General features: G+C 45.9%; 1 protein-coding gene across 1 annotated transcript; it reads left to right on the top strand.

The window, feature by feature from the left end:
- The first annotated feature begins 12,219 nt into the window (after positions 1–12,219).
- Positions 12,220–23,303, top strand: TBX21 (T-box transcription factor 21). Its single transcript, XM_036837361.1, has 6 exons — positions 12,220–12,788; positions 20,068–20,222; positions 20,592–20,713; positions 21,315–21,473; positions 21,628–21,689; positions 21,925–23,303. Exons 1-6 carry the CDS (start codon positions 12,298–12,300, stop codon positions 22,541–22,543), a joined length of 1,608 nt encoding a protein of 535 aa, XP_036693256.1. The 5' UTR covers positions 12,220–12,297; the 3' UTR covers positions 22,544–23,303.
- The last annotated feature ends 48,356 nt before the right edge of the window (positions 23,304–71,659 follow it).

Here is a 71,659-nt window from a genome sequence, read left to right as displayed (position 1 = left end):
CGCTTGTGCATCTGTGATGCTGGTGAAGAAAGGGAAAAGGCAACCCTTCCCTTGACCCCTGCTGCCCGCGCCCCCCGCCCCCTCACCCTCACCGCCTGCCGCAGTTCTGCTCCCAGTGGCCCCCTCCCTACCCAGTTCTGCCCTTCGATCTCTTTCTGACTCTGATCTCTTTCTGTCCATCGTCTCAGTTTCTCTCTCCGGCTTTCATTCTCTGTCTCTCCATCTCTCTTCCTGTTTCACTCCCTCGTTCTCCCCGCCCCGCCCCCAGGCTGCGGGTGGGCGCGCGTGAGTTCTAGATTGCCGACTCAGGCTTTTCTAACTGCCCCCTCCCCGGGATTCAATTTCCCCAAACTCGCCTGCCCTCATCCAGGGTCTGGGAGTGGGGTTCATGGAGTTCACATCTCTTTGAGCCTTTGACCAGGTGGGAAGGTTGAGGGTCTACATGACCTATCTGTGACCTGCCCCGACCAGCTGAGGTTTAGGGGTCCCCTGGTTGGAGGAAGAAGGGTCATTTTTCTGTGAAGGGATGAGCCTACCTCCTCACTGATTCCTGAATTCCCCAAACTTTGGGGAGGCCCAAGGCGGGGCTTCTCACTTAAGGAGAGGGAGGGACTCTGTTTAATACCCCAGGCTGCAAGCAGTAGGGCCCACACGGAGCAGACTTGTGATTCCGGGAGGGATGGAGAGTACATGTGGACAAGGAACATATGAATAACATATGTGGGGAAAATAACCTGTGACACTCATAGACACACCAGAGGCATGACATCTCCCCTCCTCCACCCCACTCTCACTCTTGGGGGTTAGGGGGCTCACCCCTAATACCAACCGTATGTGTGTGTTAAGCACACACACACACACACACACACACACACACACACACACACACACTACGCTCCTGCACTCGCGCACACATGAGCTAGAAGAGCAGGACTGGGGAGCTGGGCTGAATGAGGGGAGGGGAGGGGAGGGGCAGGAAGGCAGGGTAGCCCCACCCCCATCCCATGCCCCATGCCCACTATCCGCCTCCCGGTAATTGGCCAGGTCTCTGCCCCCTTGACTTTTCCCAGCTTCGAGGAAATACCTCCCTTTAGGGGAAAGCGAGATCGTGAGGGGAAGCAGGGGAAGCACTGACTCGGGCAGAGGCATGAGCCTGATTTTCCAGTCTGAGGTGGGGCGGAGCAAGGTGGCACTGGGGACGCCCGGGCGGTGGGGCCTGACTCAGAGCCAGAACCACAGAGCTCGTCCGCTGTATTGTCGTCGGGGAACAAGAAGCCACCAGGTTTATAAGAAACTGCGATTCATCTCTGTCCCCTTCCACCCCTCTGCAAGGGATCACAGTTAGGCTCGAGGAAGAACTTACAGTCCAGGCAAGGAAAGCACTCTGCCTCAGATGATCTTTTTGGAAGTCTTCCCTGGGTTTGTTAAGGAAGGATGGTATGTTTCAGGGAGTTTAAGTCTTGAGAAGAGTCTCGGGCCAGAGGATGGGGCCCTTGATTTCCCCACATAAGCTGTCAGAGAAAGCCCCTTCCTCCCTCCCAGACAAGAACAGGAGCTCTTACGCCCCACTTGCTGTCCCAGAGCTACTGAGGCTGCAGCAGGGGCATACAGGGGTCCCCAGAATCACAGGCAGTTGGGTTGGCATGGAGAGAGGTGGGGCAGCTGGCAGCTCCAGCTGGCTCTGCCGGTCCCCTCTTGGCCACTGGCTCACAGCTCCCAAGGTGAGAAGCAAGACGGGGAGAGAGTGCAGGTTCTATTAGCAGAAGGGCAGAGCTGAAGGTGTGATGAACCTCAGAGTGCGCAGAGAGAGGGAGGCAACACTGCCTGGCAGGGAGCATGCCCAGTGGCGTCCTCCTCCTATTTCTAAGAGCTGCCCAGGCCCCCTCCCCACTCACACAGAAACACCAAACCGCTTGGATGTGTGGCGGTGGGCCCAGTTTTCAGGGGTGGGGAGTTCAAAAAAGTGAGGAATGCCTCTGCCCCCTCCCCTACACCTGGAAACAGGACTCCTGGACTCCTGGGTTCTTCTGTCTGGACCTGTTTTCCTCCACTGCCGCCATGCCCAGCGCAGCCCGGGCTGTGCATCTGAGCCAGTGCCTGCCCCTTTTAGTTCCTCCGTCCTGCTTCCCCACCGCTCCCCACTGGCGTCTTGCCCCATAAGTGGGATGGGTTTTGCTGAGTAATGAAGCTCAATTCTGCAGGGTCGTCAGACAGAAAAGGACACTAGGAATGACTTCCCAAAGTACAGGGGACACACACCAGGGGTGACCTGGGGAGGCCTTAAGGTCTTGCCTTTCTCCAGAGGGAGGGGAAGGACTCTGAGCCGGAACTGGGGTGGGCAGGATACTTAGTGAGCAGAGAGGGATAGGGGATAAAAATACCTGAGAGCCTGGGGAAATAAAGTCACCCTCTGAGCATCAGTTTCCTCATCTGTAAAATGAAGAAGGATAGTATCCTCTTTACAGGTGGGGTCATGGGAAGGGCACAGTGCAAGCATAAGGGTTCAGCACAGGGTCACCAGCTTGACAAGGTACTTAACTTCTCTATACCTCAGTTTCCTTCTCTGCAAAATGGGTACAGTGGTCCTCGCCCCACTGACCTGCGGCCTTGTGGAGCCTAATGAAATCAAAGGTATGAATTGCCTGGGAGTGTTCTCCTTTCTCATCCTCTGTGCCCTTAAGCAGCAGTAGGATCACCAGGAAGAACTCAGGTTTTTCCAATTTCCGAACTCACTGGGAGTCAAGGGATGAGATGAAGTACAAGCTGGACTCAGCAATATGTCCAGGATGGTGGGAGCCTGAGAACCCGGGTACACAGCCCACTCCTGGGGCCCTGAGCCTTGGGTGGTGATTCCAGGTCAGTGTGCGCGTGTGTGTATCTGTGAAATGCGAAGACCCTGGGCCCAGTATCTCAATCCCCAGCCACTGGTCCAGTTGCTAAGAACTTGCCTAACCATAGCCATCCCTCGCCAACCCACAGAACATGTCAGGTTCTGGTGCCAGTGATTGGAAAGAAACGGAGGCAGGCATGAGGTGGGGAGGCTATGGGCAACCACACCAGCTTCACGACCCCTGTGGCTGGAGATGAGGGTCCAGGGGCTGCCAGCTGCCCATGGCTCTGGTGGAAAGAGGTTGGCAGGTCGCCTTGTGACACTTCCTGGGTAACTGAGGGGGGTGGGCAGCAGACAACAGGCTCCCAGGGAAATCTCAGACCTGTGTGTCAGAGCGGATCTGTGTCTGGTATGGTAAGTGGGGTTAAACTCAAGGTCAGACGGAACCAATCTATCTCCACGCCTACCTGGCCTTGGGTGCCCTCTGTTGCAGTGGCTGGGACCCAGGTGTCCACTCAGCTGGAGATGGCACTGCTAATGCCTGCTCTGTCCCTCTGCCCAGACGCTGGTTGTCTGACTGATTTCTGCCTGTGCCTGGGATTTATGAGGAATGGAGCACAGCATATAGGGCCTAGGCCTCCATTCCACTCCCAAGTTGGGGGTGTTAATCTCTCCATAGGTTTGGGGGATCTCAGAAAAGGAAATGAGATTGAGCTGCGGTATGAAGGGCTGAGGGAAGACAACTTCTTAGCCTTGAGTGGATGAGGTGGGAGGTGGCTCTAAACTGCTTAAACGGAGGGAACACTACCAGGTGTCTCAGAGTTCTGTACAATCCAGACATGATCACTTAGCCTCCACCTATGAAGTGCCAGGAGATCAACCTGCCCCAGGCTCCTGGGTCTCCTACGTCACTCCTCCTTGCTCTCTGCCTTATGCCATTCCCAGGCCACTGTTACATTTCATGGAGTTGAGAGGGAGGAAAAGGAGGGAAGGAGGGAAAAGGAAGCCCTGAGTACAGTCTGGAGGGCCAAAGTGGATCCCAAGCAGGATGCAGAGCTGGCAAGATGACAAAGAGGATACAGTGGTAGGTGACTTTGTTCACACGGGCAAGAAATGTAGGATAAGTCGGCAAGCTGCCTTTGCAGCAGGGGGACCTGAGGTAGAAGGTAAGAAGGGTTTCCAAAGCGGGCAGTAGTCTCGGTGTTTCTGGAATAGGATTTGTGTGTATATTGTGGGTGGGGTAGGGCTGGACAGAGGAAGAGCTGCATCTTCCTGCCCTTGAGGAGGAGATGGCACAACAGGAAGGCCAGACGGGGGACTGCAGGTAGAATTCCAAAGTGCCCCATGAGATAGGGATGAGGGAGACAGAGGGCCAGCTGCTGGGCCTGCAGCCTCCTTGTCCCCGCTCCTAGCACTCCCGCCGCCTGCAAACGCTCCTCAGCTCCCCCACCCCATCTTGGCCCACAGCCCTGGGGAAGCTACATGGCGTTCTCACCACGGACCCAGTGCCGGCTGCGGCTTCTTCCCTCTGACCTATTTTTTAATCATCTGATGGGATCCCCCCCACCACCAAACCTAAGCCCTGGCCCCCTGGGCCCGTCAGCTTCACCGCGTGTCAAAACTGCCCCTGTCACTTTGCGTTGGTTTCTCAGTCCAGCCGGCCCCTCCCCCAGGGCCTGAGAGCAATGGCTAATTCCCCAGCTGCTGAGCCTCCACCCCCAGCCCCAATGGAGGCGCCCCAGGACCGCTGGGAGGAGGATCTGGGGCCTCCTCACCCTCCTGCTGTGTGGCAGGAAGTCCTTCCTGCTATCTAACCCCCATTCTTCCCTCTAAGCCTGCCGGGAGCTGAATCACAGACACAGAGGATGTTGGTACTGGAAGGGACCTTGGGATACTTCTCAAGGGACAGAAAAGGGCAACCAGTCTCCTGCCCTGGGTTTAGGGAAGTCTGCTGCCCCCTTGGCTCTCTCACAGAATTCAAGAGGATGGTCTCTACTGACTGTTTCATTTTACAGAGCAGAAAACTGAGGCACAGTGAGGGAAAGCACCTAGCCCAAGGTCATCGGGAGCTAGTGGTGGAGCCAGGGTCACAACCCAGAGCTCCCCTTCTGTATTTCCATTTGCTTCTGGGTCCTCCCCATTTAATGTCTGTTTCAGTTTCTGTGCAACTCTACCCTTGACCCTGACCAGAAGTGTTCCCTGCCATGTCCCTCTCTCCCTTGCCCAGTGGCCTGGAAGAGCTTCATCCTGGTTTTTCGGGGCTATCCAGCTTGCTTCAGGCAACGTTTAGGAATGGGATTGGTCCCTTCATCTCCTCCCCCCCACTACTGCCTGTGTCCCCTTTGTCCCTTCCTCTTTGGTCCATCCCTGGTCCACTCCATAAGTTTGCCGCATCTAGGCCCTCCCCACCAGTGTTAACCAGATGCACAAGCCAAAGGGCCTCAGGCCAGAGACAGGCCCAGAGCAGACTCACAGATGGGGGCCCAGTCCCCGACAGACAGGCAGACAGACAGACATGCAGCAGGCACACTGAGACCTAGAGAGACCTCAAGGCACCGACAGAGACATGGAGACGTTTGCAGACTCAGCCCCAGAGAAAAGCAGATGGACAGACACAGAGAGATCGACACGGAACCTACACTCAGGACAAGCACACTAAGATTTTACAGATCCCAGAGATAGAGGTGGGTGTAAAGAATACTCACAGCCAGGCAGGCAGAAACATGGGGGACCCCGAGACACACAGAATCAGACAAACACAGCAGAGAAACACAGAGACTCAGAGCCCTGAGAGACCAGTAGAGTCATGGGGCAAACAGGGATACATACAGCTCACAGGAAGCCAGGCGAGGGCCTTGGAGAGCGAGCGGACCAGGCAGGGGCTGTTTGGCTGCCCTGTGGCCAGAGGCCCCGGGGAATGGCCTTCCATGGTGGCCTGGCCTGGCGGAGCCTGACTGTGCCAGGGGGTTGTGCAGTCTCCAAGAGCACAGGATGGGGAGAAGAGAGGAGCCTGCTTGTGGAGGGGTCAACCCTTGGCCTGCATCCCATTACTCAGCTCTTCTTTCCCTCCCTGCCCCCCACCCCAGCTCCCTTTACCCAAAGCCCTGGGTATTCCCCCCACCCCCACTCCTGGTAACCGGACCCTGCTTCCTGCCTGAGATTAAGGGCCTGTCTGCTGAGATTCCCCAGGAAGGGGAGGGACACAGTCTCTCCTCGGCCTCCCTGGAGCTCAGGCTTGCCCACCCATAGCCTGGAATACCCCCAAGACTACAGATTGCTCAAGTACCCAACATCTTAAGGTCCCTTCAGGAGGGGGCAGGGACCCTAGCCCGGGAACACAGTGGGGGTGGGGTGCTCTGCGGGGGTGTGTGTGTGTGTGTGTGTGTGTGTGTGTGTGTGTGTGTTTTGGGGAGTGGGGGGGTGGGGATCTAGTGCGAAGAGCTGGGTCTGGGGTGACCGTGGTTAGAGAAAGAGAAAAGCTGATCTGCGATAGGATGCCCATGGAGGGAGGACTGAAATGCAGGAGGAGCCAGGCATGGCCTGGAGCCAAAGGGTAAGGCTGCCCAGCCTTGAAGGGTGTAGGGGGTGGGGAAGGGGAACCAGCCTGGGGGTGAGAACCCGGAGCCCTCGACCTTGGGATGAGCCCACACTGACCACCTGGTGCTGGGTGCTGGGGACTCGGAACTCCTCCAGCTGTCATGGGGGGAGGGGCTTCTACAGGTGCTTGTCACTCCCCTTCTGCCCTCTCTGGCTGTTAAGCCGATGGTTCCGATGGTTCCGGCCTTGCTCTCTGAAGGACTGGCAGTCTGGGCCCAGAACTGGAGGAGGTTCAGGGCGGGTGTGGGTGAGCAGAGCAGATGCCCAAGGAGCTCAAGGAGGCTGCATGTGGGACAAGAGAAAGGGTGTGGCTTCAAGAACTGGATCACAGGGATTTGTCTAGCATCGCTCTGTGGGCCGTGTGTGTGTGTGTGTGTGTGTGTGTGTGTGTGCACGCGCGCAGGCTCTTGTGTACACGTGGGCATCATTCGTTGTAGGTGCACAGGCTGCTGTGTTTCAAGTCTGCATCTGAAGGACAAGTGCCCTGAGGGGGGAACTCTGACCCCGAGGTCACCTTGCTAGGAGTTCTTTGGGCGCAGAGGCTGAGCCTAATTTATCTCTGTGATCCCAGAGTCCCCAGGGTCTGGCCTCTCCCAGTCCCCAGGAATGGTGTATGAGCATCAGGAGGGGAAGGCTGTCCTTTCTGAGATGGGGTCTTACAAACAGAGAGGTTCTCTTTGGGCCCAAGGCCCTTAGTGGAGGCTGGAGTCTGGATTTGAAGTCTGGATTTGTGGGGAACAAATGGATGCCAGAGGGAGGAAGGAGAAGCTGCAGGCAGCTTGGAGGAGGGGAAGAGGAGGCACTTGAGCACAGCCTGTGCCTCTGCTCTGTTCCTGCCTTGGGGCAGACCCCCTCAGCCTTTACACCACCTTACACCTCACTTGAGACCTGGCTTGTGCTGGCAGAATGTCTGTTAGCTCCATTTACTGTCAAGGAAACCAGAGCGGTGAAGATACTTGAACAGGCCACACAGACAGTTGGAATTGGGGTTCCAAGCCTGTTACCCCATTTCCCTCTGCCCCAGCCTCCAGTCCCCACAGGTGTCTCCACCTCTCCCTGGCCCATCTCCCTCTTTTCTTCTTTCTTGCATCCCCCTTTTCCTGGCCTGAGATTTTCTCACTGAGTCACACTCTGGGTTTCTGACTTTGTGGTGCCTGTCCTTCTCCATCTCTGAATCATTCAGAAACTCAGCCCAGGCCCCTCACACTGTGCTCTCTCTTTCCTGTCGTGCTTCATCCCCAACACGCCACACCCTCTTCACTCATCTACCCTCTCACAGCCTCTCAGGCTGTGCCCAGCAGGGTGACGGGCAGAAATCCTTGGCCCTGGTGTCTTTATGTGCTGGGTCTCCACCAATAGCCACCCTTCCCCAACTCCCCCACGGGCCGCTCAGTCCTCCCTGCATCTTACAGTATAAGCCCATTCAAGAGCCTTCTGGTACCATACTGTCTTGATTACTGTAGCTTTGTAGTATAGTCTGAAGTCAGGGAGCCTGATTCCTCCAACTCCGTTTTTCTTTCTCAAGATTGAAATAGGTAGCTAGTGGGAAGCAGCTGCATAGCACAGGGAGATCAGCTTGGTGCTTTGTGACCACCTAGAGGGGTGGGATAGGGAGGGCGGGAGGGAGACGCAAGAGGGAGGAGATATGGGGATGTATGTATACATATAGCTGATTCACTTTGTTATACAGCAGAAACTAACACAACATTGTAAAGCAATTATACTCCAATAAATATGTTAAAAAAAAAATAAAGAGCCTTCCGGGTCCCAAGAGGGCTCAGCACCCACACATTTTAAGGAGAGGACCCAGGTGACTGTTAGATTCTGGGGTGAGGAATTGCCTCATCCTGGAGCTTCAATAAGAAAATCTTCTCAATGCCTATAGCGGCCATCCTCAGCCATTACACAGTCTCCCAGGCGCCGAGGAGCAAGCAGTCAGGGCACAGGCTTTCTCACACAGCAAGCAGGGTCAGGGCACAGGCTTTCTCACACAGCAAGCAGGGTCAGGGCACAGGCTTTCTCACACAGCAAGCAGGGTCAGGGCACAGGCTTTCTCAGGCTGGGACATAACTTGGAGGTGGAATAGCAAAGTGGGAGGGGGCCTGAGAGTGGGATACATGGACTCTGTGGGGCCCAGAATCACCTGGAGTCCTTCAACATACAGATTCTGGGGGAACCCACCACAGGCCTGGGAATCAGAATCTCTAGAGGCCCATCCCAGGAATCCACATTGTAACAGCTTCCTGGCACCATCTGCGACCCACAGGTGTGGCAGGTGCTGTGTGGCATCAGGTGAGTCAAGCTCAATTTGAGTCTTGATAAGAAATGGCTTGAAAAGAAGCCTTGAATACAGGCAGAGGACAACAGGGTGAAGAAAACCGCTGTCCAGGCTGGTGTGGAGGGGGGACAATTTTCTTTTCTGTTTTCCAAACCTTTTCGTTTTCTCTTTCTTTTTTTTTTATAAATTTATTTATTTATTTATTTTATTTTTGGCTGTGTTGGGTCTTTGTTGCTGTGCGCGGGCTTTCTCTAGTTGTGGTGAGTGGGGGCTACTCTTCGTTGCAGTGCGCGGGCTTCTCATTGCGGTGGCTTCTCGTTGCGGAGCACAGGCTTTAGGCACACGGGCTTCAGTAGTTGTGGCACATGGGCTCAGTAGTTGTGGCTCGTGGGCTCTAGAGCACAGGCTCAGTAGTTGTGGCGCACGGGCTTAGCTGCTCCATGGCATGTGGGATCTTCCCGGGCTAGGGCTCGAACCCGTGTCCCCTGCATTAGCAGGCGGATTCTTAACCACTGTGCCACCAGGGAAGCCCCCAAACCTTTTCTGATGTGATCATATGACTTTTCATTTATTACGATTGTTCTCCCTCAAAATGGGAAGGCAAACACTGCTGTTGAAAGAGCACTGGATCAGGAGTCAAGAGACCGGGATTGCAGCCCTGGTTCTGCTACGAATGGGATGTGAGAGTTTGGTAAGTTGTTCGTTTTCCCATATTTACCATCCAGCCTGTCTCGTAATATTTGATGTTTGTTGGAGACAGTGTCTCTCCCATCCTGGACAAACACCCTGTGTATCTTTGCTTCTGCCCCACCAGGGCCAGCCTTCTGGATGCTCAGTGGGTTGATCCATGAGGTAGGGGGGAAGGGCGGCGATGGGAATTGAGGGGATCCCAGGGGACCTCGTCACAGGCTTCTCTACCTTCCTCACCTCTCCAGCCCTCGGGGCCTGGGAAGAGGGTGAGGTGGCAACAGGAGGAGGAGGTGTCACTGCAATAGTTCTTCTTCTCGCCCAAGCTGGCAGAGGGGCAGGACTGGCACTGGTGACACCAGGGCCACTCAGCCCCCGGTTTTCACAAGTACTTTCTTTTTTGGGTGGAAGGAATTGGAGGGAGGGGGTGAGGAATCTGGGGTTGATGAGCCAAGCTGTAAGACCCTCTAACAGCCCATCAAGTTACGAAAGACTGCCCCCAGCCACCCTCTTCCCCCAGGGACAAGTCCCCAGGTCCACCTGATTCCGAGATTCATAATCCCTCCTGCCCCAAAAGCTGGGTGGGAGCTCAGGTCCTTCTGTTCAGAGGTAGGGGGATGGATCCCTTGACCTGAGGATTAGCATGGAGAAGAGGAGTGGGGAGAGAGAGGGAGGAACAAGTCTCCACTCGGCCCTCCACAGCCAAGCACTTAGCGAAAATATCTCCCAAAAGAGATGTCAGCATTCAACAGTCTCGTGTCTCCTGAGGAAATCAGTCATTCAGGGAAGACTTACTAAAATCTTTCACATTTCCCCAAAAGTAGCCAAGGGTCCCAAGGTTACCCTCTCTTTAAAGCAATGCTGCCTGGTTGCAAGAGCAGGCAGAAACTTCCCCCTTCCGTAAGAATGGGGAATGGCAGGTTAAGGGCCAGGAGGAGGCCAGTCCCCGGTTCTGGTGCTGTTGTGTGCTGGCCTCTATGCTCAGGGGATGCACTGATTCTCTCTCCTCCCTCCCTGGGTCATGCTCGCCTCCTGGGGTCCCCAGCTTTGCCTTCACCTGCCAACCTGCCTCTCGGTTCAGCTCTAGTTGGGAGCAGAGAGTCCCCATGGGCCCCTAAGGGTGAAGCCCTGTTGGGCTGGGGCAGGGATGCAGAGATGGGGCCAGCCCCCAGGGGAGAATTGAGGAGGGCTGCGGTGAAAGGAGGGAGAGAAGAGGTTAACTTTTAACATGGTGAAAATGTTAAAGTCTTTTTCAAAACACTCTTACAAATGTAAAGATTTATCTATATACTGACATGCAAAAAATTCCACGACACCTTGTTGAGTGAAAAAAATACGTTACAAAGCAGCACGTGTGGTGTTTATACAAAATTATATATATATATATACACACACATATATATATGGTGTGTGTGTGTGCGCATGTGCAAAAGACAGAGTGGGGTGTGCAAGGAGTGATGTCTGGAAGGGTGTTCACCGAAATCTTAATCCTGTTTGCCTCTGGGGGGTAGAATTTGGCGTGATTTATACAGTCCTATTTTTACTTTTTTCTACTGCTGAAATTTTCTATATGAATATGTTTTATCTTTATACATAGGAAAACTCCCAATGATGATATTTTCAACCGGGGGGGAAAAAGGATTGTTTTCATGATAAAAGGAATATAGCTACATTAGTCAGCAGAAAAGGAAAATAGAGAAAGAAAAGCTCCCGTAGTCCTATCACCAAGGCGGCCCTTCAGAACATGCGGTGGTTTTCCTTCCTGTCAGCCGGCTCTGAATCTGTTCAAATCTGAATCTGTTCAATCTGGCTTTTCCATCCAGGTATCACAATAGACTGGAAAGTGCTGCCCAGGTGTGCCCTCTCATGTAAGGCTCACAGGCCCTCTGAAAAGTACATCAGTTTGTTTTCTCTAGCCTAGGGGACTTGAGGCACTTGAGGCTGACTTTCAGGCAAGGGAAGTGACTTGCCCAGGTCACATATACCTGAGGGAGGGGCAGAGCCAGTCCTGGGACCCTGAGCACTGGCAGCCCAGCGCTACTTCTAGTGCGCATGGCTGCCAGGCCCCGGCGGTGGAGCTTTTGTGGGCCTGGACCAGCCCAGGACCCTGCAAACCCTCAGCTGTTGCGATGCAATTCGTTTGAAGGAACTCTTCTTGCTGCCCACCAGGTCCCAGGTCTGCCCTGGGGCTGAAGGAACAAGATGCCTCGGACACAGTCCACTTGGGTCTCTGGCAAAGAGAAAGAATGCAAAAACTTCACACAAGGCCCCTCAGCACGGAGCCTGGGCACACAGTGAGCATCAGTGAACATCTGTCACATGCCCACGGGCGAAGCGGCTCGGAGCCTGCGAGTAAGCCCATCTGGGCCATCACTGAAGGCTTCCCGTAGGAGGGGGCCTTTGAGCTGAGCCTTCAAGAATGGGTGGAATTTCCAGAGGGTCCAGAGAAGAGAAACAGTCTGGCGTTTCAGGTGGAGGGGTTGACTCTCCCAGAAGGCAAAGTATGCGAACTACAAAGCGCGCGGGGACTCGCTGGTCTACACGGTGGGGGCCCTGCAGTCCTCACCAAGCGCGTAGAATTTGCCGAGTATTAGCCACGAGGGGCGGGGTGAGGCGGGGCGGGGCCGAGGTGGGGGGTTGGGGGGGAGGCCCAGAGAGCTTCATAAAGCCACAGCAAAGGCGCCGCGACGCTAGTGACAGCGACCCGCTGAAGACGGAGCCCGGGAGCTGCCGCGCGCCCGCCAAACGCGGGCGCAGGACCCAGGCGTCCGAGCCCGGGCTCCGGTGGGGCCCCCGCCCCCCGCCCCGCCCCCGCCAGCCTCCGCCCAGCCGACCCCCCGCGCCCGCCCCCGCGCGGAGAAGGGCCGGTCCTCGACGGCCGCGGGAAGGTACCAGCCCGCCCCGGATGGGCATCTTGGAGCCAGGCTGCCGAGACATGCTGACGGGCACCGACCCGATGCCAGCGAGCGACGAGGGCCGGGCGCCAGGCGCCGGCTCGCACAACCGCTACTTCTACCCGGAGCCGGGAGCGCAGGACGCGGCCGACCGTCGCGTGGGCGCCAGCCCTGGGGCGCCCTACGCCGGGGGCGCCCTGGTGCCTGCCCCGCCGGGCCGCTTCCTCGGAGCCTACGCCTACCCGCCCCGACCCCAGGCCACCGGCTTCCCCGGGGCGGGCGAGCCCTTCCCGCCGACGCCGGGCGCCGAGGGCTACCAGCTGGGGGACGCCTACACCGCCCCGGACCCGCGCGCCACACTCTACCCGGGGCCGCGCGAGGACTGTGCGCTGCCGGCGGGGCTGGAGGTATCCGGGAAGCTGAGAGTCGCGCTCAACAACCACCTGTTGTGGTCCAAGTTTAATCAGCACCAGACGGAGATGATCATCACCAAGCAGGGACGGTAAGTGAGGCGCGCGCCGGGAGCGCCGAGCTGTGGGAGCCTCCTCGGTCCCGCCGGCCCGGACAGGGACGCGCTTTTCTTTTTCTTTTTTCTTTTCTTTTCTTTTCTTTTTTTTCTGTCTAGACTTTGCTAGTGTCTCTGTGTCTCTCACAGCTTTGGCTCAGGCTTTGGGGGGAAAGAGGAGTTGAGTTTCGGACAGGAAAGTTCTGGGGCTTGTTTACTCTCAGGACCAACAGGCACAACTCAAAAGGGAGATGGAGGAGAGGGGCGCAGTGAGCCGTCGTCCTGGTTTAGGGGGATGGTGCCTGTGGTTTCACCCAGCATTGGGGTGCGGTCTCTGCCTGGAGGGGGGCGCGGAGGGCGCAGGGGGAGTGTGTGCTTTGGGTTTGACAGAGCAGGGCGCCTCTTAGCCCCTATGTATGGGGAAACGGAGCGGAGGGCAGGGTCTTACAGTGGGGTGGACAGCAATCCAGCCCTCATCTCCGGGGCCCCTTGTGCCCACCTCTCCCAGCCCCCTTGCTGCTGTTGTGTACAGGTCAGCTCTGGGGTTGGGGGGTGGTGTGGTAAAACTGGGATTTGGTGACATGGAGAAGTGGTCGCCAAGTTTCCTTTCCGGTAGTACTTTGAGATCGTATGTCTGGTGTGCGCATGTGTTGGGAGGGGGGAGGTCGTAAAGTGGGAGGGGGCATAGATTCCTTCCAGACACAGTCCCCTCCCTGAGGGCACAGATGTCCATGGGCCTGAGCAGGTGAAGCTAACCCATGGGTCCCAGCTGGCAGCCATTCCCACACTCTGTACCCTTCAAGGCTTGTCCCTGAAAGCCTGCCCGACCCTTATCCAGATACTCACCAGTCTATCCTGGGGAACCCATGGTTCCATGGTTCAGGGTCCCCTGAGCTCCGTGCATGTGGGGTAGGGTTTGGGGCCAAGGGTGCTGCTTCCGGAGAGAGTCTCCTACAAGGGGAAAGAAAGAGAAACTTGCAACTTGTGTGGTATTTGTTTAGTAAGCAACACTCTGAGTGGGCCCTGCCTGTGTCTGGTGTGGGAGTGTGCACCCACCCTTCCCGGTGGGGGCCCGTGTGGGCAGGGGACCAGCGAGGGCCTCTGTGTGGAGGCGCTATGTCATCAGTGGACCTGGGAGGTGTTGAAGAGCAGATACCGAGGGTTGGGCTTGGGGAGCGAGAAGGGAGAGGCCATGCTGGGCCTGAGGGTTGGCATTCAATCTGGGCATTGCTGGAACATTCATCCCTCCTGATGGATGATTTCTATGGGGTGGCTTGGGATTGAGGGACCTGTCCACCAACCACAATTGGCTTCAAGTTGCTGAACTGTTCCTCTTTCTCAGGGATGAACCCGGGAAAGTTGGCATTTTCTTTCACGGCACGGCCTTCATCTTCTAGGCCTTCTGATAATTCCTCTCTGCTCCCCCAGCCCTAGCCCCTGTCTGGGTGCACCCAGGCATAGCCTAGGCTTCTAGGCTATCATGTCTGAATTGGAGGGGACCCAGAAGATCCTGTCCCATCTTCTCCCTGGACAGAGAGGCAAATGGACCCAGAGACAGTAAGAGACTTTTCTGAGGTTACACAGCACATTCATCGCTGGCAGAACTGGCACCAGCATGCAGATGTTATGTGCCTGGGTTTCTTTCTCCGGTCCCCCACGACCAGGAGTAAAAACAGCCACCCACACTGTCCGAAGGCCTTGATGCATTCAGAGTGCTTTCACTTCCATTATTTCACTGTGTGCTAGGTAGGCCAAGCGGCCTCCCCATTTACAGCTGAGGGCACTGAGGCCCAGGGGAGCTAGTGGCTTACACTGTGTTACACGGCAGACCTGAACTCAGGCTCAGGCCTGAACTCTGTTGAGTGGTCAGGAAGCCTTCCCACCCTGGGGCCTGGTGGGGGGGGTCTCCCCACAGCCTTGCAGCCAGGCCCCAGCCCCTCCAGTCTTGAGGGATGAGGTAGACAGAGCTTCAGCAGAACCTCAGGGCTCTGGGGGTGCAGGGCTAGCTGGGGGTCTTAGGTGGACGCGTCTTTCTGTACTGGTTGCCTCCTTTACACCTACAGCCTCCTTCTTTCCTTTATTTTCCTGCTGAATAATCTTCTCTGGACAAGTTTTGTTGTCTCTCTTTTAGATCCACACACTTAATTTCCTTTATTATGAAAAATTCCAATATATACAAAAGTGAAGAGAAACATGTAACGGATCTCCATCTACCCATTATCCAGCTTCAACAGGTGTCAATACTGGTCCAATCTTGTTTCTGCTTTATCCTCGCTCACTTAACTTCTTGTCTGAAACTATATTAGTGATAGTGTAAGTAATTAGTAAGTGAATCCTAGACACTGTATTACTTTATCCTTAAGTAGTTCTCCGTGCGCCTCTAAAAATGGCTTTTTAAAAATAAACACAATGCCATTAGCAAACCTGAAAAGAAACTCTTAAATATCAAATTTCCCTGATTGTTTCTTGTATGTGCACACGCGTGTGTTTTACAAGCCTCACACTTTCAATCCATCCTAACGGACTGCTTCGGACACTGCGGGCTGTGGGGCCGCTGGAAGCAGGCAGTGGCCCCTCACCACTTCCTCTGAGGCCTCCTCTTGGATCAGGCCTTGGGGGCCCCATGGTGGGGTGGAGAGGACAGAGGACACACCGCCCCCAATTCAGCACCCCTGACTGTGAGCTTGGGCTCCAGTGATCTGGGAAGTCGGCGGCCATTTCCTTCTGCTACTGGCTTCTGAAAAGGAAGTCTTGGGCTCAGAGAACAGCTCCCTTTCTGTCCTCCTGCTTTGGTGGGCTGGCCTGTCCTTCCATGGTTTCCAGTGACCCACCAGTCACCACCACATCACCCACGGCTTTCTTCCTTTTTGAAAAATCCTTCCAGCCCAGGCCCACCCACAGCCCCGTAGCCTTTCGCCTTGGGCTGACTCACTCCCTTCCAGATCCTTCCTCTCCCACCCACCCTAGACCCATTCCTCAGTGTGCACACAGTAATGCTCTCCTCCATGGGCAGGAATGGGGTGGGGAGCAGGGGGTGATTCCAGGGTCCAGAGACTGATCCAGGCAGCTCAGATGGGGCTGGGAGGGGAAACGGAGGACAAGAAGATGGACTGGCCAGCTGGAAGGCTGAGAGTTCAAGTTTGCGTGTTTGTGGAGGTTCATGGCCTGATAGGCCCACTCATGTTGCCCGGCCTCGTGTTGTTTCTGGGAGGCAGTCTGTGTGCTGCGCCCAAGTCTGCCGGTGTGTGATAGTCGACGGTAGACGTTCTCAGTAGAGGAAGAGGGAGGCGGCTGTCTCGTGTGTGGGTGTGTGGGTGTGCAGCAATTGCCGGCAATCCCCACTTTTCTGGGTGTAATTAGTTGATTATTATAATTAAGATAACTCTTGTTAAGCAGCTCAGTTTGCATTTGTGTATGTGTGTGCGAAGTTAGGGCTTGATAAAACAATTTCAGTCCCGTACCATCCTCAGCCCTTTTGGTTTTCTCTTCTCTACATTCCAACTCTGAGAACTTTTTAGATCTTTAAATTTTTTTTTTTTTTTTTAGCTTTAAGCCTGCTTTAATTTGGGCTGACTGGCTTTATTTCTTTTGGAGCAGGTGAAAACGGCTTTGCTTTCTCTTCCGCCGTTTGCTGGTGGCTGTCTGATTTCTATTCAGTGGGTCCGAGGTTGGTGGGAAGAGGCGATCCCTTGATGCCCAAGCGCTTTTTGCATTTGGATCGGTACAAGGCATTGCCAGAATACCCTCCTCAAAGGTGGTACCGATTTACACCCCCACCAACAGTGGCTGAGAGGACCCATTATCCCACAGGTTCATCAGCATTAGATATTGTCAATTTTGAAACATTTTGCCAACATGACTGATAAAAACCATCTTTTAATTTGTACTTAACGATGGTGAATTGGAGCATTGTCAGAGGAGTACAGGATGGGGATGGGATATGATGACTTTGTGAATCATTTCAAACTGGATGGTCCTTAGAAGCAGCAGAGGAACTTGGGGTCTTGGACCCTGTCCCCTGAGGGCTGAGTGAGTGGTGAGCGGTCTTTCCTAGGGGCTCAGTTTGGCACCAGACCCATCTTCACTCCTGGTTCCTTCCCAGCAAAGTGTCGTGTAAATCAGAGGCTATTTTGGGATCCCAGCTGGTGGTGATTCTAGACTTTTAGGGTGAAGTTGAGACCTCCCTTCTCCTCTCCCTCTTCCCCACAGTCTTCTTGTGTCTCCTGCCTTTCACTCTACCAGCGATAAGCAGGATGGGGTGAGGGAGACGATAGCATGCGATCTGTCATCAGGAGACCCCATTTCTGCTCTCCCAACGTGGAGCCATCACCAAACCTCTCTGAGCGTCATTTTCTTCAAGTATAAATTGGAAATAACATTTTATATCTCAGAGGACTGGTTCAGTGAACTGGCTGCTGCATAAGTAGTGGCACTTGAATGAATATGTTCCTTCTCTCTATTACTACATGTTTAGATAGGAACTGGTTACAGTATAGGCAACATGAATGACCTGACCACTGTTGTAGAATGAGCTGGTGGTAGAAATGGGTTGAAAATATTCCCCCACCCTCGATCGCTCAAAGTCTCATCCCTAACCTTTGATTTCTCCAGTTGACTGGCATACCGAGCTCCTGGGACCGAGGGCCTCAGACCGTAACCCTGGACTCTTGCTTGCGGTTCTTCAGCCAGGCCAGAGGGCTTTGATAGTTCTGGGCCTGGGAGAAGATAGGATGGGGGTGGGATGGGAGAGATGGTGAGCTGAGTTTCACATCCTTCAAACTCCTTAACAGCTCTCAGAGGAAAGATGGACAGGAGTTATTATCTCCATTTATGGGTGGAGAAAGTGAGGTTTGGCTTGGGAATTAACTTATCCAAGGCCATAGGACCACTAAGTCTCTTTTTCTCAGCCCAGGAGAGTCTGGGGAAGACAGGAATGTGACAGTACCCTCCCCGGGAGATCTTTTTTTAAATAAATTTATTTATTTATTTTTGGCTGCGTTGGGTCTTCGTTGCTGCGCGTGGGCTTTCTCTAGTTGCGGCAAGCGGGGGCTTCTCTTCGTTGCGGTGCACGGGCTTCTCATTGCGGTGGCTTCTCTTGTTGCGGAGCACGGGCTCTAGGCGCGTGGGCTTCAGTAGTTGTGGCTCGTGGGCTCAGTAGCTGTGGCTCACGGGCTCTAGAGCGCAGGCTCAGTAGCTGTGGCGCACGGGCTTAGTTGCTCCGCGGCATGTGGGATCTTCCCAGACCAGGGCTCGAACCCGTGTCCCCTGCATTGGCAGGCGGATTCTTAACCACTGCGCCACCAGGGAAGTCCCCAGGAGATCTTTCCAAGGTTATTAGCGATGTTGATCTGGGACCCTCTGGGGACTAGAATCCACCCAAAAGTGCTCCTAGGCCCCTAGAACTCTCCCTCCCCCAGGTTTCCTTACTCATGAACCAGTGCCTTTCTTCCCAACCTGCAGGGCTTCTTGTAGGGGAGGGGAGAAGTGTGTGGGAATGAAAAGTAATTCTCATGAGAGTGTGACTCTTCCAGCTTAAAAACTCTGCTCTTCCTGCTTGGGTTAGAAGAGAAAGACTAAGCCATAGATGTGCTGGTTGTAGTGATGGTGGTGATGGGCTGGTGGTGGTTGTAGTGGTGGTGATGGGCTGGTGGTGGTTGTAGTGGTGGTGGTGGTGGGGGTAGTGATGGTGGAGGTGTTGGTTGTAGTGATGGTGGTGATGGGGTGGTGGTGGTTGTAGTGGTGGTGAGGGGGTAGTGATGGTAGAGGTGTTGGTTGTAGTGGTGGTGGTGGTGATGGTGGAAGTGTTGGTTGTAGTGGTGGTGGTGATGGTGGAGGTGTTGGTTGTAGTGATGGTGGAGGTGTTGGTTGTAGTGATGGTGGAGATGTTGGTTGTAGTGGTGGTGGTGATGGGTTGGTGGTGGTTGTAGTGGTGGTGGTGGTGGGGGTAGTGATGGTGGAGGTGTTGGTTGTAGTGATGGTGGAGGTGTTGGTTGTAGTGGTGGTGGTGATGGGTTGGTGGTGGTTGTAGTGGTGGTGGTGGTGGGGGTAGTGATGGTGGAGGTGTTGGTTGTAGTGATGGTGGTGATGGGCTGGTGGTGGTTGTGGTGGTGGTGGGGGTAGTGATGGTGGAGGTGGTGCTTGTAGCGATGGTGGTGATGGGGTGGTGGTGGTTGTAGTGGTGGTGAGGGGGTAGTGATGGTGGAGGTGTTGGTTGTAGTGGTGGTGGTGATGGGCTGGTGGTGGTTGTGGTGGTGGTGAGGGGGTAGTGATGGTGGAGGCGTTGGTTGTAGTGGTGGTGGTGATGGGGTGGTGATGGTGGAGGTGGCGGAGATGGTTGTGTTATGGTAGTGCTTCTTCCTCTGAATCTGTTGCTCAGCACAACAGCACAACTTCCCAAATCCAACTTCCTCCACTTTTCCTGGGAACCAGGACTTTGAACATGGGGGCTGTGCTCAATAGAGTCCCTCTTCCAGGTGGATGGGAATCTCCAGCTAGGACTTCAGTTACTTCTCTGAAGACCCTGGAGCAGGCTGTGCTACAGACATCAGGCCCAGGAGGATGGGGCAGGGAGAGCCTGTGGATGGGTGCTCTGGGGCTAAGCGCATGTTAGCACCGTGAGAGCCACGATGGAGAGGGTGGATGACAGACTGAGGCCAGACCAGGGTTCAGGGAACTGAGAGATGAGGACCTACTAGGAACTGCCTGTGTGGGGCTGGCTTGTGGCTTTGCTCCGCCTCTAGGGAGCAAGCTAAGGCTAGGGACAGGGGTGTGCAGCTAATGTCTAGCAACTGACCCTCTGAAAGAAAAACATTTTTAAAAGCCCCGATTCATAGTGTTTGCTGATTTCCGTGGTAAATACCCCTATAATGGCTGCTCGTAAGCTGCCCACGTGATATCACTGAATGCGGAGTTGGGAAGAGACGTGTGGTAGTGCACATAATCTGGTATCTCCACCGGACAGGTACAATAGATGTAAACAATCTCAAGAGCAGAGATAATAGTAAACCGTAGTAAAAAAAATTGAGAAGTGATTTTTTTGAGTATTTATTACCGTGGCTTGTAATGTAATATATTTAATTGTAAATTTATGTGATTTAATTTTTAATCGTGGCTGTTTAACAACTGGCTGGCAGACTTCCTGGACTTCTCCAGCTGGCTCTGGTGAGGGGTGGGAGCCGGCTCCAGCACACCAGCGACGGACAGCCTTTGCACAGGGCACGGCTGTCCGGGGGATTGGGGGCTGATGGATATTGATGGGTCTCCCTGTTCTCCCCAGGCGGATGTTCCCATTCCTGTCATTTACTGTGGCTGGGCTGGAGCCCACCAGCCATTACCGGATATTTGTGGACGTGGTCTTGGCGGACCAGCATCACTGGCGGTATCAGAGCGGCAAGTGGGTGCAGTGTGGAAAGGCTGAGGGCAACATGCCAGGTACGCGCCTCCTTGGGAACTGGGGGGCATGCTTTTTATCTAATACTGGGCGCCCCCTGGTGGATCCAAGAGGAACCCCCAAGCCCCTGGCCCTGACTCCTAGGATTTCATTCTCTGTTCCATCCCTCCCATCCCATCCCACCCCACCCCATCTCCTCCCACTTCTCACTTCCGTTCTGTTTGTCATCTCTTCTACTTTGCTCTAGCCTGTCTTCGGCTCAGTCCTCTGCCCACACCTCCCCCTGTCCTGCCCCGTCTGTCCTCCCCCTGCATCCTTCTTGCCATCCCCCTCAGAACAGGCAAAGAAGCCCCACATCACCAGGGGCCTGGTCCCAGGGGCTGCATGCCAAAGAAATTAACTGTCCACAGGGAACCGCCTGTACGTCCACCCAGATTCTCCCAACACTGGAGCCCACTGGATGCGCCAGGAAGTTTCATTTGGGAAACTAAAGCTCACGAACAACAAAGGGGCCTCCAACAACGTGACCCAGGTGGGACTCCTCCCCATGGGATAGCCCCGCACCCCTCCCTGTCCCCGAGGTCGCAGCGGGTCCTGCAGGCTGCTTCTGTTCTGTAAGAGCGACTTTTCTCCCTCTCTGACTCTGGTTCTTTTCCACCCACCTTGGGAGGAAGCTGAATCTCAGGGCAGACAGGCGTCACATTCGGGCCAACACGGACCAAACCAGCCAGGCGGTTTCTTCACTGAATCCTGGGCTACCATCACTCGTGTACCATATTGGGTATAGAGTTGGTACCGGTGGTCCCAGGGAATGGATGCAAAGTTTCTTTGAGTTGAGCAATTCTATTAAAAGTGCCCTTATCCCTGAAAAGCCCTGTTTGTGCTAATCCCTTGGTCACAATGGACATCTGGGGATAGGTAAAGGGGCAAGAGAATAGAATTGGTGCCCTGAAGAGGCTAGGGACTGGGGTTGGAAGCCTGGGAGAAGTTATGTGGTGGCGGGGCAGAGGAATGGGCACGATGACCTCAGGGTCCTTTCTAGCTTGGCCGTAGGGTTGGCCATAGGTGGGGCTGGGAGAGGGTTCCTTTGAACTCCCTCCTCCCACCCTCACAGCCGTCCTACCCTCTCTCAGATGATCGTGCTCCAGTCCCTCCATAAGTACCAGCCCCGGCTACACATTGTCGAGGTCAGTGATGGAGAGCCAGAGGCGGCCTGCAACGCTTCCAACACGCACATCTTTACTTTCCAAGAAACCCAGTTCATTGCCGTGACCGCCTACCAGAACGCCGAGGTGAGGGCTCCCTGGGCGAGGGTGGGCTGAGCCTGTGGCAGGGCGGGGGGACGACGAGCGGGAGAGTGGAGCCCCCAGTCTTCCTGGGAGCGATTTTGGAAGTTCCCCAGCCTCAGACTCAGGACTCAGGTGACTCTGTTTCACTTCTCTCTAGATTACTCAGCTGAAAATTGATAATAACCCTTTTGCCAAAGGATTCCGGGAGAACTTTGAGTCGTAAGTGCCACTGGGTTCATCTCATGTTGGCAGAGGCCTCCTCTTGTCCCTCTGAGACCAGACAAGTGCTCAGCACGTCCCCTCTCTGCCTCTGCGGTGGGGAAGTGTGGGCTGGGTACTGGAGGGCGGCAGGCAAGTCAGGAAGGAGGGTCTGGGGAGGGACGTGAGACAGGCAGGCTCCTAAGTGACCAGTTCTGGTCATGACCCCTGTCTTTTGCTTCCTGTTTTTTTTTAGCATGTATGCATCTGTTGACACCAGCGTCCTCTCCCCGCCTGGACCCAACTGTCAATTGCTTGGGGGAGACCACTACTCTCCTCTGCTCCCCAACCAGTATCCCGTTCCCAGCTGTTTCTACCCCAACCTTCCCAGCCAGGCCAAGGATGTGGTTCCCCAGCCTTACTGGCTGGGGGCCCCTCGGGACCACAGCTACGAGGCCGAGTTTCGAGCTGTCAGCATGAAGCCTTCATTCCTGCCCTCCGCCCCTGGGTCCACTATGTCCTACTACCGAAGCCAGGAGGTCCTGGCGCCCGGAGCTGGCTGGCCTGTGACCCCCCAGTACCCTCCCAAGATGGGCCCAACCAGCTGGTTCCGCTCCATGCGAACTCTGCCCATGGAACCTGGCCCTGGAGCCTCAGAGGGGCGGGGGCCGGAAGACCAGGGCTCCCCCTCCTTGTGGACTGAGATCACCCCCATCCGGCCAGAGTCCAGCGACTCAGGACTGGGTGAAGGAGACTCTAAGAGGAGGCGTGTGTCCCCCTACCCTTCCAGTGGCGACAGCTCCTCCCCTGCGGGGGCCCCTTCTCCTTTTGATAAGGAAACCGAAGGCCAGTTTTATAACTATTTTCCCAATTGAGCAGATGACATGGTGAAACGAACAGAAAGAGTGTCATCGGGTTGGTGACACCAACTAACGTAGACCACAGACCCAGGACTGAGCCGTCCCCAGCTCCCTCTGTCCCATCTCCTTCTGTAGCTGGTTGAGGAAGAGGGGGGCCAAGAAGGATTCTGGGGTTCACTTGCTGCCTCCTGGCCCACAGTGAAACCTGCGAGGAGTGTTCTCTGCCCCTTCCTCTGTCCCAACTACAGTCATTTACCTGGTGCTGCTTCTGGCTGTGGGTTCCCAGCTGGAGAACAGAAAACAGACAGTGGAAGGTCTGGGACACAAAGGAGCTTCCTCCCTTCTGTGGGGTGTAGGGGTGGGAGTGGGGGGGGGGGCAGGATCAGGTGGGACAGCCAGACTGGAGACTCAGATCTCTTCCTCTACAGAGTAACTTTCAACATTTGTGTGTGTGTGTTAATCCCTGATGTGGAAATAAAGACACATGAATTTTATAACAGTCAGCCAGCCACAGTCAGGGGAGAGGACCCAATGACTTTGGGCAGCTCGCTTGGGCCGCACCCTCTTAGAGGCAGTGGGGTCCCAAGGAAGGGGCTGGGAAGGGGGGGGGGAATTGTGCACGATTCAAGAAGCAAGGTCTTGGCGGGGTGGTGTGTGAGGGAGCATTTTTCTTTTTTCTTTTTTGGGAACGGGGGAGGCTATTTATTGTACAGAGAGTGGTGTCCGGATATATTGCTTTTGTCTTCATCACTTTCTGAAAATAAACACGAAACTGTCAAGTGTGTCCTGCTTTAATGCCTGGGTAGGGGACACGGGCGGGGACTCTACCGGGAACTGCAAGTGCACCAAAGCTGTTCTCTCTGCTCTAGAACAGAACTTGAAGTTCCGAAGACCATGTACCTCCTAGAAACCAGAGGTGACTTCATTCAGGGGATAAACTGAGTTAGAGCAATGCTATGTGTCCTGCCTTTAGTGCTCAGGTTAATGGCTGATGCTGCTTCTTAAGGTGTCTTGGGATACCCTGACCTGTAGAGCAGGGTGTGAGGGCAAGGCCAGAGGATGGGGGCTGGGTCGGGGCGGGTGGGTCTGAGGAGAAGGATGGCACTTGATTTCTCTTTGCATTTCTAGCAGCTTTGGATCCTCCATCTTCATCTTAGGGTTGTTCAAGGAGTAAAGGAGTAAATGTAAATAGGACCACATGAAATTGCTGTTTTTGTAGGTCAAAAACAGCCAAATATTGGCAATTTCATATGATTTACCCTAGTACATGTAAAGGGTTTAGAACAGTGCCAGATAAACAGTAAGCACTCAGAGTGTAAACTATCATCATTGTCATTATTATCATTCTCTAGCCGTTTCTCTCTCTCCTTATACACATACTGAATTGCATTTGTAAAATGATACATGCTTCTTTTAAAGAACTGAAGCAATGCAGAAAACTATAAAGACAACAATAAATTATCCTAAATCTTACCACCCATCAATAATTATCATTAACATTAGATAGATTGGAGAGACAGAAACACTTTTATAATATTGGAATCATACTGAAAATGCTTTTTCTTAATGAAATCTATTGAATTTTCATTAACAGAAGTTAATAATAATAATAATAATAATAATAATAATAACCCACCAAACCATCAAAACCCCCAAGAATCTCAAGTGAATGAGGACAATTGCCGAAGTCAAATCTTCCTTCATGATGAGAGATATTTCCTAAAAGAGCACTCTAAGGTTAAAAAAGGAGCTTATGAGAAACATTAAGAGGTTGGAGTTACTATGTTTGCCTCATCCCAGTCCAGAGTATACCCCATTCTAATGTGGGAACATCATTATAGGCTGTATAGGTGTTCTCCCAATTCTTTTTGGAGCCTGGAAAACTTCACTAATGTCTCACAGTTCACATTCCCTCTTTTACTGGTCTCTGCCCAGAGGTAATTTTCATCACCATCTAGTCAGAAGAAGGAAAAGATAAGGAGACATACGTATTTGGTTCCATCCTCTTTGGATTTGGAAGCTCATCTTTTTTTTTTTTTTAAACGTGATAATCCATTTATTTATTTATTTATTTATTTATTTATGGCTGTATTGGGTCTTCGTTTCTGTGCGAGGGCTCTCTCCAGTTATGGCAAGTGGGGACCACTCTTCATCGCAGTGCGCCGGCCTCTCACTATCACGGCCTCTCTTGTTGCAGAGCACAAGCTCCAGATGCGCAGGCTCAGTAATTGTGGCTCACGGGCCTAGTTGCTCTGTGGCATGTGGGATCTTCCCAGACCAGGGCTCGAACCCGTGTCCCCTGCATTGGCAGGCAGATTCTCAACCACTGCGCCACCAGGGAAGCCCGGAAGCTCATCTTTTTAAAATGACAAGAGGAGTTCAGCCATATTGCACTCCGTGAATGCAGATTAATCCTCGCCATGCCCCACCCCTTGGCTGTCACTCTTTGGAGTTAATGATATTAAACTGAGCCTATTTCCTTTATTGGGAACTGTTGTGAGTAATTACAATACTCTTCTTTTTAAAAAAATTTTTTTAAATTTATTTATTTTTGACTGTGTTGGGTCTTTGTTGCTGCGCGCAGGCTTTCTCTAGTTGCGGCGAGCAGGGGCTACTCTTTGTTGAGGTGCACAGGCTTCTCATTATCATGGCTTCTCTTGTTGCAGAGCACAGGCTCTAGGCACTCGGGCTTCAGTAGTTGTGGCACACGGGCTCAGCAGCTGTGGCTCGCAGGCTCTAGAGTGCAGGCTCAGTAGCTGTGGCACACAGGCTTAGTTGCTCCGCGGCATGTGGGGTCTTCCCGGACCAGGGCTCGAACCCATGTCCCCTGCATTGGCAGGCGGATTCTTAACCACTGCACCACCAGGGAAGCCCCTTACAATACTCTTCTCCCTCACTATTTTTAAATGATTTTGGTTCAGTACATTAGACATGAAGTGAAGGGAGTTGTGATTGAGTCATACTCTTCTTTTTCCAGAGGTCTGGCTGCAGATGTTTTGATGCTTTGTTATTTGACTCACAAAGATCCCTTATTATTATTTCTTCACTATTAGATGTACCTTTCCTGAACAAAATATATATATGAATAAATAAGTAATATATTTATTTATTTTACTGAATATATATGAATACACATACACAGAGTCTTTAGATAATGTAATGCATTTACCTTAAAATTATACAGTCTGGTATTAATATACTAATTTGTTTTTATTTGAATTCATCTGATAAATTTTCTCCTTTTTAGTTGATAGTGTCTTAGTTTCATTTTTGTTGTAGTTATGTCTGTGTTAAACAGCAAACTAACAAATTTAAAAACACATTTTAAGACTCTTAAGGACTTCCCTGTTGGCGCAGTGGTTAAGAATCCACCTGCCAATGCAGGGGACATGGGTTTGAGCCCTGGTCTGGGAAGATCCCACATGCCACAGAGCAACTAAGCCAGTGCACTACAACTACTGAGCCTGCATGCCACAACTACTGAAGCCCACTCGCCTAGGCGAGTTGCCTGTGCTCTGCAACAAGAGAAGCCACCACAATGAGGAGCCCGTGCACTGCAGCGAAGAGTAGTCCCCACTCGCCACAACTAGAGAAAGCCTTTGTGCAGCAACGAAGACCCAGTGGAGCCAAAAATAAATAAATAAATAAATAAATTTATTAAAAAAAAAGATTATTAAAATATTTTCTATTTATTTATAAATATAATGATCACTTATTAACCCACCACACAACTTAAGGACTAAAACATTAATAACATTACCCCATCACATTTCCTGCCTTTTCCTTATGGATAACTAGTATCCTGAATTTTGTGTTTATCTTTTTCTTGCTTTTTAAAATTATGTGTTAACACTTTATATATCTCGTTATTATATTATTTGGTTTTTGGTTGTTTTGAATTTATAATATATATGTATATATCTTTGTATTATCTTTCTATGCATGAACATGGAATATTTCTTCATTTATTTAGGTCATCCTTAAGGTCTCTCAGTAAAGTTTTATAATTTCTAGGTATAGATCTTGTACATCTTTTGTTAGATTTAGTCTTAGGTATTAAGTTTTTTTCTCTATAAAAGGTATCTTTTAAAAATATATATTTCCTAATTGTTACTAGTATATAGAATTACAATTAATTTTTGTATGCTGATCATAAGATCCAGCCACCTTGCTAAACTCTCTTATTATTTTTCAGTGGTTTGCTATAAATTCATTACTTTCTCTATGGCCAGTCAGGTTATTTCAAATAACAAGAGTTTTATTTCCTCCTTTTGAATCATTATGCTTCTAATCTCCTCTTTTTTTATTTTTAAAATTTTTATTGGAATATAGTTGATTTACAATGTTGTGTTAGTTTTAGGTGTACAGCAAAGTGAATCAGTTACACATATACATATATCTACTCTTTTTTTAGATTCTTTTCCCATATAGGCCATTACAGAGTATTGAGTAGAGTTCCCTGTGCTATGCAGTAGGTTCTTATTAGTTATCGATTTTATATATAGTAGTATGTATATGTCAATCCCAATCTACCAATTTATCCCTCTCCTACCCTTATCCCCTGGTAACCAAAAGTTTGTTTTCTACATCTGTGACTCTACTTCTGTTTTGTAAATAAGTTCATTTGTACCCTTTTTTTAAGATTCCATCTAATTTCTTCTTTCCTCTTCTTATCATATTGTACGGGCCGGAACTTCAAGTGCTAGTTTCTTGCCTTTGGAGGGATGATTTTCCCCTATTTATTCCACTTTCTCCCTTATGCTGGTTTGGTATTTCTGTAACCTATTTCTCTTATTTTAGTGGTATCTCTATACAGTTTATACGCACATTTAACCTAACAACGTTGTAATGTTTAATAATATTTTGCCCTCCATTCTGGTCAGTAAAACAATTTTAGATCACTTTAGCTCTGCTCTAACCCCTACTGACTCACTATTGCTTTTCCCCAACTTACTGATTTTGAACACTTCAGCTCTGTTTTTTGGTTTTTTTTAATCCCACAGATTGGACTCCTGTATTATTTTACTGAGACAGAACTTGTTTGGGCTTACTTTTATGTTACTATTCGTTTTGTTCACTTTTCCTTTTTGCATTTCTACTTTTCTCTGGGATCATTTTCCTACTTCTTTTTAAAATTTTGTATTTTATTTTATTTTATTATTTGGCTGCATTGGGTCTTAGTTGCAGCATGCGGAATCTTTTGTGGCAGCATGCGGAATCTTTTGTGGCACGCTGCCTTCTCTCTAGCTGCAGTGCACGGGCTCTAGAGCGAGCGGGCTTAGTTGCCCTGTGGCATGTGGGATCTTAGTTCCCTGACCAGGGATCGAACCTGTGTCCTTGCATTGGAAGGCGGATTCTTAACCACTGGACTACCAGGGAAGTCCCCATTTTCCTACTTCTTGAACTAAATCCTTTATATGTTCTTTTGGAGAGGATCTCTTTGTAAACTCCGCATGTGTTGTTTCTTATAAATATTATTGTTTTTTCCCTCATTAATGAATAAGATTTGCTGAGAAGACAATTCTAAATGCTTAGTAATTTTTTTCTTATCATTTTATAGAAGTTATTCCACTGTCTTCTGGCTTCCGTTGTTGTTTGTGAAATCTGCTGCTACTCTAATTGCCATTCTTTCGTAGGTCGTCTGTCTTTTTCTTTCTGCTTTCCAGATCTTCTATTTATATTTGATGTCCAACAGACTCACTATGATGTGACAAGGTATGAATTGATTTTCTTGCTCATTTTGGGATATTCTGTGCTTCCTGGATCTGTGTATTCATGATTTTCATCAGTTCTGAAAATTCTCAGTCAATTATCTTTTAATTTTTTAATTGAAGTATAGTTATTTATAATATTAGTTAATTATTTTTTTTAATATTGCTTCTTTCCATTCTCTTTAATTTCACCCTTTGGGACTCCAATCAGATGGATGTAAGAATTGTTATTCTATTATTATTCATGTCTCACAACTCTATTATATTTTCCCCCTTGCCTTTCTTTGCTGCATTCTGGATAAATTCCTGGGATATATTTTTTAGTTAAATTCTACTCTCAACTGTATTGAATATGCTGACTGATTAGCCCATCCACTGAGGGTTTTTTCCACAGTTTACAAAACAGTTTTCATAAGTATTTTATATCTCCATTAAGTTTTATTTCAAGGTTATGCTTTGCATTTTCATAATTTCTATTTTTTCCAATTTGTACAATCCTGATGATTTCTTATTGTATGTTTTCCCTTATACTTGCATTCTTTGTTTCTGTAAACATTCTAGACATAACCATTCTGTATTTTGTACTTGACATGTCCAACATCTGCTGTCTTTGTGGGGGTGGTGGTAGGGGTATTGTCTAAACATGTTGTTTCTTCTGGTCCTCACTCATAGTGGGTTTGCCTTCTTGCACACTTGATAGTCTCTGTAAGGCCATGTTTGACTTTTAACCCATACAAGTCCGGTAAGACTAACTTGGGAAACTTTATTCCACAGATGTTGCCTCTGATTCAACAGATGTGGAACACCAAGTAGTGGCTGGACTTTTTTTCCAGCACTAAAGTTTGATTTCTTGGCTAAGGGCTTCAAAAGAGTGAGACAGAAGCTTCCAGACCGCTAAGGGCCAGGCCTGGGACTGGGACAGCATCACTCCCACTACATTCTATTGGTCAAGGCCAAACCATATACAAGGGGAGGAGAAATTATTTCCTCTCTGGATGGAAGAGTGGCATGTGCTGCCTAGCCATTGTCCTGGGATCTTTCCTTCACCATCAGCCTGGGGATTACTTTCATGTCTCTCTTGTGTTGGATCTCCTGTTTCCTGGATCACATCTTTCTGTTTCTTTGTTTATTCTCTTATTTTACTGAAGGACATTTTTTTTTTTTCTGAAGGAGTTTTATGGTGCACAGAAGGTAAAACTAAGTTTTCAACATGTCTCAAAATGTCTTTATTTGACTTGGACATCTGATTGATGGCTTGACTGGGTATAAAAGCCTCAGTTGGGAATAACTTTCTCTTGAAATTTCCCAGGTATTTTTCCATTGTATTTTAGTTTTCAGTATTGCTCTTAAGAAGTCTGATGCCATTTTGATTCACGATCCTTTGTGTTACGTTTTTGGATCCTCTCTTTATCCCCAGTGTTTTGAACATTCTAGATTATATGCATTGGTTGGAAGCCTTTTTTTTTTTTTTGTCTATTTATTATTCTGGGGCACTCAATGAGACCTACCAATTCAGAGACTATGTTCTTTAGTCTTAGAAAGTTTTCCTTTTATCCATTCTTTTTTGTTTATTTCTCAACTTCTTTTAATCATATGGTAGATGTCCAAGGTGATTCTCTAACTTTATTTCCTAACTTTAATCCTTTTTCTTTTTATTATTTTAAAAGAGTTTCTTTCTTTTTTTAAGGTTCTTTTTGAAAATTATTTATTTATTTATTTGGCTGTGCCGGATCTTAGTTGCAGCATATGGGATCTTTCAGTTATAGCATGTGGTATCTTTTAGTTGCAGCATGCAGGCTCTTAGTTGCAGCATGTGGGATCTACTTCCCTGACCAGGAATCAAATCCAGGCCCCCTGCATTGGGAGCATGGAGTCTTAACCACCAGGGAAGTCCCTTTAAGAGAGTTTCTAGTCTTTATCATCTGATTCTGTTATGGACTAAAATTTCTCCTAAATTGTTTTTAATTCTACAAACTCTTTCTTGTCCTCCAAATGTTTTTATAGCACCCTGTACTTCTTTTATGGATGAAATATCTTCTCATATCTCTAAATATATTAATTGGAAGAGGGAGTTTTTATTTTGCTTCTTGCAATATATCTGTTTTTTCAAAGTTCCTTTTTCCTGCTTGTTTATTTTAGACTCTTTTTCATACTGGAGACTTTGCTCAAATATTTAGTAATCCTTGACTGTTCATGTTTGAGAACAAACCACTATAAAAATAATAATTTAAAAAAGAACAAGGCACTAAAGCTTACATAAAAGCTCTTGTGTGTTCATGGGTGAGGGGTTAATCAACCAGTGGGCTTCATTTCAAGGTGATATCAAAGGATGGTCAGGTTGAGGACCTGGCAATGGTGTGCTGGAGCTGGCTGACACCAGCTTGCAGAAGGTGAATGGGCACATATATCCCAACTCTGCATTCAGTGGCATCATGTTTGTAGCTTGAAATTGTCCGTGGGAATATTTACACCAGGGAACTCAGCAAACGCTACAAGCAAGGGTACACTTCCTCCCAAATTGTTGGTTGTTAAACATTTACTGCCACATCACTGGGAGCTGGTATATTAGGTTGGGAAACTCATAATGAAACCTGAGAGGAGTGTATAGAGGTCTTTTCTCCTAAGATACTATTCAGTTCTCCTAAGGAGACTTTCAAATTTTCCCTGGTTGACAGCATTCTAGGGGTAGAATATGAGAAGAGAAATTGGGGGTCCCATTTTTTCTTTTATAAACTTTCACTTAAATTTTCTGCTTTCAGCTTTGCCTCACCCTTCTCAGCCACTGACTTTGGTATCCCCAAGTCCCATGTCTGTTCTCACTTTCTTCAGAAAATAACACTCTGTTCTTTTAGGTGGTGGTAGACATCTTGATACCCATGATTTCAGTCTTTTAGCCCATCCATCAATTTTCAGTACCATGCCTTAACTGCCACTGTGCCTGATACTCCCAAGTCCTGAGCCTCTTACGGGTTATTGGTTGGTAAATCAGTTCACTTATTGTTGATCCTGTTTGCAGGCATTTCAGATGTGGCTACATTTTAGTTTGTTGCTCCATCTTGCTTAATCAGATACTATTCCTTCATCTATTTTCTATATTCCAAAAATTTGTTGAAATTTATTGTCTGCTTCCTTTACGTCTGTTGCTTCTGTGGTTCTATACATTAAGAAAATTCTTGGGCTTCCCTGGTGGTGCAGTGGTTAAGAATCTGCCTTCCAATGCAGGGGACACGGGTTCGAGCCCTGGTCCGGAAAGATCCCACATGCCACAGAGCAACTAAGCCTGTATGCCACAACTACTGAACCTGTGCTCTAGAACCCACGAGCCACAACTACTGAGCCCATGTGCCACAACTACTGAAGCCCGCACGCCTAGAGCCTGTGCTCTGCAGCAAGAGAGGCCACTGCAATGAGAAGCCCGTGCACTGCAATGAAGAGTATCCTCCCCTCGCAGCAACTGGAGAAAGCCCGCATGCAGCAGCAAAGACCCAACACAGCCAAAAATAAAAAATAATTAAGAAAATTCTTATATTATCATTTTTGTAACCAATATACAATTTTAATTGAAATACAGTTGATGTACAATATTATGTTAGTTTCAGGTGTACTACATAATGATTTAACATTTGCATACATTATGAAATGATCACCACAATAAATCTAGTAACCATCTGTCCCCAAAGTTATTACAATATTATTGACCATATTCCTGTGCTGTATATTACATCTCCATGACTTGTCTATTATATAATTGGAGATTTGTACCTCTTAATCCCCTTCACTGAGTTTCTCTTCTCCCTACCCTCCTCCCTTCTGGCAACCACCTGCTTTTTCTCTGTATCTGAGTCTGTTTTTGCTTTGTTTTATTTTGTTTGTTTTGTTTTTTAGTTTCCACATATGAGTGAGATAATGCAGTATTTGCCTTTCTCTGTCTGACATATTTCACTTCTCATAATACCCTCTAGATCCATACATGTTGTCAGAAATGTCAAGATTTCATTTTTAATGGCTGAGTAGTATTCCACTGCATGCATATATATATATATATATATATATATATATATATATATATATATATATATATATATACATACCACATTGTCTTTATCCATTCATTTATTGATGGGCACTTAGGTTGCTTCCATATCTTGGTTATTGTAAATAATGTTGCAATGAACATTGGAGTGCATATATCTTTTCAAATTAGTGTTGTTGTTTTCTTTGGGTAAATATCCAAAAGTGAAATTGCTGACTCCTATGGAAGTTCTATTTTTAATTTTTTGAAGAACCTCCATACTGTTTTCCATAGTGGTTGCACCAATTAACAATGTCACCAACAGTGACAAGTTCTTTTTTCTCCACATCCTCACCAACACTTGTTATTTGTTATCTTTTTGATAAAAGCCATTCTGACAGGTGTGAGATGGTACCTCACTGTGGTTTTGATTTACATTTCTCTGATGATTAGTGATGTTGAACATCTTTTTACGTGTCTGTTGGCTGTTTGTATGCCTTCTTTGGAAAAATGTCTATTCAAATCTCTGCCTATTTTTAAATTGGGTTGTTTGTTTTATTGATGTTGAGTTGTGTGAGTTCTTTGTATATTTTGAATATTAATGCCTTATCAGATATATCATTTATAAGTATCTTCTCCCATTCAGTAGTCTTCCTTTTTGTTTCGTTGATAGTTTCCTTTGCTGTGCAAAAGCTTTTTAATTTGATGTAGTACCATTTGTTTATTTTTGCTTTTGTTTCTCTTGCCTGAGGAGACATATCCAAAAAAAATATTACTAAGACAGATGTCAAAAAGCATACTGCCTATGTTTTCTTCTAGGATATGTATGGTTTCAGGTTTTACATTTAAGTCTTTAATCTATTTTGAGTTTGTTTTTGTATATTGTGTGAGAAAGTAGTCCAGTTTGATTCTTTTGCATGTAGCTGTCCAGTTTTCCCGACACAGTTTATTGAGGAGGCTGTCTTTTCTGCATTGTATATTCTTGCCTCCTTTGTCATATATTAATTGACCATATAAGTGTGGGTTTATTTCTGGACTCTCAAGTCTGTTACCTTGATCTATGTGTCTGTTTTGTGCCAGTACCATACTGTTTTGATTACTGTAGCTTTGTAATATAGTTTGAAATCAGGGCGCATGATACCTCTAACTTTGTTCTTCTTTCTCAATACTGTTTTGGCTATTCACGGTCTTTTGTATTTCCATACAAATTTTAGAATTATTTGTTCTAATTTTGTGAAAAATGCCACTGGTATTTTGATAGGAATTGCATTGAATCTGTAGATTGCCTTGCAGAGTGGCATTTTAACAATATTAATTCTTCCAATCCATGAACATGGTATACCTTTCCATTTGTTTGTGTAGTCTTCAGTTTCTTTCATCAATGTCTTACAGTTTTCTGAGTACAAATCTTTTACTTCCTAGGTTAGATTTATTCCTAGGTATTTTATTCTTTTTATTGCAGTTGTAAGTGGGATTGTTTTCTTAACTTCCCTTTCTGATAATTCATTGTTACTGTATAGAAATGCAATAGATTTCTGTATATTAATCTTGAATCCTGCAACTTTACTGAAATCTTTTATTCTAATAGTTTTTTTGGTGGGGCCTTTAGGATTTTCTCTGTATGATATGTCATCTGCAAACAGTGACAATTTCACTTCTTCCTTTCCAATTTGGATTCTTTTTCTTACTTTATCTTGTCTGATTGCTAAGCCTAGGACTTCCAATACTATATTGAATGAAAGTGTCATCCTTGTCTTGTTCCTGATCTTGAAATGCTTTCAGCTTTTTACCATTGAGTATGATGTTGGCTGTAGTTTTGTTGTGTATGGCCTTTATTATGTTAAGGTATGTTCCCTCTATACCCACTTTGTTGAGAGTTTTTGTCATAAATGGATGTTGAATTTTGTCAAAAGCTTTTCCTGTATCTCTTGAGTTGATCATATAATTTTTATTCTTTAATTTGTTAGTGTGGTGTATCACATTGATTAATTTGCATATATTGAACCATCTTTGCATCATATACCATGGTCAAGTGGATAATCCCACTTGACCATGGTGTATGGTCCTTTTAATGTATTGTTGAATTTGGGTTGTTAATAATTTGTTGAGGATTTTTACATCTATGTTCATCAGTGATATTGGCCTGCAATTTTCTTTCTTTTTTTTTTAATTTTTATTTATTTATTTATTTATTTTTGGCTGTGTTGGGTCTTCGTTTCTTGTGTGAGGGCTTTCTCTAGTTGTGGCAAGCGGGGGCCACTCTTCATCGCGGTGCACGGGCCTCTCACTATCGCAGCCTCTCTTGTTGTGGAGCACAGGCTCCAGACGCTCAAGCTCAGTAATTGTGGCTCACGGGCCCAGCTGCTCTGCGGCATGTGGGATCTTCCCAGACCAGGGCTCGAACCCGTGTCCCCTGCATTGGCAGGCAGACTCTCAACCACTGCGCCACCAGGGAAGCCCCAATTTTCTTTTTTTGTGTGGTGTCTTTGGTTATGGTATCAGGGTAATGCTGGCCTTGTAGAGTGAGTTTGGAAACATTCTTTCCTCTTCAAATTTTTGTAATAGTTTAAGGATAGGTGTTAACTTTAAATGTTTGGTAGAATTTATTCATGAAACTGTCTGGTCCTGGACTTTTGTTTACTGGGTGTTATTTTATTACTAATTCAATTTCATAACTGGTAGTTGGCTATTCATATTTTCAATTTCTTCCTAATTCAGTCTTGGGAGATCATTCATTTCTAGGAATTTATCCATTACTTCTAGGTTGTCCATTTTATGGCATATAATTGTTTGCAGTAATCTCTTTGATCCTTTGTATTTCTGTGGTGTTGGTTGTAACTTCTCTTTCGTTTCTGATTTTATTTATTTGGTCCCTCTCTCTTTTTTTCTTGATGAGTCTAGGTAAAGGTTTGTGAATTTGTTTATCTTTCCAAAGAAACTGCTCTTAGTTTCATTGATCATTTCTACTGTTTTTTTTTTTTAATAAATGTATTTATTTTTGGCTGTGTTGGGTCTTCGTTGCTGCATGCGGGCTTTCTCTAGTTGTGGAGAGAGGGGGCTACTCTTTGTTGTGGTGCACAGGCTTCTCATTGTGGTGGCTTCTCTTGTTGTGGAGCATGGGCTCTAGGTGCACGGGCTTCAGTAGTTGTGGCTCATGGGCTCTAGAGTGCAGACTCAATAGTTGTGGCACACAGGCTTAGTTGTTCCATGGGACTTGGAATCTTCCCAGACGAGGGATCGAACATGTGCCCCTACATTGGCAGGAGGATTCCTAACCACTGCACCACCAGGGAAGTCCTCTACTGTTTTTTAAGTCTCTATTTCATTTATTTCTGCTCTGATCTTTATTATTTCTTTCCTTCTACCAACTTCGGATTTTGTTTGTGCTTCTTTTTCTAGTTCCTTTAGGTGTAAGGTAAGATTTTTTATTTGAGCATTTCTTATTTCCTGAGGTAGGCTTGTATCATTATAAACATCCCTCTTAGAACTGCTTTTACCACATCCCATAGATTTTGGATTGTTGTGTTTCCATTTTCATTTGTTTACAGGTATTTTTAAATTTCTTGTTTGATTTCTTCAGTGACACATATTGCTTAGTAGCATATTGTTTAGCCTCCAGGTGTTTGTGTTTTTTTGCAGTTTTTTTCTTGTGGTTGATTTCTAGTCTGAAGCCACTGTGGCCAGGAAAGATGCTTGGTATGATATGTTTTCAATCTTCTTAAATATATTGAGACTTGTTTTGTGGCTTAGCATATATATGTATATGTTATACATATATATATATCTTTATATATATATATATGATTATTTTAAGTTGATGATCTCAAGTTTGAACGTATTCTAACAACCCTGCCTTTTTACTCCCCCCACCACATTTAATGTTTTTGACATCATTCATCATTTTTTATATCTATTTGTTTTATGTATCCCTTAACTACTTACTGTAGGTATAGGTGATTTTACTACTTTTGTCCTTTATCCTTCCAACCTGCTTAATAAGTGGTTGATCTACTACCTTTACTGTATGTTTGCCTTTACCAATGAGATTTTTTCCTTTCATAATTTTCATACTTTTAGTTATGGTCTTTTCACTTCCACTGAGAGAAGTTCTCTTAACATTTCTTATAAAGCCAGTTTAGTAGTGCTGAACTTCTTCAGTTTTTGCTTGTCTGTAAAACTCTTCAAATCTGAATGATAGCTTTGTCATGTAGAGTATTCTTGGTTGTAGGTTTTTTCCTTTTATCACTTTGAATATATCACGCCACTCCCTTCTGTCCTGCAAAGTTTCTGCTGAAAAGTCAGCTGACAGATTTTTTCCTTAAAGATTTATTTATTTATTTATTTATTTATTTATTTATTTATTTATTTATTGGCTGCGCCGGGTCTTAGTTGCAGCATGTGGGATCTTTGTTGTGGCATGCAGCCTTCTTAGTTGCAACATGCAGACTTTTAGTTGCGGCATGCATACGGGATCTAGTTCCCCCACCAGGGATCGAACCCAGGCCTCAAGCGTTGGAAACACTGAGTCTTACCCACTGGACCACCAGGGAAGTCCCAGCTAATAGTCTTATGGGAATTCCCTTGTATGTAACTAGTTGCTTTTCTCTTGATGCTTTTAAGATTCTCTATCTTTAATTTTTGCCATTTCAATTATAATGTGTCTTGGTGTGAATCTCTTTGGGGTCATCTTATTAGGGACTCTGTGCTTTCTGGACCTAGATGTTTTTTTCCTTTCCTAGGTTAGAGAAATTTTCAGCTATTATTTCTTCAAATAAGTTCTCTGCCCCCTTCTCTCTTCCTTCTCTATCTGGGATCCCTATAATGCAAATGTTAGTACACTTGATGTTGTACCATTTGTCTCTTAAACTATTGTCATTTTTAAAGTTTTCTTATTTTTGTTTTGCTATTCCACTTGAGTGACTCCCACTGCTCTCTTCCAGTTTGCTAACCTCTTCCTCTCTATCATCTAATCTACTGTCAATTCCTTCTAGTGCAGGTTTTATTTCAGTTATTGTATTCTTCAGCTCTGTTTGGTTCTTTCTTATATTTTCCAAGTCTTTGTTAAAATTCTCACTGTGTTCATCCATTCTTCTCCTGAGTTTGTTGAGCATCTTTATAATCATTACCTTGAACTCTTTATTGGGTAGATTACTTATCTCCACTTCACTTAGTTCTTTGTTTCAGGTTTTGTCTTGTTTCTTCATTTGGAACATGTTCCTCTGTCTCATCATTTTGCCTAATTCTCTGTGTTTATTTCTATGTATTAGGTAAGTTGGTTACATTTCCTGGATTTGGAGAAGTGGCCTTATGTAGGAGACATACTAGGGGACCCAGCAGCACACTACCCTCTGGTCACCAGAGGTATATGCTCTAGGGGTACCCCTTATGCAGGCTGTGTGGGCCTTTCTGTTGTGGTGGGACTGACTACTGTGGGCAAGCTGGTAGGCAGCCCCCAGCATGGTTGGCTGCCAGGCCCTGTCTTGTGTAGTAGCTGCAGGCATGCTGATAGGTGGGGCTGTGTCCAGGTGCAGCTGGCTGTGCATCCCAGGGGTCCTGGGGCTGGTGCTAGCCCACTGCTGGGTGGGCTCATGTCCCAGGGTGACTGAGCTTGTGTCCTAAGGTGGCTGGTTGTGGGGTGAGGGTGGCGGGGGCAGGACAAATATACTACTTTTTTTTTTTTTTAAGCATGTAGCCATGCTAAATACTTTTTTTTTTTAATTTTATTTATTTATTTATTTTATTTTTGGGTGTGTTGGGTCTTCATTTCTGTGCGAGGACTTTCTCTAGTTGCGGCGAGCGGGGTGCACTCTTCATCGCGGTGCGCGGGCCTCTCACTGTCACGGCCTCTCTTGTTGCGGAGCACAGGCTCCAGACATGCAGGCTCAGAAGTTGTGGCTCATGGGCCCAGTTGCTCCGCAGCATGTGGGATCTTCCCAGACCAGGGCTCGAACCCGTGTCCCCTGAATTTGGCAGGCAGATTCTCAACCACTGTGCCACCAGGGAAGCCCCTAATATACTACTTTTAAACTAAATACTTTTCATTGAGTTTGAATGGAAATTTGTAAATCTTTCAATCTTTATAAATGGGCTTTTATCCCCCCTTTTTAGGAAAGTTTTATTTAATTTTGTCTCTGATTACCTCTCATCCAGTTTTTATTTTTCAGGGACATCTGTGATTCTTTGACTTGATCTCTACCTTCTTTTTCTCTCCCTATGAGTTTATTTTCATCTTTTAAAATTTATATTCTGTACTCTGAGAGAGGTTTCCAAATTTATCGCAGTAATGGAATACTAACTTGGGGATGGCTGGAGACTAATTTCTTAGGGGAGAGCGATCCAAAAGGTTAATACCTGTACTTATAATTTACATGAACGCCTTTGTGAATGTCTATGGTTACAGCTATGTCTTAATATGTTGTTTTATGAGAGTTAATAATGGCAAGAGTTCTAAATAGCTGGATATAAAAGTAACTGTTGGGCTCAAGATGTGAAACTACATTAAACACTAGTCTAATCTTTTCTCAGACTTAGCAAAACCCAGCCTGTTTGAGTTACTTATATGTAGATTACCAATGGTTCCTCCAAGTGGGGAAAAGGGACACAAGGATTGTGTCAGGAAATATCTGAGAAAACATAACTGCCTATGCTCATGTCCTTATATGACAAGTATCCTTCTGTGATGAAAGAGAAATTGTGGCAAAGATTTGTGGCTGAATCACGTCAAAACACACACATCAGAACGATCTTTCAGGACTTCCCTGGTGGTTCAGTGGTAAAGAATCTGCCTTACAATGCAGGGGACACGGGTTCGATCCCTGGTCAGGTAACTGGGATCCCACATGCCGCAGGGCAACTAGGCCCGCGTGCCACAACTACTGAGCTCACGCCTCAACTAGAGCCCGCGTGCCACAAGCTACAGAGCCCACACGCTCCGGAACCTGCACACCACAACTACAGAGCCCACACGCCCTGGAGCCTGCGTGCCACAACTAGAGAAGAGAAAACCCGCACGCCACAACTAGAGAGAAGCCTGCACATCACAATGAAGATCCCGTGTGCCTCAGCTAAGACCTGACGCAGCCAAAAATAAATAAATATAAATAAATAAATCTTAAAAAAAAAAAAGGATGATCTTTCGCTACACTGATTCATTTTTCCCACAGTTCAATTATGCTCTTTAGAGCTTCACTGAGAGTTTAAATTCTGATATTGGATTTTAGTTTCCTTTTTAATTTTGTCTTATCCCATCTATCTCTCCTTCATCCTGGCCTACTTATTCTTGGATAACAATTCTTTCCTAATAGATTTCTTTTACTTAATTGAGCATGCTGAATAGTTCCCTGGAATTTTCTTTTGGATCTTGAAATGGCGAGATAGTTGAGTGAGGCAGCTTACTAATTGGGATTATTAGCTACAAATCAGTTAAATGAATAATTGAACAATAGCAGTTCTGGGGAAAATAATAGATATGTGTCTTAGGACCATACTCCTCCTTTATGCAAACTCTAACAACACCCCCTTCCCTCCAGGGGTAAGACCCTGAAGGGCACGCTTATATAGTGTGACTCTGCCCTGCCTCATACCCCATCATAGCTGATTGGAAGATGCATGAAGGAATTGGGGTTGAGAGTTACTAGTTACTTTGGGGTATTGCTTGAGTTTAGATTGTGCAAACTGAGTTCAACAAGGCAGCCAAATATATGAAAACACAAAGAATGCAGTTTGTGGATACAGGAGCAGAAGAAGATGTGCAAAGAGATATAGGAATAGAATATGAGAGAGGAGGGAGTGAGTGATAGCAAGAGCAGGCGCGACAGTGAGAAAGCGCTTCCTTGTTCCAGTTCCTCTTAAGGTCCTATTGAACTTCATCTCTTTGTCCTCTGAGCCACATCCATGTGCTAACAATTTCCCTTTAGTTTGGAGTAGGAGTCTGAGACTACTAAGAGAACATTGATTAAGGCATCCCTTCCGGGCCATAATCAGCAAATTGTATCATTGTGAGTAAGAGGTTGAAAAAGATGTTTCACATTCTGTCCCAATAGTGGGAGGATATGTATCCAGCTTATCCCAAAGTAATATTAGAGGATTAGGAAACAAGGTGAAAAAGTGTGGGGGTGGGTTAGGATGAGGGAACAGAGACCACAGCCTCATTTTACCTCTGTGGAAATTATTTTCTGATCCCTCAGAAGGTAGACCCCCCCCCCTGTTTCCTAGGTCTTGCTGAAGTACTGAGGTACGGGTTCCATATGAGTAGCAAAAGCTTGTGAAGCTTAGCTAATAGCCAATTCCTGATCATGGAATTAAAGGTGAGTGAGAGTTTTTAGCTTGGTGGTGAGGACCCCAAACATAGGCTGAAGTGGAGGGTCATATCCAAGGCTTGCCTGCTTCTTGTGTTCAATATTAGCCAGAGAAACCTAGCGCTGCAGATCAGTGAAAAAGCAGTGGGCATACATTTTTGATGGATGCTGTGACTTTGGAGGAACAGCAGGTTGCCTTTTAAAAAGAAAGAAGACAGTGAGATTCATCTAGATGGGAATCAAGCCTTTGGGACTGACAGCAGGTTGGCAGGGATCGAGGGCATTCTCCAGGTGGCCCTTGAACATCACCAGGGCCAGGGGGGTTCTTAGATGCTATATTTAGTGACAGCTTTCTTCTTTTGAAACATATTATGAAAAATTTCAAACATACAAAAAATGCCTCAGATTTAACAACTGTTGATATTTTTCCATATTGTTTCATCTTTTCTTTCCAGATGTATTTAAAATTATGAACATTATGGTATTTCATCTCCAAATATTTCAGTCTGCATCTCTTAAAAATAAGGACACTTACAGGACTTCCTGGTTGTCCAGTGGGTAAGACTCTGCGCTCCCAATGCAGGGGGCCTGGGTTCGATCCCTGATTGGGGAACTAGATCCCACTTGCCTGCCTCAACTAAAGAAGTCTGCATGCCGCAGCCTAGGATCCCACGTGCCGCAATGAAGACCCAGTACAGCCAAAATAAATAAATAAATATTAAAAAAATAAGGGCACATTCTTACATAACAGCAATGCCATTATCACACTGACAAAAATCAACTACAATTCCTAATATGTTCCCATACTAAGTCCTTATTCACATTTACAAAACTGTCCCCCAAATGTATTTCACTATTGATTTGTCTGTACAGCTCCCAAAGGCCACAGCTTTCATTTGGTTGTTATTCCTCTTAAACATATTTTAATATGGAACAGTCCCCCATCTTTTCTTTCACGCTGTTGACTTTCTAAGAAGCCAGATCAGCTGCTCTGCTGCTCTGTAGAGGAGTATCTCACCTTCTGGATCTGATTGCTTTTTTTTTTTAAAATAAATTTATTTATTTATTTGTTTGTTTTTATTTTTGGCTGTGTTGGGTCGTCGTTGCTGTGTACAGGCTTTCTCTAGTTGCGGTGAGCGGGGGCTACTCTTCATTGTGGTGCGTGGGCTTCTCATTATGGTGGCTTCTCTTGTTGCGGAGCATGGGCTCTAGGCACATAGGCTTCAGTATTTGTGGCACGTGGGCTCAGTAGTTGTGGCTTCTGGGCTCTAGAGCGCAGGCTCAGTAGTTGTGGCACACAGGCTTAGTTGCTCTGTGACATGTGGGATCTTCCCGGACCAGGGCTCGAACCCTTGTCCCCTGCATTGGCAGGCGGATTCCCAAGTACTGCGCCACCAGAGAAGTCCCCTGACTGCTTTTTCATGGTATCATTTAACTTGTTCTTCTTTCCCCTTCATTTCATACAAATTTTATATATATATATGACATATATATGAATAATATACTATAGTAGAATATAGTATACTATATAGTATAGTTATATATATATATATATATATATATATATATATATATATATATATAAAACTCCATATATACGTATGGAGAGAGAGAGAATCACATTAGAATGAACAGCCTATCTGGTTGTCTGGCTAGAACTTTTTGACCAACTTTGTAGTGAGAGGGATTGTAAATGAAATTCAGGCAGGGTCTGGTGTCATATATTCAAAGATAGGGGCACCTGAATAATACATATCTTCTAATTGTGCCCAGAGGTGGGCCACCTACTCACCCTAAATTAGAGGTCTCCAAGGAAAAAAAGTATATTGTTTTCTCTGAGCCACTAAACATTGAGGTCTGTTTGTTACAGCAGCTTAACCTGTCCTAATCAATACACCCCCTCCCGACTAAGTTATCAGGGGAAATATGTGCATTAAAGATAACAGATAGTCACTATCATAACACCATTTGTTGACTAGTCCATTAGTTCTCCACTTATTTGCAAAGCCGTCATTACCATACATCAAACTGAAAGGTATACATGGGTATCTTTCTGGATATTTTCTTTTTAAAAATTCATCTCTTTGCCTATTACTATACCAATAATACACTTTTTAAATGGCATTTTACTTTGAGATAATTGTAGATTTATATGCAGCTGTAAGAAATAACACAGAGAGAGTCTATGTACTCTTTACTCAGTTCTCTCAATGGTAACACTTGCTAAACTATGATACAATATCACAACCTGGATATCAACATTGACACCATTAAGAGAGAACAGTCTCATCACCACAATACCTCCTGTGACCCTTTTATAACCACACTCACTTCCGTTCTGACCCCACCCTCACATTAACCCCTAGGGGGTTATCCACTAATTTGTTCTCTGTCAATTTTTGCTTCATATATTTTGGGAGCTCTGTTATTAGGTGCATATATGTTTGTAATTTTTATCAAAACTTTTAACAATATATAATTTCCTTCTTTGTCTCTTGTAACCTTTAAAAAAAATTAAAGTCTACTTTGACAATAATATAGGCACCACAGCTCTCTTTTGGTTACTGTTTGCATGAAGTATCTTTTTCATCCTTTCACCTCAGCCTCTTCATGCCCTTGTATCTAAAATGAATCTCTTGAGAATGAGCATATAGATGGATCATATTTTTTCACTCCCTCTGCCAATCTGTCTTCTAATTGGTGTATTCAGATCTTTTAGACCATTTCTTATTTTCTACAAATTTCTCTCTCAAGCACTGCTCTATCTCATGAATTTTGATATGTTGTCTTTTCATTTTCAATTAGTTCAATGTATTTTTAAAATTTCCTTTGAGACTTCCTCTTTGATGCATGGATTATTTAGACATATGTTGTTTAGTTTCCAAGTGTTTGGAGATTTTCTTGTTATCTTTCTGTTTTTGATTTCTGGTTTGATTTCACTGTGGTTGGAGAACACAGTCTATATTATTTCAATTTTTTAAAAAAAAACTCGACTTTGTTTTATGACCCAGGATGTGGTCTATCTTAGTATATGTTGTGTGGGCACTTGAAAAGAATGTGTATCCTGCTGTTGTTGAGTGGAGTGTTCTATAAATGTCAATTAGATCCTGTTGGTTGATGGTATTCTTAAGTTCTTTTTTATACTTGGTAGTTTTCTGTCTAGTTGTTCTATCAATTGTAGAGAGAGTGATGTTGAAGTCTCCAATTTAACCCATTTTTGACCGGAGATGGTCATATTATGGCCACAGGCATTAGTGTCTGCAAAATCCCCTGGTCAATAATGTGTTAGTGTGAACTTGTCTATTTCTCCTTTCAATTATATCATTTTATTTCCCTTTCCTGTTTTTTCTTCCAGTTTTATTGAGATATAATTGGCATACAGCACTGTATAAGTTTAATGTGTATGGCATAATGATCTGACTTACATACATCATGAAATGATTACCACAATAAGTTTAGTGAATATCCGTCACCTCATATAAATAGAAAATTTAAAAAGTGGGAAAAATATTTTTTCCTTTTGATAACACTGAGGATTGTACATTCTTAACAAATTTCATGTATAACATACAGCAGTGGGTTAGTTATATTTATCATGTTGTACATTATATCCCTAGTATTTATTTATGACTGAAAGTTTGTACCTTTTGACCATTCATCCAATTCCCCCTCCCCCCACACCTCACCTCTGCTAATCACAAATCTGATCTCTTTTTCTATGAGCTTCATTGTTTTTGAAGTATAATTGACCTACAACACTATGTTAGTTCCTGGTACACAACATAGTGATTTGCAGTTTCTATACATTTCAAAATGTTCACCACGATAAGTCTAGTTACCATCTGTCACCATCCAAAGATATTACATAGTCTTTGACTATATTCCCCACACTGTACATTTCATACCCATGACTCATTTATTTTGTACCTGGGAGTTTGTACCTGTTAATATCCCTAACCTACCTCTCTCCTTCCCCTACCCTTCTCCACTCTGGCAACCATCTGTTTGTTCTCTGTAGCTATGACTCTGTTTCTGTTTTGTTATGTTTGTTCATTTGCTTTGTTTTTTAGATTCCACATATAAGTGAAATGATACAGTATTTGTCTTTCTCTGTCTGCTTATTTCACTTAGAATAATACTCTCTAGGTCCATCCGAATTGGTACAAATGGCAAGATTTCATTTTTTATGACCGAGTAATATTCCATTGTACATATATACCACATCTTCATTATCCATTCATCTATTAATAGGCACTTAGGTTGCTTCCATATCTTGGTTATTGTAAATAATGCTGCAATGAACATAGAGGTGCATATATCTTTTCAAATTAGTATTTTTACATCAGTTTTTGATTCACACATTTTGTAGCTCTGTTCTTTGGTGCATACACACTTCCAATTGTTGTCTTGTGGTAGATTGACGCTTTCATCATCTCTGCCTGGTAATTTTCTTTGCTCTGAAGTCTACTTTATATGATGTTAATATAGCCACCCCTTCTTTCTTTTGATGTTTGCATGATGTATCTTTTTCCTTCCTTTATTTTCAGTCTGTCTATAGTGTTGTATTTGAAGTGAATTCCTTATAGACAGCATATACAGTTGACCCTTGAACAGCACAGGCTTGAACTTTGTGGGTCCACTTATATGTGGACTTTTTCAATAAATACTTATAATTAGTTGAATCAATGGATGTGAAACTGCAGATATGGAGGGCCTACTATGGGACTTGAGCATTCATGAATTTTGGTATTGGCAGCAGGTCCTGGAACCAATCCCCCACATTGTTCAAGGGTCAATTGTAGTTAGGTCATATTTTTTCATTCACTCTGCCAACCCCTGTCTTCTAATTTGTGTATTTATACCATTTACATTTAAGGTAACTATTGATATGTTATGGATTAAGTCTGCCATTTTTTGTTTGTTTATTTTGTTTTAGGATTGTTTTTTCTGTATTTCATTTCTTTGCTTTCTTTTTTTGTCTTCCTGTAGGTTACTTGAACATATTTTAGAATTCCATTTATCTATAACGTTTTTTAGTATATCTCTTTGTATAGTATATTTTGGTAGTCACTAGTTGTTACATTATATATTATATATATCTTGTCACAGTCCACTAGTGTTGTCATTTTGCCAGTTAGAATGAAATATAGAAAACTTACCTCCCTTTATGTCCCTTTACCCTCCCCATATTTAGTATAATTGTCTTTAATATCTCCTTCATGTACATTTAGTACCACATCAGACAGTGTTATAATTTTTGCTTCAACCATCAAACATAATTTAGAAAACTCAAAAGGAGAAGGAACGCTTATTGAATTTACTCATATTTTTGTTTTTCATGTCTTCCTTCCTTCCTGATGTTCCAAAAAATTCCTTTTTTTTTTGTAGTTTCATTTATGTTTAGAGAATTTTCTTTAGTCTTTTTTTAAAGGGTAGGTCTGCTGGTAACAGATTCTCTTGGTCTTTCTTCATCAGAGAATGTCTTGATTTCCTCCTCATTCCTGAAGGACATGTTTGCTAAATATAGGATTCTGGGCTGACAGTGCTTTTCTTTCAGCACTTGGAAAATATGCCACTTCTTTCTGGCCTCCATGGTTCTTGACGAGAAATCCACGGCCATTTGAGTTGTTTTTCTCTTATAGGAAAGATATCATTTCTCTCTCACTGGTTTCAAGACCTTTTCTTTGTCTAGGTTTCAGAAGTTTGGACTGTGATATACCTTGATGTGGATTTGTTTGACGTTTCCTATTTGGAGTTCACTTGGCATCTTGAATCTGAAGGTTTATATCTTTCGCCAAATTTGGGACATTTTCAGCCATCATTTCTTTTTTTTTTTTTAGTTATATTTTTAAAAAATTTATTTATTTTATTTTTGGCTGCATTGGGTCTTTGTTGTTGCACATGGGGTTTCTCTAGTTGTGGTGAGTGGGGGCTACTCTTCGCTGCAGTGTGCGGGCTTCTCATTGCAGTGGCTTCTCTTGTTGCGGAGCATGGGCTCTAGGCACATGAGCTTCAGTAGATGTGACATGCAGGCTCAGTAGTTGTGGGTCGTGGGCTCTAGAGTGCAGGCTCAGTAGTTGTGGCGCATGGGCTTAGTTGCTCCGCAGCATGTGGGATCTTCCTGGACCAGGGCTAGAAACCCGTGTCCCCTGCATTGGCAGGTGGATTCTTAATCACTGTGCCACCAGGGAAATCCCGCCATCATTTCTTTGAGTACTTTTTTAACCCTGCCTTCTTTCTCCTTTCTTTGAGACTCTGACGACAGGAGTGTTAGAGATCTTTTGTTATAGTCTTACTAGTCCCTGAGGTTCTGTTCATTTTTTTAATATTTATTAATTTATGTTTTTATTTATTTGGTTGCTCTGGGTCTTAGCTGTGGCAAGCGGGTTCCTTAGTTGCAGCATATGAATTCTTAGTTGTGGCATGCATGTGGGATCTAGTTCCCTGACCAGGGATCGAAACTGGGCCCCCTGCATTGGGAGCGCAGAGTCTTATCCACTGAGCCACTAGGGAAGTCCCTGAGGCTCTGTTCATTTTTGTTTTCTCTCTGCTGTACAGTTGGGTAATTTCTATTTTTCAGTCCTCTAGCTCACTGATTTTTCCCTTTATCCTTTCCATTTTGCTATTGAACTCATCCACCGAGTTTTAAAATTTCTGTTATTACATTTCTCAATTTTAACATTCTATTGGTTCTTCTTTATGTCTTCTATTTCTTTGCTGAAACTCTATTCCTTTGATGAGGCTTCCTATTTTTTTTAATTTCTTTCAAGCGTGTTTATTGAAGAATTTTAAAAATCATGGCTGCCTTGCCATCATTGTCACATAGTGTTAACATACCTGTCATGTGTGTTGGCATATATTTTCTTTTTTCATTCAGTTTGAGAACTTCTGTTTCTTTTTTTTAATATTTTTTAAAAAAAATTTATTTATTTTATTTATTTTACTATTTTTGGCTGTATTGGGTCTTTGTTGCTGCATGCAGGCTTTCTCTAGTTGTGGTGAGCAGGGGCTACTCTTCGTTGGAGTGCGCAGGCTACTCTTCGTTGGAGTGCGCGGGCTTCTCATTGCAGTGGCGTCTCTTGTTGCGGAGCATGGGCTCTAGGCACACGGGCTTCCGTAGTTGTAGCACGTGGGCTCAGTAGTTGTGGCGCACGGGCTTAGTTGCTCCATGGCATGTGGGATCTTCCCGGACCAGGGCACGAACCTGTGTCCCCTGCATTGGCAGGCGGATTCTTAACCATTGCGCCACCAGGGAAGCCCAGAACTTCTGTTTCTTGATATGACAAGTGACTTTTTACTGAAATCTGTACATTTTGAGTATTGTGTTATAATACTCTGGATCTTCTTTAAACCTCCTGTTTTAGCTGACTTTATCTGACACTGATCAGGCAATGAAAGTGTTGGCACCCCTCCTTACTGCCAAGTGAAGGTGGAAGTCCAGATTCTTCATCTCTATGGACACTGCAGAGAGGAGACTGCCCTCAGTGGTGATGAAAGTCCTGACTCCTTATTCAGCCTTTCCTTGACACCATTTCAGTGGGTTTGTGGGAGGAAGGGTCAGTTGCCTCCTTACAGCCTGGCAAGCATGGATCTTGACTCCCACTTGGTTTTGCTGGCATGTATGGGGATTAGGCCAGTTTTTTTGTTGTTCTTTTGTTTTGTTTTTTGGGGGATATTTTTTGGTAGTGTTTGGCTGTAGTAAAGTGGCTATTGTTCAAAATTTTTCTATATTGCTAAGTTGCCCTTTTCCTTATCCTTTAGCTAGAGAGAGTAGATTTTCATAGGGTTTGTTTGTTTGCCTGTTGGTGTTTCCAGATTGCTGGCTTCTCCAAGACCCAGTCTGGGATATATGGGACAAAAAGAAAACCCATAGAACTCACCTCTGTGTCATTTTTCAGGTCACAAGGTCCCTATGCCAGTCCACCTTCTTCTCTCCATCTTTCAGAGTTTTCTTGTTGTTTTATGTAAAAGATTCAGGGTTTTTAGTTGTACTTAGCAATAGGAATAAGGGAAAGTATGTCTACTCCATCTACCTGGAAACTGAACCATTCCCAAGAATACACTTTTTTTTTTAGTATATAAATTTATTTATTTTTTAATTTTTGGTTGTGTTTGGTCTTCGTTGCTGTGCGTGGGCTTTCTCTAGTTGCGGCGAGCGGGGGCTACTCTTCGTTGCAGTGCTCGTGTTTCTTGTCGCGGTGGCTTCTCTTGTTGCAAAGCACAGGCTCCAGGCGACGGGCTTCAGTAGCTGCAGCATGCAGGCTCAGTAGTTGTGGTGCATGGGCTCAGTAGTTGTGGCGCACGGGGTTAGTTGCTCTGCAGCATGTGGGATCTTCTTGGACCAGGGCTCGAACCCGTGTCTCCTGCATTGGCAGGTGGATTCTTAACCACTGCGCCACCAGGGAAGCCCAAGAATACACTTTTAATTACTGTAGTTTTATATTATGTTTTGACATTTGGTGGCAACACCTCCTTCATTATTTTTCTTTTTAAAAAGTTGTCTTGGTTATACTCATCCACTTCCAGGTTAACCTTATTTTTATTTATTTAAGTTATTTATTTTAAAACATTTATTTATTTATTTTAGTTTTGGCTGTATTGGGTATTCATTGCTGCATGCAGGCTTTCTCTAGTTGTGGCAAGTGGGGGCTACTCTTCGTTGCAGTGCACGGGCTTCCCATTGTGGTGCCTTCTCTTGTTGCGGAGCACAGGTTCTTGGCACACGGGCTTCAGTAGTTGTGGCACGTGGGCTCAGTAGTTGTGGCTCGCGGGCTCTAGAACACAGGCTCAGTAGTTGTGACGCACAAGCTTAGTTGTTCCGTGGTATGTGGGATCTTCCCGGACCAGGGCTCGAACCCATGTCCTCTGCATTGGCAGGAAGATTCGTAACCACTGTGCCACCAGGGAAGCCCTATTTTTATTTTTTTAAAATATTTATTTATTTATTTATCTGGCTGCACTGGGTCCTAGTTGCGGCATGCGGGATCTTTTTTTGTGGCACGGGGGCTTCTCCCTAGCTGTGGCACACAGGCTCCAGGGCATGCGGGCTCAGTAGCTGAGGTGCACAGTCTCTCTAGTTGTGGCGTGTGGGCTCTCTAGTTGTGGCATGTGGACTCTCTAATTGTGGCACGCAGGCTTAGGTGCCCTGCAGCATGTGGGATCTTAGTTCCCTGACCAGGGATGAAATCCATGTCCCCTGCATTGGAAGGTGGATTCTTAACCACTGGACCACTAGGAAAGTCCCTCCAGGTTAACTTTAGAATTAGCACTTCAAATTCCCTTTTTGAAAATCCCACTAGAATTTTGAGTGGGATTATATTAAATTTATAGAGGAAAGGGTATCCACTGTATTAGAATATTAAGTTGTTCCATCTAAGATCAAAATCTCTTTATTTTTATTCATGCTGTATTTTATGCTCTTTATTGAAGATCCATAGTTTCCCTGAACACTTTTCGTTAGATTTATTCTTACAGTTATAGGTTTTCTTAAAATTGTAAATGGGATATTACTAACTAGCACTTTCTAACTGGTAGTTGTGAATGTATATAGAGTCATTGTTTTCTATATGTTTATCCTGTACCTGGACATTTTACTCAGTCTTTTCATAAATTTTTTCAGTGGCTTTGTTTTCTCTTCTAAGCATCCCCTTCCCCATTTCTTCTGGTAACTGTTGCAGGAGTGCATATATAATCCAGTACAAGTCAATCACAGCGTCTTATGCTCCTGGATGATAGGTGTACACATGACCCAAGATAAACCAATCAAAACCCTTCCTGGGATTTTTTATGGTTGTTGTTGACAAGCAGGAGGTTTGTTTCTTTTCTGGTCATGGAGTTGTCAGGTACAATCCTGGATGCCACTGGTGGCCAATGTTCTCTAATTTGCTTACAGAAAGCCACCCTAACTTGGAAGACAATTAAGCTGAAACAGGGTATGAAAGCAAGACAACTGAGAAAGTGAGAGAGAGTGCGTGAGCAGTATTTTGTCCCTGTTTTCAATATACCCCTGCCTTTCCCATCCCATGAGCCAAAAAGCTCCCTCTTCTTTAAATTACTTTGAGTGAGGTTGCTTTATTTGCAACTAAAAGAATCTTGACCAAGAAGATCTGGTACGAGAAGTGGGGTGTTGTATGTCACAGAATTTAAAACGTGGACCTGGCCAAATGGTATGGAAGGCAGTAATAAAAACATTCTTTCCAATTTTATTATCCTCATGGAAATGGATTAGCTCATCTAACCATCTCCTGTTGTACTTTAGGGCTCAGACTATGTGCCCAATGCTGGTGGAATTATTGGCGGTTTCATAGAAAAATATTACATATTTTTATTAGATATTGAAGGTGATGTACTACTTGTGGTCTTCATATGGTGCTACAAGATAACAAAAATCTTTCCTTTAAGCTGGACCATCAGAGGAGGTTGGATAATTAGCTTTGTTAATAAAGCTCTAACCAATGATCTAAGACCAATCATCTAAGACCACTGAGAGACAATTGTGAGTTACCTGTAATTGCAAAAGCTGAATTTTATTTTCTATGCTAAAGTTAAGAGGAGCCAGAGGAAACAATCCATTGTAACCATAACCTAGTTTTTTTTTTTTCTTCTTTTTTTTTTTTTTTTTTTTTTTTTTTTAATATTTTTATTTATTTATTTATTTATTTATGGCCGTGTTGGGTCTTCGTTTCTGTGCAAGGGCTCTCTCTAGTTGCGGCGAGCGGGGGCCACTCTTCATCGCGGTGCGCGGGCCTCTCACTGTCGCGGCCTCTCTTGTTGCGGAGCACAGGCTCCAGACGCGCAGGCTCAGTAGTTGTGCCTCACGGGCCCAGTTGCTCCGCAGCATGTGGGATCTTCCCAGACCAGGGCTCGAACCCGTGTCCCCCGCATTGGCAGGCAGATTCTCAACCACTGCGCTACCAGGGAAGCCCTTTTCTTCATCTTTTTATTCTGCTTCTTCAGTGTTGGATAACTCCCCTTATAGTCCCAACAGTCCTCATGGCTGACAGCAGTTCCTTGTTCAAGATCATCAAGATCATAAAGAAAGAACAAGTCCATGTCCCAGCATTTTCAGCTAAAGTCCTGTGATTACTTCTGATTGGGCTGCCATAGATCATGTGCCCATCCCTGAACAATCATTTTGGTGAGGGAGATGGGGACATACTGATTGGCACATCCCTGGACTTCGGGGTAGAAAACAACCCCAGATTAAATCTATTGGCTGAGAATGAGAGGATGAAAGTTGGTTCCCCAAAAGAAATTCAGTCTCAGTCACAGAAAGGATGCTGGTCTGTGAACCCCAGATGCCCATATGTATACCAAGGAAGAATCTTAACCTAAGACCTAGAAGGATAGTCAGAGCCCCAAGCCTGTTGCTAAGAGACAAACCACAACAAGTGGGCTCAGAATCAAGTTTCATGACTGGGCAAGATTTCTGGCATTGCTTACTTGCATGTGGTATCCCTAGGAAGTGAAATGGCAGACAGCCAGCTGGGATTTAAGGGAGTTGTGTCACTAGAGAAATCACAAGCCTGGCAAACAGGGGCTTCTGATTGTTCAGCCCTGAGATAATTCCAACTCTAATTATGCCAGCGGGAAGTGGAGCATTTGAACAGGACACCTCCCGAGAGAGGAATACTCTTTAAACTCCTCTCAGGTCTGGCCATGGAGGACAGTGGACGAGATAAATCCAGGCAGTGGGCAAAATCAGAGGCTATCAGACTTGCTAAGAGAAACCTGATTTCACTGCCAGGGAAGTGAGACATTGCAGATCCTGTCCTTCTGCCTGTGATATTTTCCAGACTGTAGACCACTGTCTGTTATGCCCCCTTATTCTTTAAAAAAAATATACAGTAAAAGTTTTTAATGAAAATACTAAGTGCTCACTTTTATAACACCAAATAATATAGAAGGTTATAAAGTGAAACACTAATGTCTCCAGAGCCTCCACCTCTGGGAGTTCCTACTCCCTGAGGTTTACACTGTTAAGAGTTAGGTCTGTATCCTTCAGAGGTTTTCCTATGTACATCTAAAGTGTACATAGTAAAACTGAAAAATTAAACTCTTCCTCCATCAATTCTGAGGCCCATTCCCTTGAAGTAATCGTCTTCAACCATTTCTCCTTCTAACCTTCCTGATAGTACTTCCATGATGCCAGAAAATACGCTAATATCTCTGTACCTAATTCATCAAGTTTAAACACTATCTCCTGACTCCCTGCAATGAAAGGTGATGAATTTAGCTTGCTTTCACCATTTCCTGTCTTTCCCTAATCCCTGCCAGTCACCTATTTATTTACTCCTTCTATTACTTACTTTTAGGGCTTTAAATAATACATTTAAATATCTATTTCTTGACATCTCTTTGGGTTGTTGCCTATATAAAAATGACTTCATTTTATTCTCATACTTGATTGATATGTTGGCTGGGTATAATTTCCCCTAAATAGCAATATGAATCAGGTTTAGCTGTAAAAAAGAGACCCAAAATAGCGGTGGCTCAAACAAGTTGCAGTTTTTTGTTTTTTGTTTTTTCATGTAAAAGATGGCAGGGGACTAGGCTCCTCCCAGTTTTCTGCCACACGCAAGACGTGGTCCTTGTTATCACAGTCTGAGATGATGACCTCTTATTAGCTTTCCAGGCAGCAGTATGGAGGGAGGAAGGTGCAAAGGGGAAAGGACAGCTGGAACTTGCATGGCCACACAGCTTCCAGGGAGGCTGGAAATACAACCTTGATTCTGGGTGGCTCTGTGCACAGCTAAACACCAAAGGTTCTACTACAAAGGAAGAATGAGGAAGCAGACGCTGGGAACAACTAGCAGTCTTGCCACTCCCTCTTCCCTTTGCAGGTTTTGCTCTACCTTCTTCTTGAATCAGGGCTTGCCGATGAGATGTCTGAAGACAATCTGATTTTCATTCCTTTGCAGGTAACCTGATCTTTCTCCTAGAAAGTTTCAAATGGGAGAGAATTACATCTGCAGAGGCCTTGGGACCTGAGAGCACAAATCATGTTCTCACCATGTGCTGCTGACCTGCTCATCTTTTTCTCAGACTCCTTCCTTCTTGTGTCCTCTCTGTCCACCCACTCAGCCAACGTGGGTGTTCTCAGCTTTCCTCTCACTCTCCCTGAGTGACAGCATCCTCCTGTGGCTTTTGCTACCACCCACTGGGATGAATCCCAAATTTACATCCACGGCTTAAGTTTTTTTCTCAATCTCTAGATCCAAAACAACACACTTATCTACTGGTCTCTCCACCTGACAGACTCACGGGCCCCCAGACCCCTCATTGCCGCTCTGACCTCTTCCGTTCCTCTCACCCCAGTTTGCAATTCCTCTGTGTCCCTCTCTTGAGGAACTGCCAGCAATTTTCCCTTCTGCGCATGCCAGGAACCTGCCATTTTGGAGTGGTCTACACCCCTGTATGTTGCTTCCTCTCCCTGAACTTCCTTCTTCCTTTCTTCCCTTGGCTAGTTCTTTTTTTTCTAAATTATTTTTGGCTGTGGTGCGCGGGCTTCTCATTGCGGTGGCTTCTCTTGTCGCGGAGCACAGGCTCTAGGGCACGTGGGATCTTCCCGGACCAGGGATCGAACCCGTGTGCCCTGCATTAGCAGGCGGATTCTTAACCACTGAGCCAGCAGGGGAAGTCCCCCTTGGCTAGTTCTTGTTCATCTTTCATAACTCAGTTGAAGGGCAACTTTTGGGGGAATGTGTTTCCTGGTTTCTTTCTGCCGCAGTCTGGGTTGGGTGCCCCTCTCTTGGGTTCCCAAGGTGTCTGGAGAATCCCTGTATCTCCTCATCATCATGATAATTTCTAACCATCCGACCCCTCATCTGGACTGGAGCTATTTGATGGTAGAGATGGGATCTTATCTCTGAATCCCCAGCATCTAGTAGAGGGTTTGGCACAGAAAAGTGGAAGCTTCCCTTTTTTTTTTTTTCTGTGCTGTCCAGTTCGTTTTGTACATACCTCCTCATAACTGAACCCCCTTTTCTTTGGGGAATCCCCTCCACTCCACGTGGTCCTGAAGAGCTGTGAGTTGGGGTGCTCCCTCACTTCTGCCTCCTCTAAAGAGGCGGACACGTGACACAGCCTGGGTTAATCACAGTCTCGGCAACAATGATTAGACCAACAGGTATTGCTGACCGAACAGGATCAATGAGACCGTTCCTTGGGATTAATATGCAGACACAGGAAGGAGGTCCTCTTCATGTTGGGAGTGCTAGATGAGATGACACAGGCATGGGGCTCTGGGTGACCACCTTCCCTCCACGTGAAGGAGTCTCTCTGCAGAGCAGAGCCAAGCAGAGATGGAGACGAGCCGCAGACAGGAGTGGAGCTCTGGTGGTTCCTGTTGCCCTTCCTTCTCTCCTTTAGGTGCTCACAGTACCACCCCCAGTCGTGTGAACCAACAAATTCCCTTTTTGTTTAAGGTGGTTTGAGTGGGTTTCTACCACTTGAACCGAAAGAGTTCTGACTAATAGAGAACTCCATAAAAGTTTAAGGAAAACGTTAATAAACCAAGTGGACCAGCTACAGTGCCTCTCTCTCCCATGTGCTCCCTCTGAGCATGGCAAGATGCCTCCTCATCTATGCTCTTTGGAGAGGTTGATACCATCCCTTGTCTGCACTTATGGTGTCTGAACTCCTCAGCCTGGCAAGTGAGACCTTTGCAATCTGACCGCAACTCCCCGGCCAATCTCCCGTCTTCCTCCCAGGCAGCCTTTGTGCCAGCCAGATAAATGCTCACAGGCCTGCACTTGCGCTGTTGTTCCTGACTGCTGCATCTTTGCCTGAGCCTCAGCCTGGAATGCTCCCCCCTGCCCATGAATCCCAATTCACCGTCCAAGGCCAGTCTCAAGTGGCACCTCCTTCAAAACCTTCCCACCACCCCCCCCAGGCAGAGTCCAGCCCTCTTTTCTGCAGCAGTCGCCTCCGTTGTCCACCCGTCGCACTGAATTGCAATTGTCGTTTACTCACCTGTCCTTCCTCTGATAGACAGAGTTCCTTACGGGCAGAGAGCTGCTCTTTACCCAACTCTGTGTCCCCATCTCCCAACACCCACAGCACACTGTCAACTAACATGTGGTGAGTAAGTGGAGGTCTTAGGAAGAGGCTTCACTTCCTTCTCTGTTAAATGGGAGAAAGGGAGTTCTTCTGACCCCACACACCTCCAGGTTTCAGGTTTCAGAAGAAAGGTGAGTCTTGTGATCCCTCCCCAGGACCCCCTCCATGCCAAGAGGGTGGAGAGTGGGAAGGCAGTGTGGATGCCATCTGACTGGCCTGTGTCTGCTCTGGCTTCTGGTTCAGTTAGTGATGGGACCATATTGCCTTAGAGAGCTCTGACTCTCCCTGAGTTTTGCAGAGCTTTGAGGAGCCCCGCCTCCTCTCTCACTGTCCACCTCCCAGAACCAACAAGGTCAGGGAAGGGAGGTTCTTGGGAATCTCCTGGCCCTCTGTTCATGTGGCAGGGCACGTGGCAGATCGATCTTGGGGAGGTGTGGGGTGAGCTTTGGGGGAGTGAGGGAAGGGGCCTGGGGAGATTCTCTCCATTGCAGCACACACATCCTCTTGCTGTGCCTGTGTTGCTGTACGAGGCTTCTCACATCATTGAGAGGCAGTGTGGTGGAGGGTCTGGGATCCAGAGTGGCTGTGTGACCTTAGGCAAGTCACTTAATTTCTCTGTGCCACAACTGCCTCATCTGTAGACTAGGAATAATAATACTAACCTCATGAGTAGCTGTGAGGGACACATGAGTTGATATTTGTAAAGCACATAGTAAGCACTATGTAGATGCTTGTTTAGACTATAATAGGGTTTCATGTTTTGAAATTCAATCATAAGATCCCAGAACACTTTTCGTCCTTAATAAAGAGACCCCTCAGTTGTCTGTGAGTGCAGGGGTGGAAATGGTCATGGAATGACTTGGAGAATGGAAAAGATATAGTGAATTTCCTCAAGTATCCACAAGAGGGCACCCAATTTCCCAAAAGAGCCCACTTCGTTATGTAGAGCCTTAGGGGACTTACTGCCTCCGTGAGCCATATTGGATGAAGGTGCTGTCCAGTGATGATAAATGACATACAAAATCATCTCCAAACTCAGGCTGTGTGCACCCCAATACACACTACCTCTTACTCCTCAGAGACCCAGATATCCTCACCCTTTAGCACTGTCTCTGAACCTGCTACCCTGAGGTCTGGATGTTTGGGAAAGGGAGTGTCAGGTGCTTCCATGCCTAGATTTGCTAGTTCCCTCATCCCCATCCCCACCCCACCCCCAGGAGTCAGATCCCTCCACTAACCTCACCCATCAGGCTCTCAAAATGGTTCTTACCCTCATGCCATCACAGACCCCTCACCCACCTCTCCTGCTCCCCCAGCTACCCGAGCCTGACCAGAGTCTGGGCTGGGTCATGAGAGTCCAGCTCTGGTCCTCATCTCTGGTCTTCCAGAGATATCCGGAAGTGGAGGGGGAGTGAGGTGGTGAGACCGGAGACTCTCCTTGGCCTGGCCCCACTGAGATGCTGATGTTTGAAGTGGGGAGATTACACCCAGTGCCTGATTCAGCAGAGAACTCAGACCAACATGGGACACCACTGCTCTTGGGTCTCTCTAGTAAGGGGTAGAGAAGCTGGAGGGTAGAGAAGGTGGAGGGGAGGGGAGGGAAGTCCCACAGACTGTCCCTCTCCACCTTTCCCTTCCTCCCCTCAATCCAGGCCCAGGGCCACCTTCCTGCAGCCAGCTCTGTGGGGATGCCGCGCTCGGGGACCCAGACAGGGCAGAATCACTCCCAAAGCCCTCCCCGCTTCACAACAGAGGGAGTCAGGGGCGGAGGGAACAGCACTGCGCTCTATAGGAGACCTGGGTTCTATGCTTGGCACTGTCATCGACTGTTGTCACCTCCCTCAGTCTCAGTTTCCTCATCCTTAAGGTGGGGATAAGGATGCCACACAGCGCAGGCAGTGGGGTTGCTGACTGGCTCCTGGAGGAGATGGGATCCGACCGTGAAGACTGGGAGGGATAGGGGTCCTGCCGACTGCCAAAAACAGTTCCTAAAATTACTTAACAGCTTAGTTGCAGCTGGAACAGAGCAGATAGTGACCTGAGATCTCTCTCAAAAGATAGGGTCCCTCACCTCTGTGGGCCCCTCACCATCAGTTCCCGGGACGAAACACGGCATGCCTGTGTCTGTTAGTTGACTGATCTCCCTCCCCAGTTAAGGAGCCTCGGGCTGTGAGGAGCTCCGGATCCACCCACCTCAGACGCAGGAGAGACACTCCAGGCTAAAAGGGGCCAGAAAGTCCTGGAAGGGCAGCAAGTCCCTGGCTGACAAAGATGAGGGTTAAGGGGGCAGAAGTGGGCACCTGCCCCAGGCCTCACCTTCACCTTCACCTGTGGCACCGACACGGGGTGGCCGGGGTGGCAGGTGGCCCGGGCGCGTGTGGACACCCAGCCTCGCAGGAGACCCGGGGACAGAGCCGCGCCGCCCAGCCCGGCCGCTTGGGGGCAGCTGGCGCCGTGACCGCGGGACGGAGCCCGAGGACCGGAGACGCCCGAGCGCGGGGCTTGGGGCGCCGGGGAGGCGCGGGGTCCGCGCGGGCGGCCGGAGTCTCCGTGTCCTCCCTCCGCGCGCACGAACGCCGGTCCCCTCGCCCAACACGCGCACCGGGCGCTGCGGGACCCGGGACCGCGCCCCCGCCTGCGGCGCTCCCCCTGCAGAGAGGGCAGGCCCGGGAGCCCAGTCCTGGCGACCTTCTACCCCTCAGAATTAGTGACCTAGGGGTTGGGGAGGCTGCAGGATGACAACGAAAAGGCACCTCAGGTCCTGTGAATTAAAGGACTGAGGATCAAGAGGTGGTTGGATTAAGAGAAGGGGAGTTTGGAGGAAAAGGTGTGTGTGGAGTGGGGCGGAACAAGCCAACTCAGACATCGTTTGATGGAGAGGTTGGAGGGTCTATGGACCCTTTCCAGGCTTAAATGCTCTTTCCATTCATTTAAGTAAATCACTGTTTGTTTGTTTGTTTTTTCTTGCAGATAAAATGATGCGAATCTATTTGAGAAAATTTGAAAATTTACAACAAAATTAAGAAAATTATAAATTGCTCCTAATCTTATCACCCAGAGGCAATCATTTATATAACCAAACTGTATTTACTTTTGTATCCTGCTTTTAAAACTTAACTTTATATCAAGAGCATTTTCCCATATCATCAAGTAATTTATAAAAGTGTGATTTTTGACGTATCATATTTTATTGGAAGAGTAGATGACAACTTATTTAGCCTGTTCTTTGCTGATGGAAGATTAGGTTGTTAGTTTCTGAATATTCTCTAAATCATGCTGCAGCGAACATCCTTACACATGAATGTGCGCCAACATATGCTTATTCTTTTAGGATAAGAACTAAGTATCAGGACTTCCCTGGTGGCGCAGTGGTTGAGAATCTGCCTGCCAATGCAGGGGACACGGGTTCGAGCCCTGGTCTGGGAGAATCCCACATGCCGCGGAGCAACTAGGCCCGTGAGCCACAACTACTGAGCCTGCGTGTCTGGAGCCTGGGCTCCGCAACAAGAGAGGCCGCGATAATGAGAGGCCCGCGCACCACGATGAAGAGTGGCCCCCACTTGCCGCAACTAAAGAAAGCCATTGCACAGAAGCGAAGACCCAACACAGCCAAAAATAAATAAATAACTTAATTAATTAAAAAAAAAAAAAGAACTAAGTATCATTGAGTGGGATATTATGAATACTTTTTCTCAAAGTTATTTTAATTCTAAAAGAAGTACTTGTAAAATGTATAAGCAATCCTAAAGGGTACAAAAGAGAACATTGAAGATTTACCCTCACTCTTTGTCTAACTCCCCAGAGATGACATTGTTCACATTTTTGTAGTAAAGGTTCAAGATTCTCCCATATGCATTGAAAGATAAACATACCCTAAGGTATATATTTGTATAGATAGGGACACAGCAAATCACACAACCAAAAATCAAAATTTATTTGATTTTTTTTAAATAAAATAAATCATTGTAAGAAAAATATACATTCATTGTATAAGCAATAACAATCAAACAAATTAGGGAAAAAAGAACATAATTGTTATGATAATGATGAACCCCCCTCAAGTCCCTGATTAAATTCTAACTCCAGGTACATAAGACAGAACAGCTGAGCACTTAACTAAGAGCAGACTGAGCTGAGACGAGCAGTCACTTGCCTATTTGCCTGCCCTGACTGAGTGGGGCCCTGTCCTGGGGGGATGTCAACTCTGCCCTCAGATCTCAAGAGCAGGAGGGAGCCTATCTCATGGGACCCACCACTGTCAACATGCAGCGTGAAAAACATCTCTACAAGCACCATCATAGGCATCATCTAACAGTTCCTTTAGTAACAGATGGAAAAACGTTCCAGAAAGGGAAGGGACATGCTGGGGAAGGGCTCAGTTACCTTACATGGCTTTTTTTTGTTTTTCATGACTTTTTGTTTTTAATTCTTGTAACAGCTTACATGGTGAACACTTGCCCCATTTTACGGGAGACAAAAGTAGAAATCAAGACACCTGACTCCCAGGCCAATGTTCTTCCCGCACCCAGGACTACTTCACCTTTCTGTGTTGTTATCTATCTTGCCTCCTCACCAGAATACAAGCCCTGGGGGACAGGGCCCTGCCATCCCGGAGGCCACAGACTATGCTGTCCTAGCTGTGATTCCAAGTGACAGAAGTCTTATTGAACCTCTATCCTGAGCCAGGCCCAGGCCAGGGCACCTGGAACATGGTGGATAAGAATATTCAATTCCTAAAGGATTCCTGGCCTGAAGGGCAAGTTAGAGCTGACACAGGGCATGAGGCCCCAGGGGCAGTAATGCTGAGACTGTGCTAGGCCAGGCTCTCAACCTTTCAAAGGCCTGTGGAAGGCTGCTCTCCTGAATGCAGTGTGGGAGGGGGGGAGGATGGGCATTCCTTACACACACACACACATACACACACAGCCACACCCGAAGCATGTCAGAAGCCCAGACTTGCCTGTCTGAAAGGGGACCACCTGAAGCACAGAGGACTGGGTGGCCCTGGCTGAGCCGCGGGCATCTGCTCTCATCCCCAGTCCTTGACACAGATCCTGGAGAATGGTTCAAGTTTGGATAGCCTGGGGGTCCCCTTCACTGGGGACCCACTGGTGCAGCCTTCCCCCAGGCGCTGCTAACATGACCTCTCGCTCGAACTACTGAGTCATCTTGAGTGACCTGTAAGCTTTCTTTTTATCTACACATACCAAGCCCTGTGGTTTCTCTGTTTGCTAGTCGGTTCCTGGAATTTCCTCAGCTCTGAGGGTTAGCGTAGGCAGGAGCGTCTTACTGCACGAGGAGGGTGGAGGAAGCCTTTGGGCTCTCAGACTCCTAGGACAGGGTGTGAGGAGAGCAGTTCAGCCCAACAGAGCCGCTGGGTTCAGGGATGGCCATATCTGAGCAGGGAAGACCCCTCAGCTTGCTTGACCTGCAAGTCTTTGCTCCAGGTCCCACCAAAGAGGCCAGTCCTTCCCCAGGCCCTTCGGGGCCCCATCTTCCCAGAATCTCAGACGGTAGTGGCACTGGGACGATAGCTTCCACTCAGTCTGCATCAGCCAGCTCTGGGGTCTCCCCTCCAGCACCCCAGCTTCAGGGGTCTGAGGGCCTCTCCTCCAGACCCTCACAGGGAGTCGCCAGGCTTTTATCATGTGACTACGAAGCAGACCTGGGGACAGTGGGAGGTAGGCACAGGCACTCATCTTCCACGACTCTACTTTCTTTCCTAATGTTATCTGATCAGTTGTTGTGGTTTTACAATAAATGTGCATTTTTCTTAAAATGGTTTATTATATTTTCAAAAGGGGGTGAAAGTGTTGTGTGATCTGCTGGTCCCCCATCGTATACAAATGTACACCTTTAATTCACAGGACCTGAGGTGCCTTTTCGTTGTCATCCTGCAGCCTCCCCAACCCCTAGGTCACTAATTCTGAGGGGTAGAAGGTCGCCAGGACTGCGCTCCCGGGGCCGCCCTCTCTGCAGGGGGAGCGCCGCAGGCGGGGGCGCGGTCCCGGGTGCCGCAGCGCCCGGTGCGCGTGTTGGGCGAGGGGACCGGCGTTCGTGCGCGCGGAGGGAGGACACGGAGACTCCGGCCGCCCCCGCGGACCCCGCGCCTCCCCGGCGCCCCGAGCCCCGCAGCCCCGGGGGAAGCGCAGAGGCGACCGAGGACGCGGCGCGCCGCTCCCTCCCGCCCGGCGCGGGCCCCGCGCTCGGGCGTCTCCGGTCCTCGGGCTCCGCCCCGCGGTCACCGGGCCAGCTGCACCCGAGCGGCCGGGCTGGGCGGCGCGGCTCTGTCCCCGGGTCTCCTGCGAAGCTGGGTGTCCACACGCGCCCGGGCCACCTGCCACCCCGGCCACCCCGTGTCGGTGCTACAGGTGAAGGTGAAGGTGAAGGTGAGGCCTGGGGCAGGTGCCCAGTTCTGCCCCCTTAACCCTCATCTTTGTCAGCCAGGGACTTGCTGCCCTTCCAGGACTTTCTGGCCCCTTTTAGCCTGGAGTGTCTCTCCTGTGGCTGAGGTGGGTGGATCCGGAGCTCCTCACAGCCCGAGGCTCCTTAATTCGAGAAGGGGGTCAGACATAGGGTATTAGGTATACAGATGATATTGTATTTTTGTCAGTAGAGTACACTTGATGGAGCCAGCGTTCGGGACCCCTGCCTGACCGCCAGAGGGAACGGGACCTGGAGCCCAACGTGTGGTGGGCAGCACAGCCAAAGACAGCCCAGGCTGATGAGATCTCTAGTCTGGTGTCGCCCAAAGCTGCACTTACCACTTGCTTGGCCCCCAGAGTTCATAGTGTATTCAGTACCACCATCCTCTTTGACATGTCTGTCAGCTCCGGGTGGAGAGGGGGAGGAGGCGCCAGATATCCAGGACTGAGCAACAGGTTATCCCAGGACTAGCTAGTGCCCTGACTTTGCGGAGGAACATGGTTACCTGAATTATGGCAAATCCGTGCAGTGGATTTGCATTGCCATGGTAGATAGAGCACACCTCTGCACCCCATTTTACACCAAGTCCCACAAAAGGACAGAAAAGATGGGAGGGGGAAATAGTGTGAGCAAACTGGAAATGCTGAAGAATTTCTTCAGTATGGAGATCAGTCCAGATCAGCCTTCCTGAGGAAGAAAATCACACCATGCGTTAGGTGGAGGACGGCCCTGGAACCAGAATCGAAGTGGTTAGATGCTGCATCTGGAGCAGTGGGCAGCGCCTAACCTCCCTTTAGTCACTCTAGCTGAGCAGCAGGCATGAGTGACGCTTGCAGAAATGGTAAAACAAGTCTGGGCCCTGTGACTGGAAAGGCAGATCAAGACGTCCTCACACCCAGAAGACAAACGCCCAGCTCATCCCTCCTGGCGGCACACTGTGTCTAACATCCTAAGAGTTAACTGAGAAAAATGAGACGTGTGAAGAGGTACAATTAGTATCTCCAGAGGGATGGCCGGCAGTCTGTCACATGCACAGTCCCCAAAGAACCACGCCTCCTGCTGTGCGTGTCCTTGATAGTCCCCACCCACGTTGGCTCTGGGCTGGCCTGGGATCTGCTTTAATCAGTGCACTATGGCAGAAGTGTGCCAGCTCTGGGTTTAAACCTTAAGAAGGCCTGGCATGTTCCCCTTTTGTGCTCTTGGCAGCCCTGAGCCACCGTTTAAGAAGTCCAGCTACCTTGCTGGAGAGATGAAGTCGAGAGACTGAACAAAAGACACCTAGACTGCATAGAGAAAGAGAGGCCTGGCCATTCTGCCTGAATGCAGCTGTATGGACCACCTGCAAGACCAATAGAAGAATCGCCCATCAAGACCTGCCAAGAGGACAGAATCATGAGCAAACAGTTGTTTCAAGACACTTAGTTCTGGGGTAGTTTGTTGTACTACAGTGAATGACTGAAAACAGGAGGCAAGATAACATCCACACACACACAGCCAGAAGTTTTGGAAATTAAATGTTTGATTGTCAGGGGGAAAAAAACTTCAGAAAATGGTTGAATAACAGTATGGATACAGCTGATTAGTTAACTGGAATACTGAGCTGAAGAATCTCCCACAATACAGTGCAAAGAATGAAAGTGATGGAAAGTGTGAGTGAAAAGCTTAAGGTATATGTAGAGTTTCCACATCCATCTAATAGAAGTTCTCTAAGAAGAGAATAGAGGGAAGGGTGTGGGGGGAGCAATAAAGAAATACGATAGCATTTCTTATGCATCTTCAGTTTGAGAGAGTCCACTGAGTGTAGTGCAGGAAGAATTAAAATGATCAACCCACATATACGTTGTGTTGACATTTCAGAGTCCAGTGATATTGAGAATACTCTAAAACCAAGAGAGTGGGGAAAGCTAAACAGATACCCAGCATACTGGAATAGGTGATGGAGAACGGACCAGGGATTGGCAAGCGTTGGCAGGGGTGGAAGGAGAGTTGGCCTCAGAGGGGCAACACGGGGATTTTTTGAAATGATGAAACTTACACTGCTGTGGTGATTAATGACTATGCATCTGTTAAAACGTATACCTATGTAGTTTGCACGTGCAAAAACACCTGGATGATGCAGCTGACATAGGACTCAACGATTGTACTCCTGGGCATTTATCCCAGAGAAGTGAAAATACGTGTTCACACTAACACATGGATGTTCATAGCAGCTTTGTTTATAACAAATAACTGGAGTATAAGCCAAATACTGGAATCGGCTCAGATGTCCTTCAACAGATGAATGGTTAAGCCAATTGTGGTACATACATACCATAGAAAAATACTCAGCAATATAAAGGAATGAACTATTGCCACAAACAACAACTTGGATGAATCTCCAGGGAATTATGCTGAGCAAAAAAGAGCATTTCTCAAAAGGTTGTATACTGTATTATTCCACTTACATAACATTTTAAAAAATGACAAAAATTTGGAAAAGGCAGTCAGATTGGTGGTTGCCAGGGATTAGGGATGGTGGGGAGAACGGATGGAAGGGAAGGAGGTGTGATTATAAAAGGGCAACAGGAGAGGATTGTTGCAATATTGGAACTGTTCAGCATCTTGACTGTATTGGTGGATACACAATCCTACATAGGTGATAAAATGGTATAGAACTAAACATACACACACACAAATGAGAACAAGTAAAACTAAGGAATTCTGAATAAATTGCATGGATGGTATCAATATTAATATCTTGGTTGAAATATTACATTATAGTTTTGCAAAATGTTACCAATGGGGAAAACTGGACAAAATGTCTGTGATATCTCTATTATTTCTTCTAACTGTAAAGTGAACCTACAATTATCTCAACAAAAATTTCAAAAAAAAACCCACCTGAACACATTTACCGCAAAGTGATAAGACTGATGACCTTGGAAAGTGGAGTTTGGGAGGTGGGGATAGGAGGAGGAGTCACTTTTACCTTTTATTTTACATGCTTGTAGTATTTAAATTTATTCTGCATTAAGAACGCATCACTTCTGTAACAAAAGGAAGCAAATCTTTGTCTAAACCTCTTTAAGAACAGATATATAAACATAAATACTTTAATTTTATTTTTATATTAACAACATATTTGCAGTTTATTTTAGTGTATGGTGTTTGGTAAAAATCTCACTTTATTTTTGACCAAATGGTTTATCAACTGTCATAGTACTATTTGTCAAACTCTTTTTTTCTTTCTTTCCCATTGATTTATGACGCTGCCTTTGGCACAGGCTAAATTCTTACATGTGCTCCAGTCTCCTCTGCTCTGTATTATTTTTCATAATCCATTTGATGATTAATAAGTAACACACTTAACCTAATTAATTTAGAAAGTATTTTAATAGCTGATAAAAATTACTTAATTTTAACATCTATTTTTCAAATTTTTTTCTTAAATGGTCTCATGTTTATTCTTTCAGGAATCTAGAAAACCAGTAGCATTTAGAATCGCATTGTCGGACTTCCTTGATGGCGCAGTGGTTAAGAATCCAACTGTCAATGCAGTGGACACGGGTTTGAGCCCTGGTCTGGGAAGTTGTGGCACGTGGAGCAACTAAGCCCGTGCGCCACAACTATTGAGCCTGCGCTCTAGACCCCATGAGCCACAACTACTGAAGCCCAGGCACGTAGAGCCCGTGCTCTGCAACAAGAGAAGCCACCGCAATGAGAAGCCCGCTCAGTGCAACAAAGAGTAGCCCCTGCTCTCTGCAGCTAGAGAAAAGCCCACATGCAGCAATGAAGACCCAATGCAGACAAAAATAAATTAATTAATTTAAAAAAAAAGAATCACATTGTCAAGGAGCAAAGAAAAGGCCACTCTTGTTTTATTACAGAAGTAATTTATACTCATAATAACAATTCAAACAATGCAAAAGACATAAAGACCATGATAAAAATTTCTCTCTCTCCCCACCCTATTCCATCCCTCTGACACAACTACTGTTTAGATGTTAGTGTGTATCCCTACACAGCATTTTTTAAATTATTTATTTATTTATTTATTTATTTATGCCTGTGTTGGGTCTTTGTTGCTGCGCGTGGGCTTTCTCTAGCTGCGGCGAGTGGGGGCTACTCTTCTTTGCAGTGTGCAGGCTTCTCATTGCAGTGGCTTCTCTTGTTGCGGAGCCCAGGCTCTAGGCGTGCAGGCTTCAGTAGTTGTGGCACATGGGCTCAGTAGTTGTGGCTAACGGGCTTAGTTGCTCCGTGGCATGGGGATCAGGGAAGTCCCACCCCATTCTTTATGCTTATATAAACATGCAAATATTTACACACACACACATCGATTATTGTTTTCTTTTCATTGAAAAAAGAACATTGGATTGTATTATTCACATTACTCTGAAATTTGCTTTTCTTATTCAAGAGTAAGTAATAGAAATGTTTCCTGATCAATAAATATACACCCTACTAATTTTTTAATTTTATAATTTAGCTTTCTTTCTATCTTTTTATCATACAGTAGTTTAAGAACTAAATTGTTCTGGAAGCCTTGTTATGAAAAGCTTTAGCCTCTCACATCTCCCATTCTTTGTTCCTTGGAGGCAACTCCCTTCAACTCTTTTAGCTCAAAATGTTTATATAGCTACTTAGTTGTTTTTCAATTTTGACACATTATCTATTTACTTCCCAGGATGGAAAACAAGGATTTATCTTCCTCATCTCCAACCCCTGTCTCATATATGCTCACTTCACCACATATTCTCAGCATAATTATATCACAAATATGGCTGAAACCTGATTGGCTAGATCAATAGTCCATGTTCACATCACTGGGACCATGTAAAACTCTATCCATAACTGAAATTCACAGAGCACTATAAGTACTTTTCCTTTTCTGAACAACTTTTTCCCCTCCAAACTTAGTAATTGTTTTTGTTTGCCTATTTTTCTATGAATATATCACTACTCCAACCCCAAACCTTTTACCAATTGTCCAAATCGCTTCTCAATATTTTCAGTCACATCAAGTAATTTGATCCTTTCATCTTTTTTTATTATTTATTTATTTATTTATTTATTTTTGGCTGTGTTGGGTCTTCGTTTCTGTGCGAGGGCTTTCTCTAGTTGTGGCAAGCGGGGGCCACTCTTCATCGCGGTGCGCGGGCCTCTCACCGTCGCGGCCTCTCTTGTTGCGGAGCACAGGCTCCAGACGCGCAGGCTCAGTAGTTGTGGCTCACGGACCTAGTTGCTCCGCGGCATGTGGGATCCTCCCAGACCAGGGCTCGAACCCGTGTCCTCTGTATTGGCAGGCAGATTCTCAACCACTGCGCCACCAGGGAAGCCCTGATCCTTTCATCTTATGGAAGAATCTTTCCCGAGCAGAATCTTCCCTCCTGCTCCAATCTGGGCTGACCGCTCTCCATCGTCATCCTTTGGCTTCTCTCTTGGGTTGCATTCCTGATGCCTGTGTTCACGTCTTTTCTTTCTTGGTTTCCACCCTCATTTTGGTAGAGTATATCCTTTAGTAGCTTCCTGAGAAGGGGTACATGGCACATATTTTCAGAATTTGTACATCTTGAATTTCTTGTTTCAATTCACATTAAATTGGTAGTTTTTGTGGGTTCAAAATTCTAAGAATTAACTTTCCCTCAGAGAAGTAGTGGTTCATTGTCTTCTAACTTCCGGTGTCACTCTTGGGGTTTAAAGCCTCTCTGGTTTTTCATATGGTACTTTTTTTTCTTTCTTTCTCAGGAAACTTGTAGGACCTTTTCTGGGTCCCTGGTATTTGGAAGTTTTGAGATGGTGTGCTTTGAAGTGAATCTATTCTAGATTTTTTTTTTGTCAGTTTTATCTTCTATGAAGAAATCTCTTCTGGGAATTCCCTGGCAGTCCAGTGGTTAGGACTCTGCGTTTTCACTGCCATGGGCCCGGGTTCGATTCCCACCCCCCAGAAAAGAAATCTCTTCTGAAATCTTCTGCTCACAACCCACACTTAGGTGATGGGCTATCACCTGGGAAAGCCTTGTCACCAGGCTCTCAGAGAGCAAGTGACCCTTTTGTCTGTTTATGGGACACTAAGCACTTATTGGAGGAGCTGAGTTAATGGAGTAGCTGAGCTTTATCTACAGTAGGCTCATGTAGTGATCTGTCTGGACCTTCTTAGGGGACCCCTTTTGCATCTTTCCTCATGAGCTGGTAGGGTTCTTTAAGGCCGCTTGGACCCCTTGCCTATGGAGTTTAAACCTCTTGGCCAGTGTCTGGGTGCTGAGTGGAAGGAGAGGTTCGGGAAGGGAGTCTCAAAATTTAACATGTAAACATCGCTTATCCTCCTGTTTTCTGAATAGTAGTCCCACCCTCAGCTACATCTGGCACCTCACAGCACAGAGACTATTTATTTTAATCTCTCCACATAATAAACCTCCATTCTTCTTCAGGGAATTGGAAGGGGAAGTTGTTCAGCTGTGTTGAGTATGGAGAAAATTAGAGGACGTACACATTTCTTAAACAGGCTTTTAAACAATCCTCCTTTTTCTTTTTCCAAACTTACCTTCTCCCCCACTTCCAGAAGTACCTGGTAACTTCTACACCAAGAGCTTTTAGAGAATTACATAGAAATCAGGGTCGTTACTGGGCTTTTCCCACTGCTAGCTGCATGGTATTATCACTGACCTTTGTTTCCAGTTTCCAAAATTTTGTTGATACTGTCTCCTACCTCAATTGCTATGTTTTTCTTTTAATGTCTATAAATATCTTTTAAAAATAACCCATGAATGTGATAAGCAGACTCCACTAAAGAAATGAAGAGTGGTAAAAATGGTAAAAATTAAAGTAACAAAAAGGTTATTTTTTTCTTATTTTTAATCACTCTAAAAGAGAATTTACTAAAAAAAAAATAGCTCAAAATAGATCACAGACCTCAATGTAAAACTATAAAACTTTTAGAAAACATAGAAGAAAATATTTTTGACATTAGGTTAGGCAAAAATCTGCTAAATACTATACCAAAAGCAGAGAAAAATTGATAAAATTGGACTTCATCAAAATTAAGAACTTATGCTCTTCAAATGATACTGTTAAGAGAATAAAAAGACAAGCCACAGTCTGGGAGAAAATATTTGCAAAATACGTATCTGATTAAGGACTTGGACATAGAATATATAAAGAATTCTAAAAATACAATAATAAGAAAACAATTCAATGATAAAGGGGCAAAGGATTCAAACAGATGCTTCAGCAAAGGAGATATATTAATGACAAGCACATGAAAAGATGCTAAGATCATTACTCTTTAGAGAAATGCAAATTAAAACCACAATGAGATAACTCTACACATCTATTAAAATAGCTCAAAACGAAATTCCCTGGCGGTCCAGTGGTTAGGACTTGGCGCATTCACTGCCGTGGCCCTAGATGGGGAACTAAGATCCCGCAAACCGTGTGGCAGCCAAAGATAAATAAAATAAAATAAAATAGCTCAAAACAACAACAAAAAACAAATTTAAAAATCCCTAGTAATACAAGTGGTGTTGAGAGTGTGGAGCCAATAAAGATTGCATCCGTTCCTAGTGGGAATGCAAAATGGTACAGCCACTTTGGGAAACAGTTTGCAGTCTCTCATAAAGTTAAAGACACGCTTAACAATTTTTTATAAAGTTAAACATACACTTAACATAAGACTCAGCGATTCCACCCCTCTATATCTATCCAAGTGAAAAGAAAACTTAAGTTCACACCAAAATCTGTACATGGATATTTATAGTGGCTTTATTCATAATTGCCAAGAACTGGAAATAGTCCAAATGTCTTTCAGCTGGTGAATGAATAAACTATGATACATCCATACGATGGAAAACGAGTCAGCAATAAAAAGAAACGAACTGTTGATACACCCAACTATGTGAATCTCAAATGTCTTATGGTAAGTGAAAGAAGCCGGATTCAAAAGGCTATATGTTCTATTATGCCGTTTATATGACATATGGAATAGGCAAAACTACAGGGACAGAAAACAGATCAGTGGTCGTAGGGGATGGGGTATGGGAAGGAGTTGACAACACAAAGGCACAAGAGAAATTTTGGGGGATATGCATTTATTAAAATGCGTAGAAAAAATAAAAATGCATAGAAAGTTTAAAAAATGGAACTTTAAAAAGGGTGAATTTTACTGTATGATTACACTGCAATTAACTATTGCTAAAATGATGTTATTTGATTTTATTAGTTACCTATTTTATACATTTAGTGGGTGATATGGCAGTCTTTACCCGAAAACCATCTCATATGCATCTGAAAAGTAGCTTTTTAATTTCTATTTTGTTGGGTTTTAATTCATTTGTTCCCATGTGGGGTGGTAAGGTTTTTGCTATCAAAACCAATGCTGCAATAAATATCTGCTCCTTGTTTGTGCTTTTATTATATGGGATACAACTTTAAAATTAGGATGTCAAAATCAGAGGGCACGTCTCTCTCTGAGTGGGTGAAAGCAGGGAGTGAAGCTTCTGAGCCTGAGGGACCTGGGGCAGAGAATCTGCCCCCCGACACGGCAGAACTCCGCATGTCACCACCAACCCCACTCACCTTGGAGGAAATCAAGCTTCTTTCCCATTGCTTGCCAGCCCTACCCTACACTGGCTCAGAAGTTTTAGTAACAACCAACAATTAGTGCATTGCTGCAACTAAACTGATGGTCATAAAGTTTTAATAACACCTGTAAGTACTTTAGTGGTATTATAAAAATACATTATAAAAATGTATGCTAATATGACCACAGCAAGGAAAAATGAATGCATTACATGGAAGGAAATGATCTAAACAGCAGAATTTATCATTACCTTTGGAGGTAGGAACATAAGTGATTATTTTCTCCTCTCTGTATATTTGCATTTTTCTATATATTAAGAGGATGGCGTTATTTTTAAAATCATGGAATAAATGAAAGGTTGATGAGCAACTTTACAGTGGAGGCTTCAACTTGTTACCTACTGATCAATATTGGCATCACTAAGAATGGGACACCCTGACATTATGTGCCTTCTGGGGACATGTGATGTGAAGGACAGCACCTCCTCTGAAATGTTCTTATCCAAGAGAAAAGTTAAACCTGAATCGAATCAAGCCTTTAGACCTAACTTCATGTTCACAGGAAATGCAGAGGATAAAGGAACAAGTTAAATGCCATCCCAAAGGCACAGAGAAATCTGGAATATGGGATATTCTACAAGGAAACCGGCCTGGTTTCTTCAACAACATCATAGTAGAAGAAGGGTGAGGAGAGGGTGGATTACTCTAGATTAAAAGAGATTTAAGGGACTTCCCTGGTGGCGCAGTGGTTAAGAATCCACTTGCCAGTGCAGGGGACACTGGAGAAAGCCTGTGCACAGCAACGAAGACCCAATGCAGCCAAAAATAAATTAATTAATTAATTAACTTAAAAAAAATATGAGATTTAAGAGACATCATCAAGTGCAGTGTGTGGACCTTGACTAAATCCAGATTCAAACCAACTATAAAAAAACATTCTTGGAACACTTGGAAAATTTGAAAATGGACTAGATGTTAGATGACACCAAAGAAATTATTATTTTTTAAAGGCATGATAATGGCTGGAGTTTTGAAGAAAATATCCATATATTAGAGATGTATACTGAAATTT

This window comes from Balaenoptera musculus, chromosome 20 (genome assembly GCF_009873245.2).
Source record: "Balaenoptera musculus isolate JJ_BM4_2016_0621 chromosome 20, mBalMus1.pri.v3, whole genome shotgun sequence".
NCBI classification, from domain to species: domain Eukaryota; kingdom Metazoa; phylum Chordata; class Mammalia; order Artiodactyla; family Balaenopteridae; genus Balaenoptera; species Balaenoptera musculus.
The sequence above is the reverse complement of the archived record's forward strand: the minus strand, read 5'-3'. Positions and strand labels throughout refer to the sequence as shown.

Bases quoted from the DNA above. Each gene is read 5' to 3' on its own strand.
- TBX21 (XM_036837361.1), top strand. From the start codon at position 12,298: ATGGGCATCTTGGAGCCAGGCTGCCGAGACATGCTGACGGGCACCGAC. The intron at 12,789-20,067 runs GTAAGTGAGGCG...TGTTCTCCCCAG, and splicing joins ATCATCACCAAGCAGGGACG to GCGGATGTTCCCATTCCTGT. The intron at 20,223-20,591 runs GTACGCGCCTCC...AACTGTCCACAG, and splicing joins GGCTGAGGGCAACATGCCAG to GGAACCGCCTGTACGTCCAC.